This window comes from Melanotaenia boesemani, chromosome 14, assembly GCF_017639745.1.
Source record: "Melanotaenia boesemani isolate fMelBoe1 chromosome 14, fMelBoe1.pri, whole genome shotgun sequence".
Lineage (NCBI taxonomy): Eukaryota > Metazoa > Chordata > Actinopteri > Atheriniformes > Melanotaeniidae > Melanotaenia > Melanotaenia boesemani.
In genome coordinates this window covers 24,291,644-24,363,732 of record NC_055695.1, presented here as the reverse complement: position 1 = coordinate 24,363,732, position 72,089 = coordinate 24,291,644, and the positions used below count along the sequence as shown (strand labels likewise).

The 72,089-nt window shown below is 40.1% G+C and overlaps 3 protein-coding genes and 1 pseudogene across 4 annotated transcripts in view; all 4 read left to right on the top strand.

Annotated features, from left to right (window-relative positions):
- LOC121653260 (granzyme G-like) overlaps window positions 1-249 on the top strand; it is a 1,993-nt gene extending 1,744 nt beyond the window's left edge. The window contains exon 5 of the mRNA XM_042006605.1: window positions 1-249. This exon is cut by the window's left edge and continues 285 nt beyond it. The gene's annotated coding sequence lies outside the window, so the exon portion shown is untranslated.
- Window positions 250-16,830: 16,581 nt separating this feature from the next.
- Window positions 16,831-23,295, top strand: LOC121653660 (granzyme B-like). Of its 2 annotated transcripts, none has more exons than XM_042007282.1 (5): window positions 16,831-16,950; window positions 17,228-17,384; window positions 22,114-22,246; window positions 22,379-22,606; window positions 22,715-23,295. In XM_042007282.1, the coding sequence occupies exons 1-5, from the start codon at window positions 16,893-16,895 to the stop codon at window positions 22,859-22,861; spliced, it is 723 nt and encodes a 240-aa protein (XP_041863216.1). In that variant the 5' UTR covers window positions 16,831-16,892; the 3' UTR covers window positions 22,862-23,295. The 2 variants fall into 2 exon arrangements, with proteins under 2 accessions (XP_041863216.1, XP_041863215.1); XM_042007281.1 differs by lacking the exons at window positions 16,831-16,950; window positions 17,228-17,384 and adding exons at window positions 21,429-21,505; window positions 21,776-21,932.
- Window positions 23,296-47,090: 23,795 nt separating this feature from the next.
- Window positions 47,091-49,173, top strand: LOC121653524 (granzyme B-like). Its single transcript, XM_042007073.1, has 5 exons — window positions 47,091-47,242; window positions 47,512-47,668; window positions 47,850-47,982; window positions 48,101-48,328; window positions 48,622-49,173. Exons 1-5 carry the CDS (start codon window positions 47,185-47,187, stop codon window positions 48,766-48,768), a joined length of 723 nt encoding a protein of 240 aa, XP_041863007.1. The 5' UTR covers window positions 47,091-47,184; the 3' UTR covers window positions 48,769-49,173.
- Window positions 49,174-63,177: 14,004 nt separating this feature from the next.
- Window positions 63,178-65,411, top strand: LOC121653525 (annotated as a pseudogene).
- The last annotated feature ends 6,678 nt before the right edge of the window (window positions 65,412-72,089 follow it).

Below are 72,089 nucleotides of genomic sequence, written 5' to 3'. Positions count from 1 at the left end.
GATTTGATCAAGCTTTTCTGAAATTAAATTTCATATTACTACGTGCTAATTTAAAATGAAACTCAACAGCATGTCTTTTGAGGTTCAAACAAAAAATAAAAAGCTTCAAATATGAAATTAATGCATAGATCCATTGCTTTATAAAGAAGTTACCTTTTTATATTACATAGCATATTTTATAATCCCATCAGTTTTTTTTTTTCATATATGATGTTTTTTTCTTAAATAAAGTTTTGCATTCATGAGAAAGGTGGAGACATTTTTCTTCTTCAGATGCAACACTGCCTCCTTGCAAAAAATGTTCAATGATGCAACAAAAGAGCACATTTTTATTACAGCATCTGTCCTCTGTCGTCTGTGGAGGTTTACAAGCAGCTTGAGTCCAAATAATAAAAAAAAAAAAAAAAATCAATACTTTTACTTGAACAAGGCAACAGTTATTTTGAACAAACTTGTAGTCTTGATTCAAACAAACAACCACTGCTTTATAACAGAGACTGACCAACGTTCCAGCCAGTCTGTGTATGATTGTTCAGGGAGACACTGGTAGCCCAGCAGTGTGTAAATGCAAACAGCCACATGGGATGAAATCCTCTGCTCAAGGTGCTGTGTCAAATGATCCACCAATTCATAAGTTTGCCAAGATTCTGGTTTTCAGAAACTGATTAAGTTAGTTTAGTTTTGACAGATTACTATCCATTTTCTACGTTCAGTTAGTCAAATAAAGGGTCACAGTGGTACCAGAGCCCAGGATTTATCAGGAAAGAGGCAGGTCACTCCCCAGGTCGCCAGTCTATAACAGGACCCAACAGATAATGAATTTACTGAGACTGAATAAGTAAGTTTCTGGTTTTACAATAAAATTGTGCAACATTTGAAGGCTACTGCTTTTTTTAAAAAAAAAAAAAAAAAAAAAAATCAGTTTACAAGTGATGCAAATTAAAGTAACACGAAACATGTGAGGAAACAAAAAATAATTACAGGATATATTGACTATTGTCTGGTTTGTGATAGATTAAATAAATTGCTTATAAAATAAGAAACAGAAGAGATGGGTCAGTAAAGTATTGTTCGCAGCCCTAAAAATATGAACTGAAAAATAAATGCTGATATAAGAGCTCTTAAAAACGTGTTGTTGCTGAACTTGGTTTATGTAGACTTACTCTAATCTGTCACTATATATATATAAATATATATATATATATGTATATATATAAATATATATATGTAGATATAAAAGCAGCAAAAAACTGCATTGTTTAGTTTTCGTCTATACTTGAATTTCATTCTTCCTAAATTTTGTATATTATAAAATAAATCAGATAACTTATTTGCTCAAATCAAATGATCCTACAAGGATTTTTTCCTCCATCTTTGAAAAATAAATAATTATAGTTTCAGTTATATAGAGTCTCTTTTCTCTTTGACTTCACTCTAAAGAAAAGGCAACACTGCTCCCTTATGGAGACTGTGCTTTTATGCACAAAGAAGATTCCTGGAGAAATTAGAAATGCAGATTTTCCCTCCTTTATTAGCTTTAAAGCTGTTTAAGTCTTTGCTTCTTGTCCAACTTCTTAAAAACCATTTACACAATTACTAACAGTGTCAGTGAACACCTAAAAAGTAACTTTTTATTTTGACATTGTTTATTACTTAAATGCATTTATACTTTAAATACCTTTCAATCTTATTTCATTAAAATTGTAAATGTAGGCAGTATGCTGATCACCCAGAGCAGCTGATTATCAACAGATTAGCAAAGGCCTATAATATCAGGCTAATTAGTTCGCTCAGACTTTTCACTAAAAGAATACACTTCACTAAAACACCACTTTCAGTACCGACTCCAGTATTCTAAAACAATTTAGCCAAATCCATATGTCATTTAAATACACTGACTTGTTTTGACAGGTTACAATAGATACAACCACTGCAGTTTTTGTATATTTTCCATATTTTTTATTTTTCATTTGACAAATCGTCTTTACTATTAGGATGGCATTTCCCATTTATATGCATTTGACAATTATAAACAAAAAAGACCAAATAATAATAAAAATAATAATTGAATAAGTAAACTACATCATCTTAGTAGATATGAAAGACATGTTCATTTCTCTGTCAGCATTAAATCACAACACTGCCTCCTTGTGAATAATTTTACATACATTTAAGAAAAGATGCATTTTGCATTTTGAAACCAACTCATTTCTTTTAGCTTTAAATTTTACCATTCATCCATCCATCCATCCATCCATTTTCTGTCGCTTATCCAGAGTTGGGTAGCGGGCGCAACCGCCTAAGCAGGGAAACCCAGACTTCCCTCTCCCCAGCCACATTTACCAGGTCGTCCGGGGGGATCCTGAGACGTTCCCAGGCCAGCCGAGAAATGTATGCCGTCCAGCATGTACTAGGTCTTCCCCGAGGCCTCTTTCAGGTGGGACGTGCCTGGAACACCTCACCACAGAGGCGTCCAGGAGGCATCCTGACCAGATGCCCGAGCTACCTCATCTGGCCCCTATCAATGAGGAGGAGCAGCGACTCTACTCTGAAACCCTCCCAGATCACCGAGCTTCTCACCCTATCCCTAAGGGAGAGCCCGGCCACCCTGCGGAGAAAACTAATTTCGGCCGCTTGTATTCATGATCTTGTTTTTTTGGTTACTACCCACAGCTTGTGACTATAGGTGAGGGTAGGAACGTAGATCGACCGGAAAATCGAGAGCTTTGCCTTTTATTCAGCTCCTTCTTCACCACGACAAACCGATGCAGAGTCCACATCAATGCAGACGCCGCATCAATCCGCCTGTCGATCTTCCGCTCTATCCCTACCTTACCCTGAACAAGACCCCGAGATGTGTGCTCCCATCCACTTGGAGCAGGACCTCATTGCCGACCCGGAGAAAGCACTCCACCCTTTTCCGGCTGAGGACCACGGTCTCAGATTTAGAGGTGCTGATTCTCATCCCAGCCGCTTCACACTCAGCTGTGAATAGCTCCAGTGAGAGCTGTTGCATAAGCACAAACAACAGTCAGGACCTGTACCCCCACCTGAAGGCAGAGGGAGGCTAGCCTTTTGTCCACCATTAAGGGGGCAATGAGCATGCCCACACCTGCTCGGCGCCTCTCACCGGGAGCAACTCCAGAATGGAATAGGGTTCAGCCCCTCTCAAGGACAGTGGTTCCAGAGCCCAAGCTATGCGTTGAGGTAAGCTCAACTATATCTAGCAAAAACCACTCAACCTCGCGCACCAGCTCCGGTTCCTTCCCTACCAGAGACGTGACATTCCACATCCCTTGAGCAAACTTTTGCAGCCGAGGATCAGACTGCCAAGGTCCCCTCCTCTGGCACCTGCCCAGCTCACTCTGCACCCGACCCCTATGGCCTATCTTGCAGGTAGTGAGCCCACGGGAAGGGGGGGCCATGTCACCCTTTCGAGCTGAGCCCAACCAGGCCCCATGGGCAAAGGCCTGGCCAACAAGCACTCACCTTCATGCCCCACCTCCAGGCCTGGCTCCAGAGGGGGGCCCTGGTGACCCACGTCTGGGCAAGAGAAACCTGGATCCATGGTTTATCGTCATCATAGGGGTGTTTTGAGCCTGGCTTCATCTGGTCCCTCCTCTATACACCTGTTTGCCATAGGTGACCCTACAGGGGGCATAAATTTTCCCACTAATATGATTTGTGTTTGAATATATTTTTGCAAATAATCGTTTGATTGCATGAGTCACAGCCATTGACTTGAGGGCTACAAGCTGGTTATGGCTCTAAATTTGAGAACCACAAGCATTATATAAAATAAAATAAAAAAAAACTGATTCACGGGACTCTGCAATCTCTTAAACTACAAAATTATACTGAATATATATTTATAATAGGCATCAAAACTATAGTGGCTGACTTAAAGCAGGTGGAAACCAAAGACTGTGGTAGCACAACCTGGCACACCTTTGCAGTGTCATTGTTTCAATGAGCTTCTGCAAGTTCAAAAGATCCATTTCCATCCACTGTTGCATTCATTTTTCACCAAGATCTTGTATTAGTGATAGGGGAGTCCAACCACTACGGAAAGCCTTCGCCAGCAAACCCCAAAGATTCTCAAAGAGGTTCAGGTCTGGACTTTGTCGTGCAGCAACTCCAGATCATAGCACTGCCCTCACAGGCTTATACAGTGATGGCTGCATCACTTTATCTGTCCCTCTTCTAACCCTTATGAGCCCATCACTCTGGAACAGGGTAAATCTGGACTCATCAGACCACATGACAATGATCCGCAATGCTCCCAACACACGACAACTGTTCATGGTGTTTAACTCTCTTCCATCTCCACCACCTGCTCAGCCTCCCACTGTGCTGACTGCAGAAATGTTTGCTTCCTACTTCACTGAAAATGTCGCTACCATCAGTAACCAATTCACTGAGCCTGACCAACTTAGCCTTACCAAACCAGCTACTGGTGCCTCACTCTGCTATTTCCACTCTCTAAATGAGGACGAAGTCTCTAAACTTCTAGTCAGCTCAAAGCCCACAACCTGTCCTCTTGATCCTGTTCCCTCTGACATCCTGCAGAGCATTTTACCTACAATCAAAACTGCAGTAACCCATATTATCAACTCCTCTCTTAAATCCGGTGTCTTTCCCTCTGCCTTCAAGCAAGCTCGGGTTACCCCGCTGTTGAAGAAACCCACATTCAACCCGGCCCAAGTTGAAAACTACCGATCGGTCTCACTGCTTCCATTCATGTCTAAATCACTAGAGCATGGCATCTTTAGTCAGGTCTCACAGTTCCTCCAAGATAACAACCTGTTTGATCCATATCAATCTGGCTATAGGCAAGGCCACTCTACTGAAACTGCTCTCCTGTCAATTACTGATTCCCAATGGCTTGCCAGATCCACTGGTCAATCCTTAGTCCTAATACCGCTGGACCTGTCTGCTGCCTTTGACACAGTCAACCATCATATACTGTTCTCCACACTTTCACAGCTTGGCATCTCAGCATCTGACCTCTGGTGGTTTACATCCTACCACACAGGGAGATCATTCAAAGTATCTTGGCAAGGAGGAATGTCCAGATCACATGGGCTGACAACAGGGGTGTCTCAGAGCTCGGTGCTTGGCCCTCTTCTCTTTTCACTATACACCAGTTGCAGCAGGCATCAAATTCAAAGCCCTGCTTACAAAACAATAACCCAAACGGCTCCTGTCTACCTTCACTCCTTAATCCAGAGCTACACTCCCTCTCCACAGTTACGCTCTGCCAGCGAAAAACGCCTAGTGCTCCCACCACAACGTGGCGCAAAATCAGTAGCTAGACTCTTCTCCTCTGTTGTCCCCCGGTGGTGGAACAATCTACCAAACTCTGTCCTTATCCACTTTTAAGAGCAAGCTAAAGACTCAGTTGTTTAAGGAGCATTTCCACACTCAGCTTAACTCTTCTACTCAACAGAATGAGTTAGAAAGATTTGTCCAGCTCTTTGGCTCAACTCAGCTGCGTGCACTTATGCCCAAGATGATATTGTGTGATGAAGTCGGGATCTTGTATTTAAACAAAATTACCTCAAAAAAAAAAAAAAAATATATGCACTGCCTCTAGCACTACATGACAGCACCTGGGTCCAACTGGAATCAAAGCAGTCTGACTATCACTTAATTATGATGTCCCATCTTCATGCTTGTGTTTTTTCTTACTCTCAAATGTAAGTCGCTTTGGATAAAAGTGTCTGCTAAATGACTGACTGTAGAATGACCTTTTTCCTGTTTACGTTAAGTTGTGTGTGTGGAAGTGCTCTTATATTCCCTATTAAACATAGCCCCAAGATCTATTGTTGTTTTCTTCAATTTGATTTAATCAAATGTTTAAGTGATTGCAGATCCCCATCATTTAGGATTATTTTCCTACCACATTTTTTTCCTGGAAGACAATGGTTCCCCATTATCCTTCCAGTTTTTAATTGTGCATTGGACAGTTCTGAACCCAGTTCTAATTTCTGCAATCACCTTAGGTGTTTTCTCTGCTTGATGTATGCTAAAGATTTTACCCTCTTTTAACAGACTAACATCTTTTCCACAACCACCGGCTGTGTCTTTCAACATGGTTGCTTAAGAAATGAGAAGCTACTTGTTGCATCATTTGGAGAAATGATTCAAATACTAGTTAACCCATGAGGGTAATTAACTTGTTGCTAGCTGAAAGATTATTGCCTATGAGCTAATTATTCATCAGGAGGCTTGTAGCTTAGTTAGGTGGCAATGTTTTGTTTTTCACAATACACACACACACATATAAATATATATAGTTTGCAGAAGCAGAAGTTGGTGTTCAAAGTGAGCCTTTATTATTTAACAGCCAGCTATAAAATGCTCTTAAGTACATGTGTTATCTTGTCAGCCTTCAAAACTTCACAACCAAAACCTCCGATAACTTACCAAGAGATGCAAACTGCCTTAAACATTATTTGCTAGGGTCTGAATGCTAACTACACTCTTAGTATATCATTAATAGGAAAACCTAAGATCCAAAGATTGTAGAGAGTACTTTGCTACAACATTTCACACATCAGGAAGTAGTTTGTGATAGCAATCTGTTTTTCATGTTAATTACGGAAAGAACGAAGGTTTTAAAACATGACACAATTGATTTCAATCACAAACATGAGCTCAAAAACTGAACCTAAACAGACATGCAGACTGATACACCACAAGAAAAATAAAATACAACAAAGTACATCTAATGAATGCAAGAGGCCTATTTTGATTTATCATTGATTATAAGGAATTCATTTACACTAAAGACAGAGGTGAATCAGTGATCAAGGAGAGCTAACACTGAGAGTGTGCAGGTCTTTCAGAGAAGTACTTCTCATAAAATCATCTTGAAAAATAAATCATTGTCATAAGTATTGTATCAGAAGTAAAATTACTATCACAAGACCAAACTATAGTTCAGACAACTAGACTTTAAATAGTTTTTACAAAGTGACACACTGAAAAATGAGCTCCTACAGGGGCAAAAGACAAAATCATGATAATGGTATGATGCCTGATCCCTTCAGGGCCAAAATAGACATATTTTAATTAATTGCTAGTTTGTTAAATCATCAAGAAATTTCTTCTTTTCAATTTTACAATTCATCATTTTTAACATTGCAGTGCTGCTATAGGTGAACAGTTGCCTGCAGCTACAACCAGTACTATTTCCAGATTGTGCACTTCCACACAGCTGAACAAAGCTTTAATGATGTTCTTAGTCCTGCTTTCATACTTTTTAATTATGAGAGGACGTGCTGTACAATGCAGAAATAAAACAACATACCACACAGTATTTTTTTTCCTTTTTCTAAGTTTATGGAAGGAGAATCCTTTGGCGACCATAAGTTTTGTAACACATAGCAGGCCTTACATGGTGCTTGTGGAGAGATATGTGGAAAATGGTGCCACATCATATTGTGATGGATTTCTTCTAAATGAGAATTTTGTGATGACAGCAGCGCAAAGTGAGCCTTTATAATTTAACAGCCAGCTATAAAATGCTCTTAAGTACATGTGTTATTGTGTCAACCTTCAAAACTTCACAACCAAAACCTGAGACAACTTACCAAAAGATGCAAACTGCCTTAAACATTGCTTGCATAGGGTCTGCATGCTGACTAAACTCTTGGTACATCATTAAAAGCAACACCTCAGATCCCAAGATTGTAGAAATAATTTTGCTACAACATTTCACACATCAGGCAGAGGAAGTGGTTTGAGATACAAATCTGTTGTTCCTGTTAAGTACAAGAAAGAAGGTTTTAAAACATGACAAAAGTTATTTTAGCCCAAAACTGAACCTAAGCAGAACAGCAGACTGAAAACCACAAGAAAAATAAAATATAACAAAGTACATCTTATGAATGCAAGAAGCTTATTTTGATTTATCATTAATTATCAAGAATTCATTTACATTAAAGTCAGAGATGAATCAGTAATCAAGGGGAGCTAACACTGAGGGTGTGCAGGTCTTTCAGAGCAGTACTTCTCATAAAGTCATCTTGAAAATACCGTTTTGTCACAAGTATGTTAAGAAGTAAATTACTATCACAAGACCGAAATACAGTTCAGACAGCTAGAAACACTGAACAATGAGGTCCTAAAGGGCCAAAAGACAAAATCATGATAATGGTGTGATGTTTTCATTAATTGCTAGTTTGTTGAATCATCAAGAAATTTCTTCTTTTCAATTTTACAAATTCATCATTTCTAACATTGCAGTGCTGCTATAGGTGAACAGTTGCCTGCAGCTGCAACCAGCACTATTTCTAGAAGATTTCAACATCAGCTGTCACTATTAACAGATGGGTAATGAACTTGGAACAAGTATATTTGACTGCTATGATATATTTTGATGGTCCTTTGCATTAGCTCTCTATGATTAATACTTATGTAGATTCTGCCTCATAAAATGGCAGATTGAAGTAAGTAAGTAAGTAAGTAAGTACATGTTTATTTATATAGCACCTTTCAAGATAAAAATCACAAAGTGCTTAACAATAAGATAAAACACTAAATAACAGTAATACAGAGAGAATAAAAACAAATAAAACTAAGTAAAAGCAAGTTTAAAAAGATGTGTTTTTAGCTGCTTTTTAAAAGAGATCATGGAGTCTGTTAGAGCCATATAAAAATTATGTTTATTCTGTACATAACATCTGATTAGAAAAATTTAGTTATTAGGAGTAATTAATTATTTGCTTTATTAAGAGGCATTTGGTTATATTTTGTATTGTTTTATATGTTAAGTGTTTATTCTTGGTCACTAAATTAAGCTCCCTTTAAATGTCCTGCATTTGATGAGGGTGAGGCGCACAGTTCCGCTTTTAGTAGTGCGCATGCTTAGGGTAAAAAGGCTAATTAATAGAGCAGGACGAGGAGCAACAGTTTTCTGACCGTCGTCGTCACGGTTGATATTTTATTTTATCTCGAACGTTTTTTGTTAATCTGACCGTCACTACAGGTTTTCAGATATGTGACCAGTTTTTGTAATAAACCGAAGTCATTTTATATATCCGTTTTGCTTCAGTTTTTGGACCAAGTTAAACGCGTCAGAAACCTTCGCGTCCTGCAAGAGTGGCGAGAAAAAGTTTTTTTTGTTTGAAAGGTTTAGCCACTACAAAAAGTCAGAAAACTGCTCCTGAACAAGAGGATTTATCGAGATAACCGCAGCGCACGGGCTTAATTGGGCGCACGCGGTGTCTGAGCAGGAGAAATGGTCACGTGGAAAATAATAATCGGCTGGATAAAAGAAGATGGCGTCTGTCGGACCGGGACCGAAACGGCTCGTTACATAAAGTAAGGACGTGTCCTTAATATATTGAAGCCAGGGCTCCAGTTCGGATATTTTTGAGTGACTTTCATCAGTAAAAGTGCCAAGTTGCATGAAGGGTTTGTGAAGCTTTTACCATGGAGCCATCAGAGATTGAAAAAGACGCAAAAAGAGTGTCAAGGCCTACTCTTAAAGCGCTGGAGGAGAAGCTTAACCAGCTTAAAGGAACAAGGAAAGCTAAGTTAGGTTGTCTTACCAAAAAGATAAAGGAAATTGAAGCTCTTATGGAGGATGATGGTAATGCTGAAGAGGTTGCTGCTAAAATAAACTCTGACTTTGCAAACACATATACGGAGTTCTGTAGAGTAAATGACAGCATTAAAGAACATCTTAGTGATGAGGAACTGCACCAGGATCAGGTGCAGTGGTTTGAGCCAAAGGCCAGCTACCTGAAATCCTTTGTGGAGAAAGTTGAGAGTTGGCTGAAAGCAGCTAAAAAGCGGTCAGAGGAGGCAAAAGCGGCTGATGTTGAAATTGGGCCAGCAGACAGTGCTTCCATGGTGTCATCTAAGCATGACAAGAGGAATAGCAAGGGATCTTCGGTGACATCTTCAAGCGTGTCCTCTACTACATCTTCTACTAGGCTCAAGGTTGAAGCTCAGAGGGCAGCTCTGTTAGCACGTGCTGATGCATTGAAACAAAAACAAGAGCTAGAGAAAGAGGAGGCAGCCCTTAAGGCCAGAAAAGAGGAGTTGGAGTTGAAAACAGCTATTGCCATGGCTGATGCAAAGCTTGAGGTGTTGTTAACTTTAAAGGAGCCAGCTTACAGTGTTCGTGCAGAACCTGTGGATGGAATGGCTACCTATCTAAATACTGCTGCAAGCCGAAGCAGTGAGCGCAGCTTCAGATCCGTGCAGTCTAATAGCAGAGATGAACGCACAAGGTCAGACCTCATGCAAAATGCTGTAGCTCAAAGGAGTTCAAACGTTGTGAACAGACCCACTCAGCCAGATATGGATTCACATGGACAGCCCAGTACAGAACAAAACAAAGTTGCTAATATTAGAGATTTGCTGAGCGTCATGCAGCGTCAAAACGAAATCACAGAGCTTCTAGTTAAGCAACAGAAGGTGTCTAGCCTTCCACGGTTGGATATCACCATCTTTGACGGAGATCCGTTAGAGTTTGGTTTCTTCATGAAAGCGTTTGAGCATGGGATTGAAGAAAGAACAGACAATAACAGAGACAGGTTGCATTTCCTTGAGCAATACACTCGCGGAAGACCAAAAGTTCTAGTCCGAAGTTGTTCCCATATGCACACAAACAGAGGTTATGCAGAAGCCAAGAAGCTTTTAAACAAACATTTTGGAAATGAATACACTATTGCATCTGCTTACATTGAAAGAGCACTAAATTGGCCTGTTATTAAACCCGAAGATGGAGAAGCTCTCACTGAGTTTGCTGTGTTCGTCACTAGTTGTTGTAATACAGTAGACAGCATGGAGTACATTGAGTAAATGGATAGTCCTTCTAACATGAGGGCAGTAATCTCCAAACTTCCCTTCAAGTTAAGAGATAAGTGGAGGGGGGTTGCTTGTGTCATCCAAGAGAGGACCGGAATGAGGGCTAGGTTTGCAGATTTGGTTAGTTTTGTGGACAAACAGGCAAAAATTACGTCTCATCCGTTGTTTGGCAACATACAAGAGGCTGCTCCATCCAGGGATGGAAGTAAACCTAACACAAGAAAGGAGAGCACTGTAAAAGTAAAAGAGAAGAAAAACAGCTTTGCTACGGATGTAACACCAGTGTCAAGAAATACAGAGCAGGTTAAAAGGGCAAAAGAAGACAGTGGTTACACAAGCAAAAAACAGTGTCTCTTCTGTCAGAAAATGGGTCATAACATTGATGTTTGCAGACTACTGAAGGAAAAACCTCACAAGGACAAACTTGAGTTTCTCAAATCGAATGGTCTGTGCTTTGGATGTCTATCACAGGGGCATTTGAGCAAAGGCTGTCAACAAAGACTCACATGTCAAACATGTTCACGGAAGCACCCCACCATTCTGCATTTGAACAAGGATGTGTCTCCCTCTGTTGGTGAAGGTGAGAAAAACAAGCAACAAGTTCCACATTCAATGCTACCAACTGATGGTGAAATTTGTGGTTGCACTGGGGCCGGAGAAGCACCTTGTGCAGTTTCTATCGTACCAGTGAAGGTCAGGTGCGCAAAAAGTAATAGAACAGTTGTTACTTACGCGTTCCTGGATCCAGGTAGCACCGGAACATTCTGCACAGAGCAGCTGATGAAAGACCTAAAGGTTACAGGAAAAAGTGGCAGCATTTTGCTCCGCACCATGGGAAAGGAGGAGATCATCGACACAAATGTTGTCAAAGGGCTTGAAGTCAGCAGCTTGGATGAAGAGAGATTTATGGATCTCCCTCAAGTCTTCTCGCAAACAGAAATTCCAGTCAAAAAAGTGAATGTCCCACAACAAGGTGACATAGACAAATGGCCATATTTAAAAGAGGTTCAGCTTAAACAGGTTGATGCAGAAATAGGTTTGCTGATTGGAGCAAACGTCCCAAAAGCGCTAGAACCATGGAAGGTAATTAACAGCAAGGGGAATGGGCCGTATGCTATAAAGACTGTGTTTGGCTGGACAATTAATGGGCCTTTGTTAAGAGAAGTTAACCACTGTAAAAAAGTTGCTGAGTGGCCTCAGGTTACAGCAAACAGGATTTCAGTGGCAAGGCTAGAGGAGCTCACTCAACAGCAGATGAGGTATGACTTCCCTGAACACCAACTAACTGGAAAACTGGAGATGTCTTGTGAGGACAGACAGTTCATGGACTCTGTTTCACAGTCAGTGACATTTGTTGATGGTCATTATAGCATTGGTTTACCCTTTAAGGAGAAAAATGCTGCATTCCCTAACAACCATGCTGTTGCAGTACAGAGGATGGAAAGCCTGAAACGGAAACTGTTAAGAAATGAGAAGTTTCATCAAGAATATGAAAAGTTCATGGCTGACACACTGGACAAAGGCTACGCAGAGGAGGTCCCCATGAACGAAGTTCATAAAGAGTCTGACAGAATATGGTATATTCCGCATCACGGGGTTTATCACCCCACCAAACACAAGCTGCGAGTGGTGTTTGACTGTGCAGCCTCATATCAAAGCACTTCGTTGAACTCTCACTTGCTACAAGGACCTGACCTGACAAGCTCCCTCATAGGTGTGCTGACAAGATTTAGACAGGAGCCAGTTGCCTTCATGTCAGATATTGAAAGCATGTTTTATCAGGTTAAAGTTCCCAAAGAAGACACTGACATGCTCAGATTTCTGTGGTGGCCACAGGGTGACCTCAGCCAAGAACTGAAGGAATACCGAATGGTGGTTCACCTGTTTGGTGCAACGTCGTCACCAAGCTGTGCAAATTTTGCATTAAGGAAGTGTGCTGAAGATCATCAGGAAAGTTTCAGCTCCGAGGCAATAAGCACAGTGCTGAAGAACTTCTATGTTGATGACTGCCTCAAGTCTGTTGCGACTGAGGAACAGGCAGTTGCTCTCATTCAAGATCTTCTGGCTTTATGTAACACAGGTGGCTTCAAGCTGACTAAATGGATTTCCAACAGCAGAGCAGTACTTGCATCATTACCGGAAGATGACTTGGCTAAAGAAATCAAGGAACTGGACTTAAGAAAAGATCAACTCCCAGTTGAAAGAGCCTTAGGAGTTCAGTGGTGTGTGGAGTCAGACACTCTTAAGTTTAGAGTCATTATTCAGAACAAGCCACTGACAAGGAGAGGAGTACTTTCAATGGTGAGCTCGATATATGACCCACTTGGGATTTTGGCACCACTCATCCTTCCTGTGAAACAGATTCTGCAGGAGCTATGCAGAACCAAGCATGCTTGGGATGACAACATGCCAGAAACTCTCTCTCTGCAATGGGAACAGTGGGTGACAACACTGCAACGCTTAGCAGCGTTTCAGGTGAAGAGATGTTTGAAACCAACCAACTTTGGTGAGACCATATCAGCGCAGCTCCACCACTTTGCTGACGCAAGTGAGAAGGGTTATGGTTCAGTCACCTACCTGGTCTCCAGAAACAAGCAAAACCAGCTTCACAGTGCTTTTGTTATTGGAAAAGCCAGGGTCACGCCATTAAAGCCAGTTACCATTCCCCGACTTGAGCTCGCAGCCGCAGTTGTAGCCGCAAAAATGGACATGATAATGAAAGAAGAACTTGATCTTAACCTGGATGAGTCTGTCTTTTGGACCGACAGCACTTCAGTCCTTCAGTACCTTCGAAATGAAAGTGCAAGGTACCATACGTTTGTTGCCAATCGTGTTGCTGCAATAAGAGACAAGTCAAAGGTGTCTCAATGGAGATTTGTGAACTCCTCTGCCAATCCAGCAGACTTTGCTTCCAGAGGACTTACTACGGATGCCTTTCTAAAGGCAGAAACCTGGATCAAGGGCCCAGACTTCCTGACAAAGCCAGAATCTGAGTGGCCAGATATCCCTCTGAGCATAAGTCAGCCGCTCAGCGGTGACCCAGAGGTCAAAGAAGTTTCTGTTTGCACACTTGGCATCAATGAGAACATGGATGCAACATCACAACTTATTCATCAATATTCAAGTTGGTATCGCCTGAAGCGTGGTGTAGCATGGTTCCTCAGACTGAAACACATGTTGAAGCTCTTGGCTCAAAAAAGAAAAGACTTAAAAACGTCTCTTGAAGCAAGAAGGCTTGATGAAAAAAGTCAAAGGTTTGAGCTTGAGAAACAAATGACAGACTTTAAGGCTTCCCTTCCAAGTCAGTCCATCTCTGTGAGTGACATTGTGGAGGCAGAGTTGGCGGTGATCCGTTTCAGTCAAGAAAAAAGATTCCACAAAGAAATCACCATGATTCAGGAAGGAAAACTGATGCCAAAGGGGAGCTGTCTTTCTCAACTGTCACCTGTCATGCAGAACGACATATTAAGGGTTGGTGGCAGGTTGAATAAGTCTGCAATGCAAGAAGAGCTAAAACGTCCTGTAATCTTATCCAAAAATATGCGCATTACGTCTCTTATCCTTGCATCAGTGCATGAAGATCTTGGGCACAGCGGCAGAAATCATGTCTTGTCAAAGGTGCGACAGCATTACTGGATATTAAGAGCACATTCAGCCATCCGGACAGTTCTATCAAGATGTGTGACTTGCAAACGGCAGCATGGAAAACCAGGAGATCAAATCATGGCAGATTTACCCAGTGAAAGACTTGTACCTGATGACCCACCGTTCACAAATGTTGGTATGGATTACTTTGGCCCTTTTGAAATTAAAAGAGGCCGGACCATGATCAAGAAGTATGGTGTAGTCTTCACCTGTTTAACAATGAGAGCTGTACATATTGAGCTTGCAAGCTCTCTGGACCAGAGTTCCTGTATTCATGCATTGCGCAGATTCATCGCTCGAAGAGGGCAGGTCAAGCTAATTCGCTCTGACAACGGAACAAACCTAGTAGGAGCTGAGCGTGAACTGCGTGAAGCAGTGCAAGCTTTGAATGGTGCAAAGATTCAAAACACCTTGTTAGAAAAAGGGATCACTTGGATATTCAATCCGCCTGCAGCGTCACATTTTGGTGGTATTTGGGAGTGGCAAATATGGACAATAAGGAAGGTGCTCAACTCAGTTGTAAAGCAGCAAACAGTTGATGAAGAAGGGCTGCAGACTTTGCTGTGTGAAGTTGAAGCTATCCTAAACAGCCGTCCCATCACAACAGTCTCCAATGATCTACATGACTTGGACGCTTTAACCCCGAATCACCTGCTGTTGATAAAAGCCAAAACTCCATTACCACCAGGTGTCTTTGACAGGAGTGACATCTACTCTAGACGCAGGTGGCGGCAGATCCAATACCTGAGTGACTTATTTTGGAGACGCTGGACGAAAGAATACTTGCTGACTTTACAACAGAGGCAGAAATGGTGTCGTCCAAAACGGAACATCACAGAAGGTGATATTGTTCTCATCGTCGATGACACATCCCCAAGAAATTCTTGGGTTATGGGTCGAGTGATCGAAACAATGAAGGACAACAGAGGGCATGTTCGTCAGGCTAAGGTGAAAACCAGAACGAGTGTCCTTCTTCGACCTGTCTCCAAGCTCTGCATGCTGCTCGAAGGCGACATGTAGCCATCTTTCACATGTCACAATAGAGACAGCGGTAAAGGCTGGTCTCCAACGATGAGTCATGTTCTGGAACCTCTGACTCCATTTTTCCCTTCTTTTGTTTTTGCACTCATCCACCAGAAAGTCTGTTGAAGATATCCACTTGTTGCTCAACTTGTTATGGATTTAAGAAGATCAAGTTATTGTGGAAATTATTTTACTTATTTCTTTTGAAACATTACTTGTATGGCTCTAAGAACAGGTAAAAGTAATTGTTTTGTAGCTCACAAGAACAATTAGGGGCCGGGATGTTAGAGCCATATAAAAATTATGTTTATTCTGTACATAACATCTGATTAGAAAAATTTAGTTATTAGGAGTAATTCATTATTTGCTTTATTAAGAGGCATTTGGTTATATTTTGTATTGTTTTATATGTTAAGTGTTTATTCTTGGTCACTAAATTAAGCTCCCTTTAAATGTCCTGCATTTGATGAGGGTGAGGCGCACAGTTCCGCTTTTAGTAGTGCGCACGCTTAGGGTAAAAAGGCTAATTAATAGAGCAGGACGAGGAGCAACAGTTTTCTGACCGTCGTCGTCACGGTTGATATTTTATTTTATCTCGAACGTTTTTTGTTAATCTGACCGTCACTACAGGTTTTCAGATATGTGACCAGTTTTTGTAAACCTTGGCTTTTGTAATAAACCGAAGTCATTTTATATATCCGTTTTGCTTCAGTTTTTGGACCAAGTTAAACGCATCAGAAACCTTCGCGTCCTGCAAGAGTGGCAAGAAAAAGTTTTTTTTGTTTGAAAGGTTTAGCCACTACAGAGTCCACAGATCTCAGGCTGAGAGGAAGGGAGTTCCAGAGGACAGGAGCCACTGCTGCAAAGGCTCTGTCACCCTTAGTTTTCAGCCGTGTTGGTTTAACAACCAGCCGATCTTGATGACTCGATCTCAGGGACCTGCTGGGCACGTAGAGCTGTAGGAGATCCCTGATGTATTCAGGTGCCTGGTCATGTAGGGCTTGATAGGTAAAAACCAGAATATAATGAATGAAGAAAATATAAGAAGTTTCAGCTTAAATTATAGTCAGTGTATATGGCTACCTGTTTTTTTTTTTTTTCTTAGATTTGTTTAAACACAACACCAGTCTATAACATTTTCCCCATCATGCAACTTTTTGTTGCTACTAAAATGACTTTTCGTTTACTGCTTGCTACACTAAAAACCACTGCATTTCATTTAGAAAAAGGATATTTTTTATCTTGTAGTCTGCTGTGGGTAGATGCACATAAACATTTGTATGTGCAATCGTCACTAACACTTCCTTCTCTCTAATACAAGGAACCATTTAAAGAGTGAAAAGGTCAGCGGTGCAATCCACTGCTCCTCAGCAGCTCAGCTTGACTGTGATGTCAACATGTTTCTTCACGGTAACTTGCCAGTGCTGATCTTTGTGCTGACTCTTCTTGGTCAAGGTGAGTTTGTTCAGGTGTGTAAGTGTACAGTAGTTTTTGTGAAATGATATTGCTGTAAATTGTATTGTTTAAAATGGTCTTCCATTATCACAAAGATTTGAATAACTTTTAGAATTTATGTTGAATCCATGTTTGTGTTTCTTGATTGGTGTTTTTTTTTTTATCTTTTTTGACATTGTGAGTGTTGAACTTAATTGGATGGGTCTTGAAAATTAACTGGTAAATCAAATGGTAAATTATTGTTAAGTCTGGATTTCCCAAAAAAACATCATTTCAGTTCATACAGGGAAAGTCATTGGCGGTCATGAAGCTGTGCCACATAGCAGGCCGTACATGGCCCTTCTGGAGGTAACTGATGACAATCACACAAAGCAGTGTGATGGATTCCTTCTGAATGAAGATTTTGTGATGACTGCAGCCCATTGCCAGGCCAAGTCAGTTAAGCACACTTTATATGTACCTACCAGAAATATCACAAGTTAGACTCATGCATTAAAGCTGCGATAGTATGCACACATGTTGGGGTCAGAGAATAAGGGGCAAAGTTCACCACTAAAGTAAAACCAATTGCTCTTGCACACAAGGATGATATCACCTTACCAACATCATGTTTAGTCTCCGGCTGGGGACAAACAAACAGGGAGAATAACCTTAATTCACATTTACTGAAGGAAGTCAATGTAACACTGATCTACAACAAGATATGCAATGAGAACGTGTACTGCTCTGAGGGTGCTCATGGACCAGGAATGGTATGTATATATATGATTTTTAAAAGCCTTATAATGGAAACGTTTTGGTCACCAGCAATAATTAATTTTATATTCATGTAATATACTCACTACATACTATTCATACTATTCATGTACTTTCAGGGAGACTCTGGTGGTCCATTAGTCTGCAATGATGGAAAGGCGTATGGGGTGGTGTCTGCAGGTAAACAATCACATTCCTACTTCTATCAGTATACCAAGATACCTGACAACAGGAAGTGGATCGATCACATTATGAAACATAACTGAAGGAACTCCGAGGCAACATTTTACACTGATCAGATCATGACATTTGTATTTCTGTAACTGAAATTATGGTGGAAAAGATTACTGAGATATAATGTGGTTGACTCAAGTTCACAAAGCAACATGTTCTGGCTTTTTATATGGTAGCAGCTTTTATGTTTGTTCTTTATGCTTTTTAACAGCAGGTAACAAACATTAATATGCAATGGCTTTAGAAATAGAAAAAATATTTTAACCGAATACTGCTTGAAAGATGTGGTTAGATTTGGTCTAACTGTTAATGAACAGACTTAAAATAAATGACTCCTTTGTGTATCTACATTGGAAATAAAAGAATAGCATTTTTGTCTGCAGTTAAGTGTTGTTCTCTATTTGCATTAATGTGCACATGACATTTTTCTGCTGGAAATATTATTTTTCTGAATTGATCAAGGATCTGACACTTCAGCAAAAAATGCCTTTGATGGTTAATAATTTAAGAGTTTATTATTATCTTTGTCTGCTCACTTCTTATTAAGGTAAAATAGTTTAACACACCATGTAATTTTACAGACGATCACTGTGACCTGGGTGTATTAGTTGTCATAACAGGAGAACAACTTAGTACTTGTGGCAGTAAAAGCTGAACTCTAGCACCACCATGTGGTGGATTCCTGTTTTGCATTTACATTCTGGTCATGTGATTCTAGCAGTGAAGTTACTCACTGCTCAAACACTGTATATACTGGAGAGCTTTGATTAAGTCTGTTTTCAAATGATGGGAGGCTTCTCCACTTCATCTGCTTTTCTCTCTGATTTCTGCTTCTGGATACTAGAATTTCTTGAAATACACATTTTCCAATCAGAGCCATCCTTATCATCTTATATTGATGCCACCTGAAATCCAATGTATCAGTCTTTGTACACCATAGAGATACTAAGTGTTAGGTTGAAGCAAAATCTATTTTAGATCATGAAGGGAGTTGTGGAACTTTATTTTCTACCTACATTTGGAATTAGTGTACAGTGCCTTGAGTATTCACACCCTTTGAACTTTTTCACATTTTGTCACATTACAACTATAAACCTTAATGTATTTTACTGGGATTGTATGTGATGGATCAAAGTAGTGCATAATTGTAAAGTGGGAAGAAAATTTACATTATTATTTCTTTTACAAATAAAAATCTGAAAAATGTAATGTGTGTTTGTATCCAGCCCACCCGAGTCAATAAAAGTCTTTGGGGTACGACTACCAGCTTTGCACATCATACTGGATGGAGTGTGTCTTTGTACATCATTTTTCTAATTCTCTCCACAGATTTGCAGTTGGATTTAGGTCTGGACTTTAAGTGGGCCATTCTCACACCTGAACATGCCGTGATCTATCATTCCATTGTAGCTCTGGCTGTGTGTTCAGAGCTGCAATGGAAGGTGAACCCCTACCACAGTCTCAGTTCTTCTGCAGCCTCTAACAGATTTTTCCAGGATTATCATACTAAGTTCTACCAATCTTCTTCACTATACATATGTATAACAGTCTCATCTTTTCTTACTTTTTCCCTTTCTTTTGTAATGAAGATATGAACAGAGTTACTGAACTGCACTGTATTTATGCCACATATACTGATAAGAATTTAGGTTAGTCCTTCATCTGCAGTGGGATCCAGTTAGAGAGCGAATGAACCAGGCAGAGTTTGTAAATCCACTCGATTTATTACTGGGTTCAGCAGGCAAACAGGCTCACAAGACTGTATTCAGATGTATACACAGCTGTATTTTTGTATATATGTAAGACTCTGGGTCTGCAGACCAACTAAACAACAACAAATAATGCTTTCAACATAAAACACCATATATATTCAGTTCAATATGGGCATGGAATTTTCTGTGTTTGCTGAATATATCTTAAAGTAAGACATAGCTTTTCAGATTGTGCACTTCCACACAGCTGAACAAAGCTTTAATGACGTTCTTAGTCCTGTTTTCATACTTTTTAATACACATTATGAGAGGACGTGCTGTGCAGTACAGAAATAAAACAACATACCACACAGTATTTTTTTTTTCCTTTTTCTAAGTTTATGGAAGGAGAATCCTTTGGTGGCCATAAGTTTGTAACACATAGCAGGCCTTACATGGTGTTTGTGGAGAGATATGTGGAAAATGGTGCCACATCATATTGTGATGGATTTCTTCTAAATGAGGATTTTGTGACTTCACAACCAAAACCTGAGATAACTTACCAAGAGATGCAAACTGCCTTACACATTGCTTGCATAGGGTCTGCATGCTGACTAAACTCTTGGTACATCATTAAAAGCAACACCTCAGATCCCAAGATTGTAGAGATAATTTTGCTACAACATTTCACACATCAGGCAGAGGAAGTGGTTTGTGATAGCAATCTGTTGTTCCTGTTAAGTACAAGAAAGAAGGTTTTAAAACATGACAAAAGTTATTTTAGCCCTAAAGTGAACCTAAGCAGAACAGCAGACTGAAAACCACAAGAAAAATAAAATACAACAAAATACATCTTATGAATGCAATAAGCTTATTTTGATTTATCATTAATTATCAAGAATTCATTTACGTTAAAGACAGAGATGAATCAGTGATCATGGAGAGCTAACACTGAGGGTGTTCAGGTTTTTCAGAGCAGTACTTCTCATAAAGTCATCTTGAAAATACTGTTTTGTCACAAGTATGTTAAGAAGTAAATTACTATCACAAGACCGAAATATAGTTCAGACAACTAGACTTTAGGTAGATTTAACAAAGTGAAACACTGAACAATGAGGTCCTAAAGGGGCAAAAGACAAAATCATGATAATGGTGTGATGTTTTCATTAACTGCTAGTTTGTTGAATCATCAAGAAATTTCTTCTTTTCAATTTTACAAATTCATCATTTCTAACATTGCAATGCTGCTATAGGTGAACAGTTGCCTGCAGCTGCAACCAGCACTATTTCTAGAAGATTTCAACATCAGCTGTCACTATTAACAGATGGGTAATGAACTTGGAACAAGGACATTTTACTGATATGATATATTTTGATGGTCCTTTGCATTAGCTCTCTATGATTAATACTTATGTAGATTCTGCCTCATAAAATGGCAGATTGAAGAAAATATAAGAAGTTTCAGCTTAAATTATAGTCAGTGTATATGGCTACCTGTCATTTTTTTTCTTAGATTTGTTTAAACACGGTACCAATTTATAACATTTTCACCACCATGCAACACAGTATGTATGAGGTTTTGCTACTAAAATGACTTTTCGTTTACTGCTTGCTACACTAAAAACCACTGCATTTCATTTAGAAAAAGGATATTTTTTATCTTGTAGTCTGCTGTGGGTAGAAGCACATGAACATTTGTATGTGCAATCGTCACTAACACTTCCTTCTCTCTAATACAAGGAACCATTTAAAGAGTGAAAAGGTCAGCTATGCAATCCACTGCTCCTCAGCAGCTCAACTTGACTGTGATGTCAACATGTTTCTTCATGGTAACTTGCCAGTGCTGATCTTTGCGCTGACTCTTCTTGGTCAAGGTGAGTTTGTTCATAAGCGTACAGTAGTTTTTGTGAAATGATATTGCTGTAAATTGTATTGTTTAAAATGGTCTTCCATTATCACAAAGATTTGAATAACTTTTAGATTTATGTTGAATCCATGTTTGTGTTTCTTAATTGGTGTTTTTTTTTTTATCTTTTTTGACATTGTGAGTGTTGAACTTAATTGGATGGGTCTTGAAAATTAACTGGTAAATCAAATGGTAAATTATTGTTAAGTCTGGATTTCCCAAAAAAACATCATTTCAGTTCATACAGGGAAAGTCATTGGCGGCCATAAAGCTGTGCCACATAGCAGGCCGTACATGGCCCTTGTGGAGAGAGCTGATGATAAGTCTAAAATGTACTGCGATGGATTCCTTCTGAATGAAGATTTTGTGATGACTGCAGCCCATTGCCAGGCCAAGTCAGTTAAGCACACTTTATATGTACCTACCAGAAATATCACAAGTTAGACTCATGCATTAAAGCTGGGATAGTATGCACACATGTTGGGGTCAGAGAATAAGGGGATAATAAATACTTTTTACTTTGTGAATGCAAAACTACAGCACAGTCAAAGAAATTTGTTTACTCTGAAATTTCAGATCGTACAAAATTCTCCTTGGGGTTCACAATTTCTTTAAACAGACGGACGTTCAAAACTTGACTGCAGGACAAGCATTTCCACATGAAAAATACAATCCAACCATGTACCAATATGACATTATGCTACTTAAGGAAACATTACCATTATTTTTTTTCGTCTATTTTTTATTTTTTTTATAGTCAAATTAGGAAGCAAAATGTTAAAAAAAAAAAAAAAACATTATTTTTTGTTTCTAAACAAATCTTTTACCTTTGATTTTTCAGCTGACCACCATGGCAAAGTTCACCACTAGTGTAAAACCAATTGCTCTCGCACACAAGGATGATATAACTTTACCGACATCATGTTTAGTCTCCGGCTGGGGACAAACAAACAGGGAGAAAAACCTTAATTCACATATACTGAAGGAAGTCAATGTAACACTGATCTACAACAAGATATGCAATGAGAACAACGTGTACTGCTCTGAGGGTGCTCATGGACCAGGAATGGTATGTATATATATGTTTTTAAAGTCTTATAATAGACATGTCACTAGCAATAATTACTTTTATGTTCACCTAATATATACTCACTACATACTGTTCATGTACTTTCAGGGAGACTCTGGTGGTCCATTAGTCTGCAATGATGGAAAGGCGTATGGGGTGGTGTCTGCAAGTACACAATCACGTCCCTACGTCTATCAGTATACCAAGATACCTGACAACAGGAAGTGGATCGATCACATTATGAAACATAACTGAAGGAACTACGAGGCAACATTTTACACTGATCAGATCATGACATTTGTATTTCTGTAACTGAAATTATGGTGGAAAAGATTACTGAGATATAATGTGGTTGACTTAAGTTCACAAAGCAACATGTTCTGGCTTTTTATATGGTAGCAGCTTTTATGTTTGTTCTTTATGCTTTTTAACAGCAGGTAACAAACATTAATATGCAATGGCTTTAGAAATAGAAAAAATATTTTAACCGAATACTGCTTGAAAGATGTGGCTAGATTTGGTCCAACTGTTAATGAACAGACTTAAAATAAATGACTCCTTCGTGTATCTACATTGGAAATAAAAGAATAGCATTTTTGTCTGCAGTTAAGTGTTGTTCTCTATTTGCATTTATGTGCACATGACATTTTTCTGCAGGAAATATTATTTTTCTGAATTGATCAAGGATCTGACACTTCAGCAAAACATGCCTTTGATGGTTAAGAATTTGAGAGTTTATTATTATCTTTGTCTGCTCACTTCTTATTAAGGTAAAATAGTTTAACACACCATGTAATTTTACAGACGATCACTGTGACCTGGGTGTATTAGTTGTCATAACAGGGCAACAACTTAGAATTTGGTGGCAGTAAAAGCTGAACTCAAGCACCACTATGTGGTGGATTCCTAATTTGCATTTACATACTGGTCATGTGATTCTAACAATGAAGTTACTCACTGCTCAAACACTGTATATACTGGAGAGCTTTGATTGAGTCTGTTTTCAAATGATTGGAGGCTTCTCCACTTCATCCGCTTTTCTCTCTGATTTCTGCTTCTGGATACTAGAATTTCTTATGAGTATATATGAGTGATTACCATATGCAGCAAAATTTTTTTCACAATTTCCCTCTTTTGATTAAAGGAAAACCTCGTTTTACCATTAATCACACAAAACGCAAAGAAATTTACCATAACACCTTCACACAACAGAATGCCACTGTTATAATCACATCAAGGGTCAAAATGCACCCAGATTAATTAAAAATGCACCCAGATTAATAAAAAAAAAACTCATAATCAACACAAGTGGGAAATGAAGGAAGGATAAGAGCTGTTGATCCTACATGAGCATAGACACCCCTAGGTTGTTATAAAAGCAAAAGTTTTTTACACTGAGGTTCAGAAATCATTACTGTTAAAACCAGTAAACCTTTATCATCATAAGTACAAGTAATCACCTGTATGAGGTCCCTTAAATAATGTAAAACAGCTGAAATGTAGTTAGAAGCATCAGGAATCCAAATACAACACTCAGCACCTATTACCTGACAGGCTCCGACCAGGGCAGCCAGGAGGAATCCAGAGCATCCCATTCTCCAGGGACGACACATAGAGCCTTAAGCTCAGGGGTTCAGGGACTTAAACCCAGATGAAACTGGTACAAAGAGATTCTCAAGTTCAATAGCCAACTGATCTATGTGAATAGCATTATGACCAGTACTATAAGAGTGATTATACCACATAGAAACTTAGGCCATGGAGCCGACCTCTCCCTCTTATGGAGGCCAGAGTGAGGCCTGCAGGAATAGAGCAATAGTTAAATTAGAGGCCACACGTGCATAAGGAATAAGGAAGCGAAGTAAGAAATCAGATGTAGCAAATGGGATCAAGTAACAGACAGAACAGCTGGAATTTGTGAATTTCAGAGTGATTTGCTCAGCCAGCACACGTGTTTTGCTCATCATGATGATCAATCAGGTGACGTTTCACCTGCTCATGTGGCTGTCAGCCTCCATGTGCACAAAAAAAGAAATGAAGCAGATGAGTATTGCTCCACAACAGCTGCATTCAAGCTCCCGTAGTCATCTGAAGGCCATGGTTGTTGCTAGTCACCACTCAGGGAAAAGGGGACAGGACAACCCATGTTGATTCATCCTGGTGGATCAGATGAGTCGAGATCTCCCCCAGAGATGGAGATGGAGGGGGCGGTGAAGATTGAAGATTTCCCGCTGGTGCTGGGACACGGTTGCAGTGGCTGGCCAGGAAGACCTCCCACAGGGGCACCTGGTAAGGACCCGTGAACCACTAAACCGTTCAATGCTCCCTCTGGGGTCCTCACCTACAATCCAGCCACCCTGCATCAGTGTGTGTGAAACCCGTCCTCAGCTGGTTTTGGGAAAGCAGCTGTCACCACCTGTAAAGCCTCAGAAAGCAAAAGGAAAAGGTTTCGCAATAAACCAACACTGAATCCTCACCAATGACGATTACAGGTAGGGCCGGCTCAATTCCAAGACCAGGAAGCCTGCTAGAGAGAACCTGAAATGGACTGAGGTTCAACCGTGTCCGGTTAAACATCCTCATGCAGGTCAGGAGGAGGTAGAGAGCTGTCAGCATGCAAAGCAGAGCATGTGAAAGGAGGGGCAGAGGAGAGAGGGAGCGAGGAGGAGAAGTAGGGAGACGTCGAGGAAGAGACGGCGGAGTGAGACAGACAGAAGTAACGGTGCCTGCCAAGGTCAGCAACCCGAGACACGTCCAAAACCAGCTTACCGTCCGGTTTTTAGAACGGTGTCTGCGTCGCCATAGCAACCAGCTTTATGAGAGAAAGATGTGGACAAACAAACATTCTAAAACACATAATTTACGTTCACTCAAACCACAGGATAGTGTCATACATGCACATACCAACATAAACATATCAGATATTTATTATAAAATCTGCTTGTTCCTGTAATCTAGAAAAACAAGTTATTATAAAATAACCAAATTGTACGACTGGATCCTGAAGGCCACTGCTCCAGTATCACCCCTGTTAAAGCAGCCATCATCAGCAGTATGATAAGATGAATTAAACAGCACAAGCACATGTGTACACAGTGATAATTTTCTCCACCAGTAAAAGTTTATCCCAAAATGTTGATAAATAGATAGTCTGGCACATTTATTAGGAATAGATAGACTTGTGGGCTGGGGTGCATTGCAGGCGGGGGTGGAAGAAGGCAGCTGAGTTGTATGCCGGCTTGTTTGCTTTGTCTTGAACAGAGTCTCTTTGTATACACCCCTCCCTTGTTGTAAGAGAAGTAACCAGCAAGTTGCTTGAAGTCACAAACAAATACCATAGAAATTCCGTGAGATATGTGTCATCACTATCTGATAAGAAGCAAGCACTTCTCAAGAAGAAGCATGGAACAATGCTAAACTTATATTGAAGGTATAACAATCACTGTGGGTGGGTGTTTGCCTTCAGCAGTGTCTGTGTATTTTTGCATGGGCAAGATCTAAATAGTTTGCAACATACTAAAAAAATATCTGTCGATCTCAAGATGCTATCATGGCGGGAAAAAACGGAGATGAAAAGATATATATATATATATATATATATATATATATATATATATATATATATATATATATATATATATATATAAAACTAATTTGTTTTGTTTTTTCTTCTATACTTGAATTTCATTCTCCCTAAATTTAGTATATTATGAAAATAAATGAAGACTTGAAGATAAATGAGACTTATTATTATGTTTTGATTTTCATGCTCAAGTGAAATGATCCTACAAGTTTTTTTCCTTTCAATCTTTGAAAAATAAACAATTATAGTCTTTCAGTTATTTTTAGACTCTTCTCTCTTGCTTAGTTTTCAGGTTCATAAACTCCAGATCATAGCACTGCCCCCACAGACTTGTACAGTAGGCACTAGGCATGATGACTGAATCACTTCTTCTGCCTCTCTTCTTACCCTGATGAGCCCATAACTCTGGAACAGGGTAAATCTGGACTCAGACCACATGACCTTTTTCCAGTTCACTTCACATTGTGTGTGTGGAAATGCTCTTATTTTCAATATTAAACATAGCCCTGAGCTCTACTGTTGTTAATCTTCAATTTGATTTCACCAAATGTTTAAGTGATTGCAGATCCCCATCATTTAGGATTATTTTCCTACCACATTTTTTCCTGAAAGAAAATGGTTCCCTGTTATTCAGTTTTTAATAGTGCGTTGGACAGTTCTAAACCCAATTCCAGTACTTTCTGCAATCACCTTAGATGTTTCCTCTGCTTGATGCATACTAATGATTTGACCCTTTTTAAACAGACTAACATCTTTTCCATGACCACCGGATGTGTCTTTCAACATGGGTTTAAGAAATGAGAACTATTGGCCAAATGATGCAAATAGTAGTTAGCCCCATAGTAATTAGCCCCATCGGGTTAAATAACTTGTTGGCAGCTGAAAGATAATTGCCCATGAACTAATTATCCATTAGGAGTCTTGTAGGTATTTGCTTAGCGAAGGTGGCAACATTTTTTATGGCAACATGCATATATGTACATATACACATACAACAAATGTATATACATTTGCATGATCCTGTAAAGTGTTATCATTAAGCAGAAGTCGGTGTTAAAAGTGAGCTTTCATAATTTAACAGGAATAAAATGCTCTTAATTGCATGTATTATCTTGTCAACCTTCAAAACTTCACAACCTAAACCTCAGATAACTTACCAAGAGATGCAAACTGCCTTAAAAATAGTTTGGTAAGACTTCCGGTTGGGCCTCGGAGAGATGTAGACGTGTTTTACTGAGCTCTCCCACATGAACCTTGAATTTTGTCAACAAGGCTTTTTTTACGCTGTTTGAAGTCATAGAGAGACTGTGTGCACTGTTGAAAAGTGAGAATTTTTGTTTTTCGTTTTGTCACTCGTTTTTGGCCACTTAACATGCCGGACCTGAGGAAGGCTGCTAAAGCTAGCGAACCAACAGAAAGTACGGGCTCTGGACATTCAGCTATACACCCACTTGGATGCTATCGCTAATCTGGAGCAACAGGTATCTGAGCTGAAGAAAGAAGTGGTGGGTTTGGCGGCAAAGGCTGAAGATCTGGAAGCGAGGTACCGGAGATGTAATTTACGCATTTTTGGGGTTAAAGAAGGACGTGAGACAGGTGTTTCGGCGAGCACGTTTGTTGCTAAACTTCTACAAAAAGTGATGGGACTGCATGCGCCACCTGTTATTGATAGAGCTCATTGTACTTTGCACCAAGCCCCGAGAGACGAGCAACCACCGAGAGCCTTTGTCGTGAAGTGCCATTATTAAGGCTGTTGCATCTCAAACACTTGTTTCTGAGGATGGCGATACTATCAGAGTGTTCCCAGATTTCACGCAGTCTGTAGCAAAACGGAGAGCAGCGTTCGGACGGGTGAGGCAGCTATTATGGCAGTGCGAGGGAGTGAAATACGGACTTCTGTATCTCGCTCGACTGCGGATTATGACCCAAGACGGTGAGCAGAGGAGCTTTACTGACCCAGAGAAGGCAGCTACTTTCGTCAGAGGACTGATGACCTTTTTTTTTTTTTTTCTTCAACTTGTCCTGTCCAGCATCATAGCAAGCAAAATGATAATCTGGTTGCTGTATCGTGCTGAACAAATTTGCTCTGCCAAGGGGAGGCCTATAGGTAAGGCTCCTCTTGATAATGTGATTAATTTATTTATTCATTTACTTTGAATCACGGAATCTATGTAATCTTGCTGGACCTGACCAGAGGGGACAGAAAAAGATGGAAAATGGCAAAAAGAGCAAAAGGAAAAGAAGAAAGGACACAGACAGAAGGAAACGACCCTTCAATCCACACCATCACCAGACAACAAACTGTTACACCTGTACATGAACACACCAGAAAATTTCCTACAACTTTTACAAAAGCAGAAACACACAGACAGAAAAAACTAGTCATTAAGAGTTTTTAAATAATAACCAAATCAAAAAGACATAACAGCGACCAGATACTAACTCACAGGAAAAAAAAAAAAAAAAAAAAAATCGCTTAGTATTAAAACCCACTGGACAACTCAGTGACTGTGTCAGCATACAGAGCATGAGAAACAAGGAGTGATCAGTGATGAAGAGTGGTGAGTGAGGTCATGGAAATGTGACCTCGCCTCCACGGAAGCCAGAGGCAGACCAGGGCCAGAGGCCCGGGCCCCCAGCAGCAGACCCGGAGCACCAACCCCTCCAGCCCCACCTGAAGCCCCACGGTCCCGGGGCACAGGTCCCAGTGGGCCAAGATCAGCAGCCGCCGGCCCTGCCAGGGACCGGCCACCCAGGGCAGCCCAAGCGAAGGGCTCAGGGCCCCAGACCCCCCAGACAGCCACCCGGTGTAGGCCAGCACATACCCCGATGTTCCAGCCGCACACCCCGGGAACCAGGGTGCTATCGGCCCCCTCCCCCCACTCCCCACCTACTCCAATCTGCACCCTATATAACCCCACACTCACACCCTCCCCCGCGCCGCACCCATAATCACTCACCACCACATAGTCACGCCACACACAACCCACCCACCATGCCCCGTGGGGGACACCCCAGGCGGACCAGAGGACAGCGAGCCCCAAGCACCCCCCCTTGACTCAACGCCCACAGAGCCAGCAGCCCACCAGTGCAGCCACCCCGGGACCCGGCCCCGGGGCAAACACCCCCAGCCACACACAAGGGGAAGAGGGGTGTGAGAGGTCCCCAATACCCTCTCCCTCCCCGCTCCTGACTGTTTATGTAGTGTGTGTTGTGTGCAATTAAAATTAAGGGGCAGTGACCGCAAATAGCTGGGAGCCGGGCCACCTAAGTGGCCCCGTCCGACATGCACCGCATGCCATGCCCCCCAGATGTTGTTTGTGTGTTGTGTTTCTTGTGCTTTGGTGTCTTGGTGCAATTAAAACTGAGAGGCGAGTCGCCACGGGGTGCATCCAAGGAGACCACTGAATGGTCTCCTTCGTTCCACCCTGCATGGCTCCACGCCTCCCAAATTCCTACGTGTGTGTGTGTGTGTGTGTGTGTGTGTGTGTGTGTGTGAGACAGGGAGAGAGGGAAGTAAGAGAGGTCTGGGGATGTACGTCCTGAGGGAAGCAAACTTCCCCCTGGATGATGAGCCTCTAGTGGCATTAGGCACCCCGGCTCCCCAGGAGGCCCCCTAGGGCAAGACAGGCCAGGAGAGGCCGCCCCCCATGACTGGGCCATTCAGGGTCCACAGCCAGTGAGCCGTCACCAACCCTAGAAAGTACCCACCCTCCCACACCCCTAACGGGGAATGAGAGGATGGGGACAGTGGCAGACCCACGGCCCACCACCCCCAGGCCCGCCTATCTGAAGCTGAGACTGGGCAAGCAATCAAGTCAATGAAAAATCGAAAGTCACCGGATGGATACCCGGTTGAGTTTTATAAGGCATTTGCCTCTAAATTGGTACCTTTATTGTGCGCTGTTTATGTTGAATCACTTAAGCAAGAGAAGCTTCCTACATCCATGAGTCAAGCCACGATTTCTGTGCTTCCCAAAAAGGATAAAGACCCGACTAAATGCGAATCTTACCGTCCGATCAGCTTACTTACATGTGATTATAAAATACTTACGAAAATCCTTTCCTTAAGATTGGAATCTATCGTGCCTAGAATTGTGCATCCTGATCAGACAGGCTATGTAAAAGGGCAGGCAGTCATTTCACAATCTACGACGTCTTTTCAACATAATATATTCCAAATATTTGACTCACTCTGCAGAGATTGTGATTTCATTAGACGCACATAAAGCTTTTGATCGGATTGAGTATGGGCATCTTTTCAAAACTCAAAAGAAATTTGGCTTTGGTCCAGTCTTTGTTTCTTGGATTCAGAAACTGTATGCATCACCCCAAGCTAGAATGAGGACTAATCATTTTAATTCTCAGTATTTCACCCTTCAAAGAGGGACAAGACAAGGTTGTCCACTGTCCCCTCTTCTCTTCGATCTGGCTATTGAGCCTCTGGCCATAACACTGCGACTTAACAATGAAATACAGTGTATCACGAGGGGTGGCCTGGTCCACAAGGTGTCATTATATGCCAATGATTTGCTGCTATTTATATCTGATCCCGATATTTCAATCCCACAATGCCTGGACACCATTTCTCAATTTGGTAAATCCTCGGGATATAAGATCAATCTCACTAAAAGTGTTTTATTTCCGATTAATGTCTTGGCTCGGAACCGATCTATCAACTCTTATCCGTTTAGGACTACGGCGGGCCTATGACTTATCTGGGAGTGAGTGTCACGACCAGTTATAAGGACCTATTCAAGAATAACTTCAAATCAGCTTTAGGATGGATAAGGGAGAGTCTCAATTGGTGGTCTGCTTTGCCTTTGTCCCTGGCTGGACGTATTAATTCGATAAAGATGGTCATTCTACCTAAGATTTTATACCTTTTTGAAACGATTCCAATCTTCCTACCTAAATCATTCTTTAGGGAGCTTGACAGACAAATTAGCACATTTATCTGGAACAAAACTATTCCTCGGGTGCGGAAGACGGTTCTTGAGAGAGGCAAGGTACATGCTGGACTAGCGCTACCAAATTTTTTATATTATTATTGGGCTGCAAATATTTTTAAACTAGTAACATGGTACAGGGCTTCTAGGGATGGGAATGGCCCGAGTTGGTATTTAATGGAACAGCATTCATGTCCATCCGTTTCCTTGGCTTCAATGTTATGTGCTCCATTGCCAGTGGAAGTTGGTTCATACACTGATGACCCTGTTGTGAGAGGTAGCTTGCGCATATGGACCCAATTCCATAAACATTTTGGTCATATACAAGCTTTGGTGTCTATGCCTCTGGCCTCAAACTTTTTTTTTAAACCATCTCTTATCGATACAGCTTTTCTTGCCTGGACTAGAAAAGGGATCAACAATGTGGGGGATCTTTTTGTGGATGGTACTTTTGCTCCTTTTGACTATTTTGTTAGTGAAATTGGGTTACCAAGATCTCACTTCTTTAGGTACCTTCAGGTCCGTGATTTTGTTTGTGCCCACTTTCGTTCGTTTCCCTTAAAACCAAATGTTGGTCCTCTTGATGATTGTCTTGCGCTCAAGCCCCACCTCTCCGGTGGTGTCTCTCAGCTCTACACTCTTATTCAGTCCATGAAGTGCCCGTCTCTTCTGCCTCTTAAGGTCCAGTGGGAGGAGGAGCTAAATGTTGGATTGACAGATGACATCTGGCAAAGGGCTATACATAGAATATACACATTGTAGGAGCCATTATTTCTCTTCCTTATTTGGTCCAGGTTCATTACGGTGGTGGTGTTTGTTTATATTTGGGAATGGCACAGTTGACCTGTATTCCCCTCCACTATTGGTGGCGGGGTGGAGGGGAAGGGCATATAGGCATGGAGATGACAGAGCACGGGGTGCTTGGGTAACGGGAGGTCGCACAGTTTTTACCGCTAAGAGGAACGCTAAACAACTTAATGCCTGGACATATCTTACCTGTCTGTCATCACAGCTCGTTAGACCTCCATCTTTATCTTTTCCACCTGCTGCCGTATACCGCCATCCTGGAATGCAAGTAACAATTTCTCTTATGCAATAAATGGGAGATAACCCGAACATACCTTATCGTCTGGACAGTGTTTCATTGAAGCGCGTCATAACCAGGATCCCCCCGTACCCAGAGCGACTAATAAAGGAAGGACCAGATAGTCGCTACACACATCATCTATCTGTGTTAGGCATAGATTGATACAATTTAAAGTATTTAATCGTCTGCACCTCTCTAGGACCAAACTGGCAAAAATATATCCTAATGTGAAACCTAACTGTATTCGCTGTCATCAAGCCCCTGCTTCCTTGGCTCACATGTTTTGGTCATGCCCAAGTTTAGGTACATTCTGGTCAGAGGTCTTTCACACATTGACTTATATTTGTAAAAAGAATATAAATCCAGACCCTACCATTGCAATATATGGGGTGGTACATTCTAATTTCAGGGTCTCAAGAGTCCAATCCCAATTAATAGCATTCTCTACATTGTTAGCCCGCCGACTAATTCTTACAAATTGGAAGTCTGCCTCACCCCCTAAACACTTGCGGTGGGTGTGTGAAACTATGTCCTACCTCCAGCTTGAGAAGATTAGAAGTACAGTTCGAAACTCTGCAGAAAAGTTTCAGAATACATCGCAACTTTTCTTGGATTATTATGACAAAGCTTTTGATGCTAACTCTTTAGATTGATTCTAATGCTCTCATCTCTGCCCTTCTCTTTTATCCCTTTCCTTTCTCTCTTTTCTCCTCTTGTTTTATGTTTTGGAGTGCAATCTCTGCATTTGTATTAGGCTTCGATCCCACCTTGCGGTGGAAATACGCAATATGTAATTTTGTGTTGGAGGTTAGTGGATGTTTGTGGTGTATGTGCCCTGTGTGCCATAAGATAATGCCTCTTTGTTTATTTGTGTTTCTATTCAAAATAATAAAAACATTTTGAAATAAAAATAGTTTGGTAAGCTAATGCTAATGCATCATAAATAGCAACACCTTAGATCTAAAGATTTCACCCCCCACTCCCCACCAGGCCCCCCGTCACCCCCTTTCCCCTACCCCTCCCTTCATCCCTATGGACACAACATAAACCCAAGGGCACCTGCCAGGCATTGGATCAGGCCGACCCCGATGGCATACCCAGGGCAACCAAGCCTCCACCTTAGATCTAAAGATTGCAGAGAGTACTTTGGTACACCATTTCACACATCAGGCAAAGGAAGTGGTTTGTGATAGCAATCTGTTGTTCCTGTTAATACCAGGAGAACAAAGGTTTTTAAATATTCACAAGAACGAAGGTTTTAAAACATGACAAAAATGACCCCAAAAACTGAACCTAAACAAAACTGCAGACTGATGCGCCACCAGAAAGAAAAAAATATACAACAAAGTACATCTTATGAGTGCAAGAGGCTTATCATTGATTTATCATTGATTATCAAGAATTCATTTACACTAAAGACAAAGATGAATTAAGCAAGGTTTGCAGTTATATTGCCTTTGGAAAACTCTCTGATTCCCTCTAGAGTCATTAAGATATCCGAACAAAAAACTTTCCAAGGACATTAAGGACATGATTCTCAAGAGGAAAAAAGCCTTTAAAGAGGGGGGCATACTTACTGAAAGGGAATTAAAAAAGGCAGCTAGATCTGAAATACACAAGTCTAAATTAAGGTAAGGAAAGGATAGAAGCTGAATTTCACAGTAATTATAAGGCAGCTTGGTCTGGAATGAAAATCATAACAGGAATGCAAAGAGTAACTGCACTATTTCATTGGATGGTTTTAATTCAGATAAATCCTTTGCAGATGGTCTTAATAATTTCTTTCTTCATTTTGAGAATCTTGACTAATGAACAACTGGATGTTTTAAAAGGATAGACTGATGCTCTTCCATCTTTTTCCCTTCATGTTAAAGAGATGGCTAACCAGTTGAGGCATACTAGGGCCAAGAGCCCTGGACCTGACAATATCTGGGGTAAGGTGTTAAAATTATGCGCAGACCAGCTAAGTTTCATTTTTCATTATATCTTCCTGCAATCTTTAAAGCTGCAGACAAGATTTGGAAACATTCTGTGATTGTCCCTGTGCCTAAGTTCAGCTCCCCTGCTGTATTAAATAATCACTGGTCTGATTTATCCTCAGGCTTGCAGCATTTGAGCCAATTCAAATTAAATTGTGGCCAGTAAAATACTTAAGAAGTGGTTTTTCAAGCTATGTCAATTTATGAAAATGATAGTATTTAAAAGTAAAGTATTTATGATACAAAGTGTGAAGGGAAATGCATTATGTAGCCAAAAAAAAAAAAAAAAAAAAGGAAAATAGCTACAGTACACAGTAGTGTCTGTGATTTTTTTATTTTTTTGTTTATTTTTTAAACTAGACTTTTACATGATATTGTATGTCTGTAAAATCCAGGCAGATAATGAATGGTTTAATTACTCATGAAATAATTTGCAGATAAAAGTTGAGTTTGGTTCTGGAGATGACAGAGATGGTTTCATTACGAAAGGGCTTCTAGACCACATTATTTGTATATGTAAATGATGCACTTCCTTTTTGCTATGCAAACGGCGCCCAGCAGCACCCCACACAGGACTGCCGGAAGGCACCAAACCTCCACCTCCCGAGCACATCCCAGGACACGAGGACGTAGGAAGACACCCACCCTGTGTTGTGTGTGCATGAGTGTGGTCTATTTATAATAATATAATATAATAATAAGCCATGAGGTAGTGCTATGAGTCCCACTGCTGTCAGGCAACAGGACCCCCTCAGGTCTCCTTCAGTATGTGTGAGTGTGTGTGTTATGTGTGTAGTGCTGTGGCGTTAAATGTGGTAGTGTCTAAAGTGTAAATTAAATTGGGGGAAGAGAGGTCACAGTGGGAGGGGACGGGGGAAGGGCCACCTCAGTGGCTCCTGTCCGCCCACCCACAGCCCGTGTGCCCGTCCACTCGAGGCCCTAAATGTATATTGGTGTCTAAGTTGTGATTAAAATTTAGTGGGGTAGGCAGTTGCAGAAGTCCACCAAAGGATCCTGCAACTGGTCACCCCTCAGCCAAACCCACCATCTCCGCCTGCCCCACAGTGCCCTATGTGTGGTGCGTATGGCATGGGGTGGTGGGGAGGACAGGGGCGCTGTGAGGAGCACAACCGGGAGAAAGTTCTTTCTCCGGGGCGACCAACTCCTCAGCTGTCCACTGTAGGTGCCCCCACCTCTCCAGGACCGTCCGAGGGCAGAAGGGCAAAGGCCTAGCCCAGTCAAGAGTCCAAGGTAGCAGCGCCCATTCATCCCCGGCAGTCCATGCCACCACCCTAGGGGACCAGAGAGCCCTGGTTGCACACCCATATCTCCGGTCAGACCCCAGGTCCAGTTCCCCCAGCCACCTGAAATCAGCCCTCTGCAGCAGGGGAGAGAGCGAGAGAGAGACGATAGAAGACTCCTCCAGTTCCACCCCCATAAGCCCTGATCCCTAATCCTCCCCGATCTTTAATCAAATCAAATCAAATCAAACTTTATTTATATAGCACCTTTCATACATAGAAATAGCAACTCAAGGTGCTTTACAGAGAGTAAAATCCCCCAGAACCCCAACCCAATAGCAGCAAGCCCACCCCCCACCCCTTCCCATCAAACACACACACATCACAGAGGATAAAAGCAAGTTAAAAGGACCAAGGAAACGCTATCATAAATTCTGGGGTCTAGTGGTGTGGGGAAACACTGAGATAAAACACTGTAAAACCAAATCTAAAACAATCTAAAAACCAACCCTGGATATAAAAGTAATAGTAATATTGCTAAGACCCATAAAATAAAAGAACCCGTGAAATAAGAGAATCAGAATGATAAAACAAATACATAAATGATAAATAAATAGAAGCTGAATACAGCCTGTGTGTTAAGAATAAAGAGATGAATAAATACAATAGTAACAATAAAAGTAATGATTAAAATGCTAAACTAAAAAGGTGGGTCTTGAGTCTGTTTTTAAAGATATCCACACTAGGTGCTCCCCTCACGTCCTCAGGCAGGCTGTTCCACATACGAGGGCCGTAGAAATAAAAGGAGGACTCGCCGTGGGTTTTTGTTTTTACTCTGGGAACAGTTAAAAGGCAAGTACCAGAGGACCTGAGGGGTCTCGTGGGCTCATAAGATAAAAGCAAATCAGATAAATAAGGTGGGCTAAGACCATTAAGAGACTTAAAAACCAATAAAAGAATCTTAAAATCAATTCTGAAGCTGACGGGGAGCCAGTGCAGAGACTTTAAAATGGGTGTAATGTGGGCCCTCTTTCTGGTCTTTGCCAACAGACGTGCAGCTGCGTTCTGTACAAGCTGCAGCTGGTTCGGGTACTTCTTCGGAAGACCAGAAAGAAGAGCATTGCAGTAATCTAATCTTGATGTGATAAAAGCATGAATCAGTGTCTCTGCACTGGCTCGAGAGAGAAACGGCCTGATGCGCGAGATGTTCTTTAGATGATAAAAAGCAGTCTTAGTTATGTTTTTAATATGCGGCTCAAAACTGAGATCTGCATCTAAAATCACTCCCAGGTTTTTTACTTGATTAAAATGGTTGAGTGCTACTGTTTTCAGCTTGGCCTCCAGTTTCTCTCTCTCAGCTTCAGGTCCAATCAATAAAACTTCTGTTTTGTCCTGGTTGAGCTGCAAGAAGTTTTCTGCCATCCACCTTCTGATATCTAAAATACAATCTAACAAGGCATCAATGGGCCCGTGCTCATCAGGAGTCACTGCAACATATAACTGTGTGTCATCAGCATAGCTGTGGAAATTTATGCCGTGTCTCCTGATGACATCACCAAGAGGAAGCATGTAAAGATTAAAAAGGGTGGGGCCTAAAACTGAGCCTTGGGGTACACCACAGGTTAGTCTATAGCTCTTGGACGAGGATTCCTTCATGCTAACAAAGAACTCTCTATCTGTTAGATAGGATTTAAACCAGTTAAAAACAGTACCAGTGAGGCCAACCATGTCGTGGAGTCTGTTTAAAAGAATAGTGTGGTCGACTGTGTCAAAGGCTGCGCTGAGGTCAAGCAACACTAAGACAGAGAGTTTTTTCATGTCAGTATTGAGCCTAAGATCACTCACAACCTTGACCAGTGCCGTCTCAGTGTTGTGATTGGTCCTAAAACCTGACTGAAACTTCTCAAATTTATTGTGTGAGATTAAAAAATAATTTAACTGATAAAAAACAGATTTCTCTAAATCTGTTTTTTAGGCTTTTGTAAAGTTTTTAAACTGATCCGGGGTGGTTTATTTTTCCAGAGAATTTGGGAGATGTGTGAGTCTAGGAATTTAAACCAGGTGGAGGGGGGTTTCATAGGAATCATAGAAAACAAGTAGTTGATTTTGGGTAGAACCGTCATTTTTATAGTTGCAACTCTCCCTGTAAGTGAAATGGGAAAAGATTTCAAGTGAGCGAGATCATCTTCTATAGTCTTAAGAAAATGAATGTGATTAAGCTTTGTTAGTTCTGAGTCTTATTTATTAATTAGTGAGACTGTTTCAGATAGAGAGGTTTGTGAGTTCTGAAGGAATATTAAGCGTCATCAGCATAAAGACTTATTTCATGAATTATAATTTTAGACTGAATGCCTTTAATAGCTTGATTTTGTCTAATCGCAGCCAATCGGAGCCAGTGCAGAGACTTTAAAATGGGTGTAATGTGGGCCTCTTTCTGGTCTTTGCCAACAGACGTGCAGCTGCGTTCTGTACAAGCTGCAGCTGGTTCAGGTACTTCTTCGGAAGACCAGAAAGAAGAGCATTGCAGTAATCTAATCTTGATGTGATAAAAGCATGAATCAGTGTCTCTGCACTGGCTCGAGAGAGAAACGGCCTGATGCGCGAGATGTTCTTTAGATGATAAAAGCAGTCTTAGTTATGTTTTTAATATGCGGCTCAAAACTGAGATCTGCATCTAAAATCACTCCCAGGTTTTTTACTTGATTAAAATGGTTGAGTGCTACTGTTTTCAGCTTGGCCCTCCAGTTTCTCTCTCTCAGCCTTCAGGTCCAATCAATAAAACTTCTGTTTTGTCCTGCTTGAGCTGCAGAAAGTTTTCTCTGCCATCCACCCTCTGATATCTAAATACAATCTAACAATGCATCAATGGGCCCGTGCTCATCAGGAGTCACTGCAACATATAACTGTGTGTCATCAGCATAGCTGTGGAAATTTATGCCGTGTCTCCTGATGACATCACCAAGAGGAAGCATGTAAAGATTAAAAAGGGTGGGGCCTAAAACTGAGCCTTGGGGTACACCACAGGTTAGTCTATAGCTCTTGGACGAGGATTCCTTCATGCTAACAAGAACTCTCTATCTGTTAGATAGGATTTAAACCAGTTAAAAACAGTACCAGTGAGGCCAACCATGTCGTGGAGTCTGTTTAAAAGAATAGTGTGGTCGACTGTGTCAAAGGCTGCGCTGAGGTCAAGCAACACTAAGACAGAGAGTTTTTTCATGTCAGTATTGAGCCTAAGATCACTCACAACCTTGACCAGTGCCGTCTCAGTGTTGTGATTGGTCCTAAAACCTGACTGAAACTTCTCAAATTTATTGTGTGAGATTAAAAAATAATTTAACTGATAAAAAACAGATTTCTCTAAATCTGTTTTTTAGGCTTTTGTAAAGTTTTTAAACTGATCCGGGGTGGTTTATTTTTCCAGAGAATTTGGGAGATGTGTGAGTCTAGGAATTTAAACCAGGTGGAGGGGGGTTTCATAGGAATCATAGAAAACAAGTAGTTGATTTTGGGTAGAACCGTCATTTTTATAGTTGCAACTCTCCCTGTAAGTGAAATGGGAAAAGATTTCAAGTGAGCGAGATCATCTTCTATAGTCTTAAGAAAATGAATGTGATTAAGCTTTGTTAGTTCTGAGTCTTATTTATTAATTAGTGAGACTGTTTCAGATAGAGAGGTTTGTGAGTTCTGAAGGAATAGTAAAGCGTCATCAGCATAAAGACTTATTTCATGAATTATAATTTTAGACTGAATGCCTTTAATAGCTTGATTTTGTCTAATCGCAGCAACTAGCTCTTCAATAAATATACCACAAAGTGAGGGGGTAGTGGAAAACCTTGTCTGGTATCCCTTTGTAGATTAAAACTTGGAGAGGTTTGATCATTCGTTCTGACACTTGCATTAGCAGTATATATAAAAGTATATATTTTAATCCAGTTAATGAAAGACATTCCAAACCCAAATCTGTTTAAAGTAGCTAGTAAATATTTCCAGTTAACTCAATCAAACGCTTTCTCTGCATCTAAAGAAACTATCATTGTTTCCAGGTTATAGATGGTAGAATAATCTATTATATTATTTAGTCTCTGCATGTTAACAGAGGAATATCTGCCTTTTATAAATCATGTTTGATCAGGGTGTATAATGAGAGGAGTTACTTTTTTCTAACTTTCCAGCTAATGCTTTTTAAGGTCTGCATTTATCAGTGATATGGATCTGTAGCTAGATGGTAGGTAGTTGCTTGGAGGTAGGTTTTCCTTTATTTGTGTCACCATTTTGAAAAATGTAGGGGCCAGCGTTGTCCAGAATTCTTTATAGAATTATTGGAAGCCATCCAGACCTAGTGCTGTTGTTTTTTTTACAGGGCATATGTTTAAGGGCTTCATGTAGCTCCTCCACTGTGAGGGGGGAATCTAAGGCCGTGACTTGTTCCTACTGTAAACCTGGAAGATCTATATTGTTAAAAAAAATGATGGATATCGTTGTCTGATTGATCTAATTGTAATGTATACAGAGTTTTACAGAAATCTCTAAAGATGTTGTTTATTGCAGCTGGGTCATCTGTAATATTACTTGCTGAATCTTTAACAGCTGATATTGTAGATTTTTCCTTATTTATTTTTAACTGATTAGCTAAAAAATCTTTAGATTTATTACTGTGTTCAAACGTCTCCAAGCGTAATCTTTGCACCACAAATTCTGTTCTCTTGTTAATTATTTGATTTAATTCAAGTCTAGCCTTCCTTATTTGGTTCATTTGGTGAAGCACTGTAGGCGTCCTCTAATGATTTAATTCTTAGTTCTAATTTTAATATTTTTGAGTTTTCTTTCCTTTTTTTTGTATGTGATGCAAGAGAGATCTTTTTGCCTCGCATTACTACCTTCCTTGCTTCCCACAGAACACATACTGAGACGCCTGGTTTGTCAATGTTTTCTAAGTATATAGCCCATTCTTGACATGGTCGGAGACCGCGGTACAAAGAAGCAGACCCAAATGCAGAACACTTAGTGAGACAAGGAGTGAGATGCAAACAATGTTTATTTATAATAAATGTTAGTGGCTTGGTCCAGGTCCGGGAAGATCTTCCTATGAGAGGGCAGAGGATTAATGTGGGTCTGAGAGGGTGCTGGGTTATGTCTGCTATAGCAGCGGCTTACTGTATTCCAGAGGAAGACTGACGGTGGAGGAGTAAGCCAGGTGATGGTTGCTGGTGGAGGTGGAATGAGTTTGTTTGCAGGCAGGGCGAGCAGGCAGGCAGTTGACTTGGCATGAGGGACAGTCTTTATCCAAGGTGCTGTGGTGATCCAAGGTAGCAAGGTCTAAGGCTGAGGAATTAAGATGACAAGATAAGTTTACTGAGAACAAGGCACAAGGTAAGACTTAGAATGAGGCCTGGTTACCACGCAGTAAAGTGTGACAATCTGGCGAAGACTGGAGCTCCTGCATGATCTTAAATAGCTGGGAGGTAAGCTGGCTAACGAAGGTGCTGATGCGCTGCAGGTGGGATCAATTGTGGCTCCAGCCTCCGCCCTTCATCCCCATGGCAACCTGCTCAACCCTACCTGCAAAACTCAGACACACAGAACCATGACAATTCTTTTGTGAAATAGCTGATAAAGTCAGTATCTTTAAGCAACGCTGTATTAAATCTCCAGCTTTTAGCCGGTGGTGGGATTCTCTTGTTCCTCAAAGTGAAGGAAACTGGAAAACTGAAAAAAAGAGTGAAAGGAGGGATCGTCAACATTTGGGCCATATAAGTTAGCTAAGCATAACTTCATATTTTGAATACCTAACTTCATATTTTGAATACCTAATTTCACTATGATGAATCTCCCTTCTGGATCTGTGGATCTGGATCTTTTCTATTTATCAGAATGGCTACCTTTTTCTTTCTGGAGTTATAACAGGACGAGTTAATATAAGGAAACTGCATTGTAGAGAGGGCATCCACTGATGTTTTTGTCATATGAATCTCCTGTAAGAACACAATGTCCGCCTGCAGATCATTTAATCTATTAAAGATTTTTAGCTCCGTGCACATTCCACGTGATGAATCTAAGTATGGTCATGCTTGAGGTGAAAAGGTGTGTTGGATGCTTGTTGATATATGTGTATGTGTGTGTTTGTAAGCGTGTGAATATATATGAGTAGTGTTGTGTGCCTGTGTTGAATGTTATTGAATGTGCTTGAATTAACAAATGTGAGTGTTGGGTTATATATGCAGGTATTATTAATGTACTGTGCTATATTGTTTTGTGAGGTGGCAGTTAGAAAAAAGAAAACGAAAAAGTGTGCAGAGAGAGAAAAAGAAGAATAAAGTGGGAAGAAAACAACAAAAAAAAGGAGGAAGTGGGTAAAAAAATAGAGTCACCGGGTGAGTTTTTAAAAGGCTTTACTCTGGAAGAGCTGTGTATTACATTGTGGTCTCTTTGTTTTAAATACAAAGCATTCATTAATATACAGAACACAAAATTCCTGACGATTAGCTTAATGTAACATTACATTGAAAACCCCATAGAGGAGCTAACACTAGCGATTCAAAGTTTTACACACAAATGGTGACTTTACTTACAGACTTATGCTCCTTTTAGGTACAACTGAGGAAAACTTGAATGTATAGTGGAAAACAACACTGAATCTGGAGAAGCTACAACAAAATTAAACAGCACAACAACCTTAACAATCTCCACACTCTCTTAAAGGGGTGGCAGAAGCATAAACAATCCCCAGACTCTCTTAAACGGGTAGCACACTGACAGTATTATTGTCTATTGTGAACAAACATTAAACTCTGTGACTTAAACCCAGTAAGTCTGATTAGCACTTATATCACCTGTGCAACGTGTGGAGAGTGTGGATACATATCTGAGGTCAGGAGAACCAGGAAGTGGTGTTTTACTGTCACGATGTAGCTGTTTATTGACATAAAGTTTGTCCACCAAGATGACAGCGCGGGCTCCTCCATCCAGGAATTTCCTCCTGATGGGAAACAAGACCTTGCGACACTCCAGGATTTCTCTGGAAATACTAACACTAAGGGCAGTCCCACAAAGCTGTCAGCCACAATGCTTCTTTTTCTTTGTGGAGAACGAATTTAGCTACTATCAGTCTGGGTCTACCCTCCATTTTTTTTTTTTTTTTTTTTTGTTTTATTTTTTTGTTTGTTTGTTTTTTCCCCCCTATGCCGTTAAAAGAAATGGCTTTTACCTTTTCCCCTGGAAGTTTCAGGTTGGTTCTGATGATGTTTTTTTTACAACTGTTTCTGTATCATCCTCCACCTGCTCAGGGATACCTGAAGTAACTAGGTTATCTCTCATGCTACGAGCCTGTAGGACTAATTCTTTCATTTTTTTTTTTTTTTCCACTGATAGTCGGCTTACTCCTTCAGTAAGGGTTTTCACCAAGTCTTTGAGGGTGTTGTTCTCCGTAGCTAGAGCTTCCACCTGCTTTTGGCTATATTCCAAACTTTCTTTTAAAGATTGAAACTCACAGTGAAGAAGTTCCAGCAGGGAGAGCTGGGCATCGAGGCTGGATAGCTTTCTGTCAGTGGAGATTAAGATATCCGCTGTATCGCTGCCGGCAAAACTGGAGAAACTGGACTGGTTGCTTCGGGGGAATCTGCCGGGCAAACTCTTTTGAAACCGGAGCCGGATTTGGAGGCCGTCGCTGCAGTGTTGTTGGATTTCCGTTGGAAGCTTTCTTCAATGAAATCTGTCAGGCTGGTGAGATATTCTTCACTGTGATCCAGAGTGATCAGGTTGGTGTGGTTTAGAATATCAAACTTGTTTTTCTTTTTTTCCCCTCCATTAGTGTAGGGCGTTTGTTTGTTTCATGTTGATCCTGCCAAGTCTCGCAGAGTCTTGCGTTTCAGCAATCTTCTCTCTTGCAGCTGCATTCTCCTTTTATTTTTTTACTATATCATTTATTTTTACTTTTTCTAAGTTTATGCTGGGGGAATTTTTGGTGGCCACGAGGTTGTTCCACATAGCAGGCCTTACATGGTGCTTGTGAAGATGCATATGGAAAATGGTGCCACATCACATTGTGGTGGATTTCTTCTAAATGAGGATTTTGTGATGACTGCAGCCTGCAGCCTTAGCGGGTCAATTTAACACACTTCATGTTAACTGTATATGGAAATGAGGCCTGAAACTTTAGGGCTCTTTATTCAACCTAGCCTGATACAGTGGACGTTTCTTTTAAAGATAAAGTTTTTGTTTTTTTTTGCAGCTCCTACACAGTCTGGTTAGAAGTCCACGATACAGTCGAAAAAAATGAAAAATGTGCAGCAAATAAAGATGAGGCAGTTATTTCCACATCCAGGCTTCAATAAAAATGGATACATAAATGATGTGATGCTTCTTAAGGTAAGGGTGTAAGAAATTTCTCTTATAATCCATCATTTTGTCATTTGCAAATGTTTTAAATTAAATGAAACCATCATGCACTTTACTAAACAATGACAAAGAAGGAAATGTGCACTGATGAAATATGTATTTCATATTCCTTATTTCTCCCTGTGCTTAAAGTTGGGCTCCAAGGCGAGGTTCAACATTAATGTAAAGCCCATTCAACTTGTAGCTGCATGTTGAAAGGGTTTCACACTGATGTTGAACCTTTGCCAAAACCCGAGCAACAATGTGGACAAGTCGAACAAAAAATGGTTCCCCCTTTCTTTTATCCAAATAAATGGCATACTATTACATGGATTTACTGAAAAAATAACCACTCATTTATTACTGAACATTTATGAATTACTATTTGCATTTGTTACATTTCTGACTGATAATGAAAAGGATTAACTTAATATGTGACAGTTGCCTCTGACGGCAGCTACAAAAACCTTGTATAGTGTGTTGCTGGGCACGAGTAGATATGCGGGGATATGGCATGCCATGCACAGTTGTTCGGGGTGTATACCAAGTATACCAAGATCCCTAACTACACAGACTGGATTGTTTCAATCATTAAAAATAACTATTATTAAGATTTAATGCATGCATATGTGGCAAGCTGGTCGTACAAGGACTTTCACCCGGGGAAATACACCAAGGTGGTGAAATTACCACCAGGCACCCAGGTTCAATATGCACGAGGCGGAGACTGCAGTTCCAAACCAGGGCGCTGTGTTGTCACACTGTCGTGTATAACCCACAATCCAGGGCTGCACATGAGGCGATGCAATCTACAGCAGGTTATGCAACATGTAGCATCAGCCTAAAGGATCCATGAGCTCGATGAGGAGTGCACAGCCTGCAGCAATACCCACATGAGTCTCTGAAACAATAACTAGAGTGAGCAGCACTAGACGGACAAAAAAAACAAACAAAAAAAACAAAGCAATTTGCAGCCACGGTTGCTAGCCTACAGGCACCATCCAGGAAGGGAAGTTCCGGATGCCAGGAAATGACATAACCCCAGCCACCAGCAAGCAAGAAGCAGACTATGGTCGTCACCTCCAAGCTGACCAACAAATATGGCAATCAATAACACACGTGTGTCCTGCTACACATATCCTGGCTGATTTTATTCTGTATGTGCATTAGACATTTGATGTTACACCCGCACCAGGTTCTGCTATGAGCAATCACTCTCCAGATTACCTGTATATATATATATATATATATATACATACAGGTGTGTTATCCTTCCACTTTTTAATAGTGCTTTGGACAGTTCTTAAGCCAAGTCTAGTAGCATTTGCATTCACCTTAGATGGTTTCTCTGCTTGATGCATACTAATGATTTGACCCTTTTTAAACACATAAACATCTTTTCTACGACCACCGGATGTGTCTTTCAACATGGTTGCTTAAGAAATGAGAAGCTACTTGTTGCATCACTTGGCACATGATGATAGTAGTTAACCCCATGGTAGTTAGCCCCATGGGGTCAATTAACTTGTTGCCAGTTGAAAGATAATTGCCCATGAACAAATTATCCATTAGGAGGCTTGTAGCTTAATTAGGTGGCAATGTTTTGTTTTTCACAATATACACACATATAAATGTATATATTATTTACATGTTTTATATATATATATATATATATATATATATATATATATATATATATATTTGCATGACCCTGTAAAGTGTTAACATAAAGCAGAGGTTGGTGTTCAAAGTGAGCCTTTGTAATTTAACAGCCAGCTATAAAATGTGTTAGTACATGTGTTATCTTGTCAACCTTCAAACCTTCACAACCAAAACCTACGATAACTTACCAAGAGATGCAAACTGCATTAAACATTGTTTGCTAAGGGTCTGAATGCTAACAAAATTCTTAGTACATCATTAATAGCAAAACCTCAGATTCAAAGATTGTAGAGAGTACTTTGCTACAACATTTCACACATCGGGCAGAGGAAGTGGTTTGTGATAGCAATCTGTTTTTCCTGTTAATTACGGAAAGAACAAAGGTGTTAAACCATGACAGAAATGGTTTTATTCACAAACATGAGTCCAAAAACTGAACTGAAGCAGAACTGCAGAATGATACACCACAAGAAAAAAAATATATAACAAAGTACATTTTACAAAATGCAAGAGAATATCATTGTTTTACCATTGATTATAAAGAATTCATTTACACTAAAGACAGAGATGAATCAGTGATCAAGGAGAGCTAACACTGAGGGTGGGCAGGTCTTTTAGAGCAGTACTTCTCATAAAGTCATTTAGAAAATAGCTAATTGTCACAAGTATATTGATATGATAAAAGTAAATCACAAGTCCAAACTATAGTTCAGACAGCTAGACTTGAGGTAGTTTTTACAAAGTGAAACGCTGAACAATGAGGTCCTTAAGGGGCAAAAGACAAAATCATGATAATGGTGTGAATTTTTAATTAATTGCTAGTTTGTTGAATCATCAAAAAATTTCTTTTTTTCAATTTTACAAATTCAACTTTTCTAACATTGCAATGCTGCTATAGGTGAACAGTTGCCTGCAGCTGCAACCAGAACAATTTCCAGAAGCAAGAGGCATGCATTTAGACATATGACATACAGTAGGTCATTATACCAGTACAGGAGTTTGTGCAAGGGTAGCAGCTATCACTATTTATATAGAATAATATATAACACCAAAGCCTAAATCTTGACAGGTAACTTCTTTAACAACTGAACTGCTGAAAAATTAAAGCAAACCAAGCAGCATGGTTTCTGCTTATCAGATCCCAGCAGCCAGCATTGTAACATTGGCTGTCACTATTAACAGGAGGGTAATGAACTTGGAACAAGGACATTTTACTGATATGATATATTTTGATGGTGCTTTGCATTAGCTCTCTATGATTAATACTTATGTAGATTTTTCCTTATATAATGGCAGATTGAAGGAGTTAAAAGAGGTTTTAGCTTCAGCTTAAATTATAGTCGGTGTTCATGGCTTCCTGTTTTTTCTTATTAGATTTGTTAGTGAAACTGTGAACCACAAGTTTCAACACAGTACTAATCTATAACATTTTCCCCATCATGCAACACAGTATGTATGAGGTTTTGCTACTAAAATGACTTTTCATTTACTGCTTGCTACACTAAAAACCACTGCACTTCATTTAGAAAAAGGATATTTTTTTATGTTGTAGTCTGCTGTGGGTAGAAGCACATGAACATTTGTATGTGCAATCATCACTAACACTTCCTTCTCTCTAATACAAGGAACTATATAAAGAGTGAAAAGGTCTGAGACACTTTCCACTACTGCTCAGCAGCTCAGCTTGACTGTGATGTCAACATGCTTCTTCACGGTAACTTCCCAGTGCTGATCTTTGCGCTGACTCTTCTTGGTCAAGGTGAGTTTATTCATAAGCGTACAGTAGTTTTTGTTAATGCTATTGCTGTAAATTGTATTCTTTAAAATGGTCTTCCATTGTCACAAAGATTTTAATACCATTTAGAATTTATGTTGAATCCATGTTTGTTTTTGTTGATTGGTGTTTTTTTTTTATCTTTTTTGACATTGCAAGTGTTGAACTTAATTGGATGGGTCTTAGCATTTGCTTGGCAAATCAAGTGCTAAATTATTAATGAGTCCGTATTTCCCAAAAAATTTTTATTTCAGTTCATACAGGAAAAGTCTTTGGCGGCCATGAAGCTGTGCCACATAGCAGGCCGTACATGGCCCTTATGGAGGTAACTAATGACAATCACTCAAAGCAGTGTGATGGATTCCTTCTGAATGAAGATTTTGTGATGACTGCAGCCCATTGCCAGGCCAAGTCAGTTAAGCACACTTTATATGTACCTACCAAAAATATTACAACTTATACTCATGCATTAAAGCTGCGATAGCGTGCACACATGTTGGAGTCAGGGAATATGATGATAATAAATACTTTTTACTTTTTGAATGCAAAACCACAGCACAGTCAAAGAAATCTGTTTACTCTGGAATTTCAGATCGTACAAAATTCTCCTTGGGGTTCACAATTTCTTTAAACAGACCGACGTTCAAACCTTGACTGCAGGACAAGCATTTCCACATGAGAAATACAATGCAACCACTTTCCAAAATGACATCATGTTACTTAAGGTATTATTACCATTTTATTTTTTCTTTAAATTCTCATCTAGTCAAATTAGGAAGCAAAATGTTGAAAATACCCATTATTTTTTGTTTCTAAACAAATCTTTTACCTTTGATTTTTCAGCTGACCTCCAAGGCAAAGTTCACCACTAGTGTAAAACCAATTGCTCTCGCAGACAAGGACGATATCACTTTACCAACATCATGTTTAGTCTCCGGCTGGGGACAAACAAACAGGGAGAATAACCTTAATTCATATGTACTGATGGAAGTCAATGTAACACTGATCCACAACAAGATAAGCAATGAGAACAACGTGTACTGCTCTGAGGGTGATCATGGACCAGGAGGGGTATGTATATAGGCAAGGCAGTTTATTTGTTACAGGACAATTCAAAGTACTTTACATAAAACAAAGGCATTTCAGATATTTAGAAATAGTAAAAGGCATCAACACATAATCACAATTAAATAATAAATTACTTTAAAATGATTAAAAGCAAGATAAGTTAATATACATATATATATATAATTTATTTATTTGTTTGTTTGTTTTAACCCTTATTAATAGACAAGGTCAGCATCAGTAATTACTTTTATGTTTACCTAATATATACTCACTACATAATATTCATGTACTTTCAGGGAGACTCTGGTGGTCCATTAGTCTGCAGTGATGGAAAGGCATATGGGGTGGTGTCTGCAGGTAAACAATCACGTCCCTACGTCTATAAGTATACCAAGATACCTGACAACAGGGAGTGGATCGATAACATTATGAAATATAACTGAAGGACCTACGAGGCAACATTTTACACTGATTAGATCTTGATATTTGTTTTTCTGCAACTGAAATTATGGTGGAAAAACTAATTTGATTACTGAGATGTAATGCGGTTGGCTGAAGTTCACAAAGCAACATGTTTTGTTTTTTTTAAACTGTACTGCCTTTTATGTTTGTGCTTTATGCTTTTTAACATCAGGTAACAAACATTAATATGCAATGGCTTTAGAAATAGAAAACATATTTCAACTGAATACTGCTTGAAAGATGTGGTTAGATTTGGTCCAGCTGTTAATGAACAGACTTAAAATAAATGACTCCTTCGTGTATCTAAATTGGAAATAAAAGAATAGCATTTTTTGTCTGCAGTTAAGTGTTGTTCTCTATTTGAATAAATGTGCACATGACATTTTTCTGCTGGAAATATCATTTTTCTGAATTGATCAAGGATCTGACACTTCAGCAAAAAATGCCTTTGATGGTTAATAATTTAAGAGTTTAGTATTATCTTTGTCTGCTCACTTCTTATGAAGGTAAAATAGTTTAACACACCATGTAATTTTACAGACGATCACTGTGACCTGGGTGTATTAGTTGTCATAACGGGAACATCTTAAAACTTGGTGGCAGTAAAAGCTGAACTCTAGCACCACCGTGTGGTGGATTCCTATTTTGCATTTTCATACTGGTCATGTTACTCACTGTTCAAACACTGTATATACTATAACACTGTATATATATATATATATACACACACACACACACACACACACGTATATATATATATATATATATATATATATATATAGCAGAAGCAGAAGTTGGTGTTCAAAGTGAGCCTTCATTATTTAACAGCCAGCTATAAAATGCTCTTAAGTACATGTGTTATCTTGTCAACCTTCAAAACTTCACAACCAATACCTCTGATAACTTTTGAAGAGATGCAAACTGCCTTAAACATTGTTTGCTAAGGGTCTGAATGCTAACTACATTCTTGGTACATCATTAATAGCAACACCTCAGATCCAAAGAGAGAGCCCAAGAGAAAGAATACTTTGCTACACCGTTTCACACATCAGGCAGAGGAAGTGCTTGGTGATAGCAATCTGTTGTTCCTGTTAATTAACGTAAGAATGAAGGTTTTAAAACATGACAAAATTGATTTCAATCAAAAACATGAGCCCAAAAACTGAACCTCAACAGACTTGCAGACTGATACACCACTAGAGAGAAAAAATTATACAGCAAAGTACATCTTATGAATGCAAGAGGCTTATCATTGATTTATCATTGATTATCAAGAATTCATTTACACTAAGGAAAGATGAATTATGATTAAGGAGAGCTAACACTGAGCGTGGACACGTCTTTCAGAGCAGTTCTTCTCATACAGTCAAAATAGCTTATTGTCACAAGTAAGTTAAAAGGTAAATGACTATCACAAGACCAAACTATAGTTGAGACAACTAGACTTTAGGTAGTTTTTTCCAAGTGAAACACTGAACAATGAGGTCCTACAGGGGCATGAGACAAATCATGATCATGGTGGGGTGTTTTAATTAATTACTAGTTTGTTGAATCAACAATAAATTTCTTTCCAATTTTACAATTCACAATTTCTAACATTGCAGTGCTGCTATAGGTGAACAGTTGCCTGCAGCTGCAACCAGCACTATTTCCAAACGCAAGGTGTGCAGTTATATTGTCTTTGGAAACCTCTGTGATTCCATCTAGAGTCATTAAGGTTTCCGAATGAAAAACTTTCCAAGGACATTAAGGACATGAATTTAAAGAGGAAAAGGGCCTTTAGAGAAGGGGACATACTTACTGAAAGGGAATGAAAAAGGCAGTTAGATCTGAAATACACAAGTCTAAATTAAGGTAAGGAAAGGATAGAAGCTGAATTTCACAGTAATTATAAGAGAGCTTGGTCTGGAATGAAAATCATAACAGGAATGCAGACAAAGAGTAACTGCACTATTTCATTGGATGGTTTTAATTCAGATAAATCCTTTGCAGATGGTCTTAATAATTTCTTTCCTTGTTTTGAGAATTTTGACTGTAATGAACAACTGGATGTGTTCCATCTTTTTCCCTTCATGTTAAAGAGATGGCTAACCAGTTGAGGCATACTAGGGCCAAGAGCCCTGGACCTGACAATATCTGCGGTAAGGTGTTAAAATTATGCGCAGACCAGCTAAGTTTCATTTTTCATTATATCTTCCTGCAATCTTTAAAGCTGCAGACAAGATTTGGAAACATTCTGTGATTGTCCCTGTGCCTAAGTACTGTGCTGTATTAAATAATCACTGGTCTGATTTATCCTCAGACTTGCAGCATTTGAGCCAATTCAAATTAACTTGTGGCCAGTAAAATACTTAAGAAGTGGTTTTTCAAGCTATGTCAATTTATGGAAATGATAGTCCAGGCCAAAGTATTTATGATACAAAGTAAGGAGGGAAATACATTATGTAGCTAAAAGAAAAATATAGCTATAGTACACAGTAGTGTGTTTTTTTTTCTTTTCTTTTTTTGTTTATTTTTTAAACTAGACTTTAACATGTTCTGGCTTTTTATATGGTAGCAGCTTTTATGTTTGTTCTTTATGCTTTTTAACATCAGGTAACAAATATTAATGTGCAATGGCTTTAGAAATAGAAAAAATAATTCAACTGAATACTGCTTGAAAGATGTGGTTAGATTTGGTCCGACTGTCAAAACTTAAAATAAATGACTCCTTCCTGTGTCTACATTGGAAATAAAAGAATAATATTAATGCCTTTAATATGACAGACAGCCCAAATTTACAACTCATACAATACAAAGTCCTCCATAGAACGCATTATACAGGACAAAGGATGTTCAAGATGGGTCTTAATCACTCCGATATCTGCACACAGTGCACAGGTAACACAGCAGATGATTACTTACACGCTTTATGGCTTTGTGCACCTGTCCAGAAGTTCTGGAATAAGGTGTGTGAGGATTTATCAACATGGGTTAGATGTAACATTCCTGCATGTCCAAAACTTTGTTTACTGGGTGACCTAAGTGACATTAATATAGACACTAACAAAGCACATATGGTCCTCACGGCCTTATGTATCGCAAAGAAAACTATTCTAGTAAACTGGAAGTCTAAAAACAATCTAAATATTAACAAGTACAGAAATCTCCTGTTGGATCACATCAGTCTGGAGTCTGTATCGGCATCCATTAAACACCAATCAGTTAACTCTCAGTCTTCCTGGACCCTGCTGATTAGTCACATCACGTAGTGGAAAGGGGTGCTGGGGTCTAGTCGTTCTGTGGGGGTCAGGGGTGGGGCTGGCTGCGGGGCCTTGGGGGTCCATCGGCCCTGGCCGTTTCTCTGGGTCGGTGGTCGGGGGGGGCCATTGAGTAGGGGACGGTGTGGCTGACTGGCTCCGGGGCCTTGGGGCCTGGGGGCTGGTGCTCACTGGGGGCGGGCCTGGGGGCGACTGGGGGTCCGGGGCGGTTGGGGGGCTGGCCTGGGGCTGGGCGGCCGGGTTGCTGGGGTGGGGGCCGGGTGGGGGGCGGGTGCCCCGGGGTCTGGGGGCTGCCTCCCTCCAGCTTGGTGGGCCCTTCCTGGGCCTCGGGGGGGCTTGGTCGCCCTGGGCATGCCATCGGGGTCGGGCTGATCCGATGCCGGGCAGGTACCCTTGGGATTACAATGTGTCCGTTGGATCTAAGGGAGGGGTAGGGGGTAGGGGGAAGGGGGGCGGCGGGAGTCCTGGTGGGCAGTGGGGATGGAGTCTGCTCTCCTTCTCGCTCTCTCCCCTCCCGCCGGGGGCTCCTTCGGGGAGGATGGGGGCGCTGTGCCTTGGACCTGACCAGGATGCGTGTGTGCGGCCTGGGGCTCTCTGGTCCCCTGGTGTGGTGGCGTGGGCTGCCGGGGGTGGGTGGGGGGACCTGCGGACATGTTCTTGTCCCTGGGGTGCCTAGCCTTGGTGTTGGGTTGGCGTGGCCCACGGTGGTTTTGCCTGGGGCGGTCGGGCCCCGTCGGGTTCCTGGGTGGGGCTATGCTGGGGGGAAAGGGTGGCCCTTGTCGTGCCATGTTCAAATGCGACTGGGTCTTTGTTGTTGTCAACCTTCACGCTTGGGCTAACACATCTCACAAGAGAAGAAAATGGCTGACAAACATAATACTTGAGGGTCAAATGACACTACCTTTGACAATTTATTTATTAATCCTTTCATAATTTTGTATTATTTTGTAACGAGCGATTACAATCATCTTTATTTATAAAGCACATTACTACAACAGCTCAAACAAAGTGCTGGACACAAAACATATAACAATCTTTAAAACAACTAAAACTACAGATAGTATTGTATGGTGCTATTATATAGTTACTGTGGTAGGACAAAGTTATTCGATAGAATATATGTATATACATATATATATATATATATATATATATATATATATATATATATATATACACACATATACATATATTTTTTTTTAAATCAGTTTTTTCCCTCAAAGTGAAACCCCAAAGCTTTCAGTCATTTTCAGTACAAAAAGAAAGAAACCCTTGATGTTTCACAAGGATCCATTTTTCCATCACTACCAGTTACCTACATTAGGCTGAAGGATGGCATTAAGTCCTTGACCTACAAGTCGATTTGAGTTTGTTGGTATGAGTCCAGCCTTCAAATTCAAATTCAAATTTTATTTATAAAGCACTTTTCATGCACAAGGCAACGCAAAGTGCTGTACACAATAAAAACAAATAATGCATGTTGAATACAAAATTTAAAAGCCTTCACATAAAAAATAACAAAAACTAAAAAGGCACCCCCCTCTAATTGTTCATACACAATCGCACACAAACTCACACACATACAAACCAATCTTCATGCACACTCGCCCCGCCCACCCATACCCCATTTTGTACAAACATGAAATTACTAAAAACTGTCTCTGAACTTAAAGTAAGTATAAAAGTAGTAATAAAATGCAAACATCTGCCTCGACACTGCTTCCTCACTCTAGTCACTTTCCCACTGTTACCATTACTTACTTTTCTACTTCACTTTCACTAATGGTAACAGTTGAGAGTTAAAAATCCATGGTTAGGGTTATAAGTATATACATTGGAATGAACTATGAAGTTTTATACTCGTTAGTTGCAACAGTAATTGCATAATGTGGTCGGTAAAATATAGTTACCTAAAAAACCTGATCATCTTACAATTTCTTGGTAGGATGGGACTAAAATACAGAAGCAGATATTAAACAGAAAATAAATGTAGTGGATCACAGTGACTTAATGAGTTTGAGAAACTGGCATTTTCAGTTAGGGATGGTTGGAAGTTTAACGTGGCATGGCACAGAGGCGGTAAGGTTCGGGACAGCGAGTGACTCCCATGTTGAACTCCAGACTGGGCTGCTCCCCAGGAGAAGCTGAGAAAGTGAACCTCTGAAGGAGGGAGGTGAAAAAGAGGAATAACTCCAGCCTGGCCAGCTGCTCCCCAAGGCACCCACGCTTACCTGAGAATAAATTAATTTTATTCACAATATATATAATATTAATAATAATGGCTAGCAGTATATATATAAAATCTAATGGATAGCAGTTTATACATATATATGTTAGTTTTTTTTTTTTTTTTTTTTTTTTTATAAAAGTGGTGTTTGTAAATTATGGAACCTTAATCTTTAAACTTTAGAATATCTGTTTGAAGACTGAATAACTGCAACGTCTTACTAACCTGCAGAAAAAGGAAGAAAGGCTTCTCTCTTCCTAAATTTACCATCCTGGTTCAAAAAGTGCTGAGGGTTGAATGAGTGTGGAGTCTCCCACATCAATTCATCATGTAGGACAGAGTCAAGTGTTGGGAATACTATGGTGCCATACGCGGTTTCAATAGGGTGGCAAGGGGGGCCGGTGCCACCCCCAAGGTTTGATTGGCTACCCCTGATGCCACCCCAAAGATCTTTGAAGCTCATTGGTTTGCATCCATTTGAGCTTCCAGAAATTTACCGGCCGGACAGGACTTGGACGCAACAGGTGCACAGGATCGGCGGGCGGCAGCAGTTTTTTTTTTATTTTTATCTACAGTTTACTCATGGTAAGTCAATTTTCCCAGTCTGTCCTTTGCTACTTTTTGGTTTGCTGCTGTAATAAATTTTTTTTGAATGTTTGCTTTACGTTTAAGCCTACTACAGTGCTTACGTTTTTGGCTAGTAACACTAGCTTGTACTGTAAAACTCGTTTGGATGCTGGGGTGTGTTGGTATCTATGTTTGCTGAATGGTAGACTCCTCGCTCCGTGGTAAAAGTCAGGCAAAAATCCAATTTGTCTGCGGGTCCACCAAAAATAGACCAAAGGCTTTTTTTAAAGCCCTAATTGATCATGGCAGAGGGTCGCAATGCGTCGGTTTTCACTGCTTTGCCATGATCAATTAAGGCTTTAAAAAAATTTTTTTTTTCCTCCGGAGTGCCTTGGGTTTGTTTTTGGTGAGCCTGTTGACAAATTAGATTTTAAAAAAGGCCCCTGTCTTCAGCTCTTTTTATAGTTTTTACTGATATGACTGCAGATACTTGGTTTATTTACAGTTTAGTACAATATTTTTTTACATTCAAGGGCCTTACAATGTTGCATTAAAATATTTTGAAGATATTTGAATGATTTTAGCATATATTGGTTGAATATTATTGCATATGAAAACGTGCATTTTTTCATGCACATTTTTAATGTGGCCACCTCTGGAAATCCCTAAGCCACCCCTTGGCCACCCCTGTGAAAAATTCCTAGAACCGCCACTGATGCTATTCTTGGTATAGCAGGGAGGGAGCTCAGTGAGTGTGGTGGAGTTGTAGCCTCTGTCGAAAAAAATTTAGCTGCATATGGTAATCACTCATATACTCATATAATAATCACATGTATATTCAGTTTTTTTTATTCATTTATTATTGTTAATCCATTCACTATTACATTTTCATGTTGTGTGTTCTCATTTTACAGAATACTGAAGTTAAAGTTTTCATTGTGTATGCGTGTGTGAGGTCAGACTGACCAGAGCTCTGATATGGCAGAGTTGAGACTGGTTTTTGCACCTGTTAGATAGCAATAGTTGTTTGGGATATCAGCTTCTTGTGGTATGTGGGCTTTGTCTGAAAACTGGAAGAAAGTGGTGCCACTCAGTCTTCTATTCCTCAATTTATTATTTTGCTGTTTGACCTTCAGCTGGGGACCAGCTGAATAAAACTGTTTTTTTCTGATGAATCCCCAGAGTTTCTCTCGACTCCACAAGAGTCAGGACGACCACTCTCAATTATTTGCAAGTAATTCTTTATTCAATACTTCTCCTGTAAATAAACCTTATATACTTTTACTCATTCCAGACTCTTGGTAATTTTTCTACAACACCTCTCACCTCTCACCCTGAAACCTGAGACTTGTTCATTGTCAGTTAATGTATCCTTTCCAATTATGGTAGTTAACTTCAGTCTCACTGGATGAGCCTTTACTTGCAAGCTATGACTGACTTCCTGATCGATAAAAACTGTGTCACTTTGGGTGTCAAGCAAAGCATAAACAAGCTTTTCCATTCCTGGATTTCTTCCAGAAGACACCCACACTGGAACAATCATGGAAGTGATGTCTGATGATTTCTTATTTTCCAAGGTGAGTGACAGTGTGGTAGCAGTCTCATCTGTTGTGCTCTGGCTTAAGACGGGTTTGACCTTGACAAAGTTGTCGTCATGGAGACAGGTTAGGTGTCTTCCTTTACAGGTGTCGCAGGAGTGCCTGTGGTGACAGTGTTTGACACTCAGGCCTGGCTTCAAACATCCAAAGCACAGCTTATGTTCTTTCGCATATTTTATCCTTTCATCATAAGACTTTCATTTGAATTGAGAATAACTGTGCAATTGATGTTTACTATCATTACAGAACATGCATGGTGGTTTTAAGCCTCCTTTTAACTGCACCTTATCTTCCGTTTGTGCAACTTCTTGTGTGTGAAGAATGTTAGACTTAGTTTTCTTCTCCTTAAAATGATGTGTTTCTGCAGTGTGATCAGAGTGTAGTGCATGGAACGAGGTTATGGGGTTACATGCAATTTCTGCTTATAACAGCATGAAGTCAACAAAGTCTCTGAAGTTTGGAAAGTCATGTTTGTCTTTCATTACCTGAGTGACTTGGCGGTTCCATCGTGATGCAGCCCAGTCTGGTAGTTTCTGAACCAGTTTCTGGTTTTCCCCACAGTCATTCAGGATTTTAAACCCTTTAACGTGGGGCATGGCTTCTTGACATGAATGCAAAAAATCAGCAAATGACCGGAATCCCTCTGCATCTTTAGACTGAGTTTTTGGCCTAGAAGAAAGTTTCTCTCTGAATGCCCATTGTATAACAAACGGCTGACCATGTCTGTGGTTGAGCCGGTTCCATACATCCTTGTAGTCTTCATCATTTCTGTAAAATATTCCATCAAGTATCTTGCGTGCTGGGCCTCTTACATATCTCTTCAGTTAATTTAGCTTGTCTGCTGATGAAATGTTTTTCTTGTCTATAAGTGATATGAATGATGCTTTCCACTCAATAAACTGGATTGGATCCCCTATAAATACAGATGGCTCTGGCATTGAGAGTCTGTTCAGCGTTATGCTATCTTGATGGGCTTGAGCAAAACAGGAGATATCTGCTTGAGGAGGTGGTGGAAGAGTGACTGGCGACAGGTTGGATGAAGTTGACATAGGTTTCTGAGGTTCCTATTGCCTGCTATTGAACACAGAAAACACGACCCTGCATCGACTACAGGGGCTTAAATGACATAACTGTAAAAAACCGCTATCCACTCCCTCTCATGAACACAGCATTTGAGCAGATTCAAGGGGCTACTGTTTTCACAAAGCTGGACCTCCGTAACGCCTATCACCTTGTTCGGATCAAGGAGGGAGACGAATGGAAAACTGCGTTTAATACCCCCAATGGGCATTACGAATACCTAGTGATGCCGTTCGGTCTAACCAACGCCCCTGCTATCTTCCAAGCTTTAGTTAATGGCGTCCTGAGAGATATGATTGGTTAGTTCATGTTCGTGTATCTGGATGATATCTTGGTTTTCTCCAAGGATCTCTCTTCTCACAGGCGGCATGTCTGAGCTGTTCTCTTCCGTCTATTGCAAAACAAGCTATACATCAAGGCAGAGAAGTGCGAGTTTCATCAGAACACCACTTTGCTCCTGGGGTACATCATCATCACAGAGGGCATGGTCATGGACCCATCCAAAGTCAAGGCGGTTGCGGACTGGCCCATTTCCCAATGTCGCAAACAGCTTCAGCGGTTCTTGGGTTTTGCTAACTTCTACCGTAGGTTCATCAGGAATTACAGCTCCATTGCATCACCGCTGCATGCCTTGACGTCATCCAAAGCTCGGTTTGTCTGGTCGGACCAGGCTGACCGCTCTTTTGTGTGTTTAAAACAACTGTTCACCACGGCCCCCGTTCTGTTCACTCCCGACACATCCCGACAGTTCATTGTGGAGGTTGACGCCTCCGACTCGGGAGTTGGGGCTGTTCTCAGCCAACGTTATTCTGATAACAAAATTCACCCCTGTGCCTTCTTTTCTAGGAGCTTGTCTGCTGCAGAGAGGAACTATGATGTGGGGAACCCCGAGTGGAGGCATTGGCTGGAGGGAGCGCCTGTTCCTTTCATTGTGTGGACCGACCATAAGAATTTGGAATATTTAAAGACGGCTAAGAGGCTGAATCCTAGACAAGCCAGGTGGGCTCTATTCTTTGGTCGTTTCAACTTTACGTTGTCTTACAGGCCGGGCAGTAAAAATGTGAAGCCCGACGCGCTTTCCCGGCTCCATGACCCGCCAGAGAAGGAACACATGGATGATTGGGAGGAGTTTATCTTGCCTTCATCTGTGCGTTTGGCAGCCACCAGGCTAGCCTTGGAGAACAAGGTCACCGACTCCCACTGGCTTCATCCCGTACCGGACAACTGCCCCCGGGATAGACCGTTTGTTCCAGGTCACCTGGTTCCTGAGGTATTGTCATTCTGCCACAGCTCTCGTCTGTACTGTCACCCAGGTTTCCACAAGACACTGTCTGTGGTCCGGGGCCGCTTCTGGTGGGAGACCCTGGTCAAGGACGTCAAGGACTTTGTGTTGTCGTGCCGACTCTGCTGTCAGGCCAAGCCTTCCCATCGACCCCCTGCAGGTTTGCTGCGACCCCTTCCCATCCCCAGTCGCCCTTGGTCTCATGTGTCCATGGACTTAATAACTGGTCTACCCTTCACCAACACTTACACTGTTTTGCTCACCATCATCGATCGCTTCTTAAAAATGACTCACCTGGTTCCTCTACCTAAACTACCCTCTTCCAGGGACCTCGGTGTTATCCTGTCCAGGGAGCTGCTCCATCTTCATGGCCTTCCCACCAGTATCATCTCAGATCGAGGGCCCCAAATGGTGTTTAAGTACTGGAAGGAGTTTTGTACCTTGCTGGGCATCCAGGTCGACCTGTCTTCGGGTTTTCATCCCCAGACCGATGGACAGACCGAACGTGTCAACCAGGAGGTGGAGACCAAGCTCCGGATGTTGTGTGAGCGGGACCCGGTATCTTGGTCGCAGAACCTCCCTTGGTGGAGTATGCCATCAACACTCTTCCCTCTGGTTCTACTGGGTTGTCTCCATTCTATGTGGTGTTTGGTTACCAGCCCCCTGTTTTCTGTGTCCAGGAGAGGGATGCCAGGGTGCCCTCTGCCCAAGCTGCTGCCCTTTCTGTGCCAGCGGGTTTGGAGACAGGCCCGCAGGTCCTTTTTAACCACCTCTGCCATTTATTCCAGGGCGGCTAACAAGAGGCGCACCCTGGCGCCTGAGTGCTCCTTGGGTCAACGGGTGTGGTTGTCTACCCGGGACCTACCTCTGAGGGTGGAGAATCGCAAATTGGCTCCTCGCTTCATTGGACCCTTCCCCATCGTCCGTATTATTAATCTAGTGTCAGTTCGTCTGGGCCTGCCCAGGACCCTCCGAATCCATCCCACTTTTCATGTCTCCCGGATCAAACCTGTGACTGAGTCTGACCTGGTTCCCGCCTCAGGGTCCCGCGCCCGGTTCTTCGAAGGGGGGCTGGTTTAAACTGTGCGGCGCCTCCTCCGTTCCAGGCATCGGGGTTGGGGCTTGCAGTATCTGGTCGACTGGGAGGGTTACGGGCCAGAGGAGCGCTCTTGGGTTCCCTCCCGGTTCATTGTGGATCGCACTCTTGTCCGGGCTTTCCATCGGGCCCATCCCTCGATGCCTTGGGGGGGGGGGGGGGGGGGGGGGGGGGGTACTGTCATGGTTGCAGAGAACTGCAATCAGGATGATCTCCTACACCTGCCCTGATTGTGATTCCCCTCACCTGCTCCCTGCCCTACTTATACACTCTTCACTCTGCTTCCCTGCCACATGGTCAACAGTACTAACCTTGTTGAGATCCAGCTATTTTCTTGTTCCAGACTTCCTTGTCATCAACCCTGTTACGTCCGTGGAGATTCTCTTGCCTGACCCCTGCCTGATCCCTTCAAGTGCCCACCTGGATATTGACCCTTGCCCGTATGACCACGGAGATTGCCTGTCCCTCTGGATTAGTACTGCACTGAGCCTCACTGAATGAACATTGCCTGCCCTGACTACGTCTTTTGGATTTGTGGACTTATACTCCTGTCTGAAGTTCATTTCAGGAGTCCTCACTCACAGACCTGGGATTGCCTGACTCCTCCAGCTAACCACAACTGGTTTCACTCCCTCCATCCCCTGGCCCTAAATAAACCTTATTCTGTTTAAACCATCTGTTCTACGTGTGGCTGAATTTCCGGGTCTTCAGGAGCAAACCTGACAGAATCCCATGGCAAAGTGACCCCAAACTTTTAAACGGTAGTGTATATATAATCATTTAGGATTATTTTCCAACCACATTTTTTCCTGGTAGACAATGGTTCCCCGTTATCCTTCCAGTTTTTAATAGTGCTTTGGGCAGTTCTTAAGCCAAGTCTCTGCTTGATGCATACTAATGATTTGACCCTTTTTAAACACACTAACATCTTTTCTACGACCACCGGATGTGTCTTTCAACATGGTTGCTTAAGAAATGAGTAGCTACTTGTTGCATCATTTGGCACATGATGATAGTAGTTAACCCCATAGTAGTTAGCCCCATGGGGTTAATTAACTTGTTGCCAGTTGAAAGATAATTGCCTATGAACTAATTGTCTATTAGGAAGCTTGTAGCTTAATTAGGTGGCAATGTTTTGTTTTTGACAATATACACACACACATATATATATATATATATATATATATATATATATATATATATATATATATATATATATATTGTTGCAAATATTTTATAAGCATTTTGATTCATTTACTCATTTATTATTCATTTACTCATTTAAGCATTCTTATTCATTCATTCATTTACATTTTATCCTTAGATTTTAGTAACGTGCATTAGGCTTTGCTTTTAATAGAACTACAGCTTAATTGTCATCATTGCTTTGCAGGTTACAGATAGTGTATTCACATAAACTCATATAAGGTTACTGAGTTCAACATAGCCACAATGCTTTGTATCACTATAAATGAGGAGGATAATTTAGTTAGGCGGGTCTTTTGGCTGAACCGAAGGGTCCCGACACTTTGTGTATTAGTGATCAGAAGCTAAGCTAACAGGCCTCCTTCTCGAGAAGATATGTATTGTTTTCTTATTACTGGCTTAACAAAGAATTGTCAATTCTACTCAAACTCTGGTGTTTTTGCCTTCTTTTAAAAATGTGGATTTTTGAACACTCTTCCTTCTTATGATTGATTTACAGGTGGTGAACAAATCTTTTAAAGCCAACAAAGAATATTTTAAAACTTCAATATATATATATATATATATATATTTGCATGGCCCTGTAAAGTGTTAATAATGAGCAGAAGTTGGTGTTCAAAGTGAGCCTTTGTAATTTAACAGTCAGCTATAAAATGTGTTAGTACATGTGTTATCTTGTCAACCTTCAAAACTTCACAACCAAAACCTCAGATTACTTACTAACAGATGCAAACTGCCTTAAGCATTGCTTGCATAGGGTCTGCATGCTGACTAAACTCTTGGTACATCATTAGTAGCAACACCTCAGATCCCAAGATTGTAGAGAATACTTTGCTACAACATTTCACACACCAGGCAGAGGAAGTGGTTTGTGATAGCAATCTGTTGATCCTGTTAGGTAAAAGAATGAAGGTTTTAAAACATGACAAAAGTTATTTTAGCCCAAAACTGAACCTAAGCAGACATGCAGACTGAAAACCACAAGAAAAATAAAATACAACAAATTACATCTTATGAATGCAAGAAGCTTATTTTGATTTATCATTAATTATCAAGAATTCATTTACAATAAAGTCAGAGATGAATCAGTGATCAAGGAGAACTAAAATGACTGAAATATAGTTTAGACAACTAGACTTGAGGTAGATTTAACAAAGTGAAACACTGAATGATGAGGTCCTAAAGGGGCCAAAGACAAAATCATGATAATGGTGTGATGCCTGAAAACTTCAGGGCCAAAACAGACATTTGTGCTATTTAATTGCTAGTTTGTTGAATTATCAAGAAATTTCTTCTTTTCAATTTTACAATTCATAATTTCTAACATTGCAATGCTGCTATAGGTGAACAGTTGCCTGCAGCTGCAACCAGCACAATTTCCAGAAGCAAGAGGCATGCATTTAGACATATGACATACAGTAGGTCATTATACCAGTACAGGAATTTGTACAAGGGTAGCAGCTATCACTATTTATATAGAATAATATATAACACCAAAGCCTAAATCTTGACAGGTAACTTCTTTAACAACTGAACTGCTGAAAAAATAAAGCAAACCAAGCAGCATGGTTTCTGCTTATCAGATCCCAGCAGCCAGCATTATAACATTGGCTGTCACTATTAACAGGTGGGTAATGAACTTGGAACAAGGACATTTTACTGATATGATATATTTTGATGGTGCTTTGCATTAGCTCTCTATGATTAATACTTATGTAGATTTTCCCTTATATAATGGCAGATTGAAGGAGTTAAAAGAGGTTTTAGCTTCAGCTTAAATTATAGTCGGTGTTCATGGCTTCCTGTTTTTTCATATTAGATTTGTTTGTGAAACTGTGAACCACAAGTTTAAACACAACACCAGTCTATAACATTTTCACCACCATGCAACGCAGTATGTATGAGGTTTTACTACTAAAATGACTTTTTATTTACTGCTTGCTACACTAAAAACCACTGCACTTCATTTAGAAAAAGGATCATGTTTTATCTTGTAGTCTGCTGTGGGTAGATGCACATGAACATTTGTATGTGCAAACGTCACTAACACTTTCTTCTCTCTAATACAAGGAACTATATAAAGAGTGAAAAGGTCCGAGACACTTTCCACTACTGCTCAGCAGCTCAGCTTGACTGTGATGTCAACATGTTTCTTCACGGTAACTTGCCAGTGCTGATCTTTGTGCTGACTCTTCTTGGTCAAGGTGAGTTTGTTCAGGTGTGTAAGCGTACAGTAGTTTTTGTGAAATGATATTGCTGTAAATTGTATTGTTTAAAATGGTCTTCCATTATCACAAAGATTTTAAAAACATTCAGAATTTATTTTGAATATCTTTTTTGACATAGCGAGTGTTGAACTTACTTGGATGGGTCTACTTGGTAAATCAAGCTGAAAATTTTTATTGAGTCTGGATTTCACAAAAAAACATCATTTCAGTTCATACAGGGAAAGTCTTTGGCGGCCATGAAGCTGTGCCACATAGCAGGCCGTACATGGCCCTTCTGGTGGCAACTGATGACTATCACACAAAGCAGTGTGATGGATTCCTTCTGAATGAAGATTTTGTGATGACTGCAGCCCAATGCCATGCCAAGTCAGTTAAGCACACTTTATATGTACCTACCAGAAATATCAGAAGTTAAGACTCATGCATTAAAGCTACGATAGCTTGCACACATGTTGGGGTCAGAGAATTGTTAAGAAGGACCTCAAGCAGACAGATCAGAGCAAGGATTTTATTTACAGAGATGGATGTGAGCAAAGATGGATCTTTGAAACTGATCTTACGACTTGGAGTAGTCCACTGGAGACTAAGGAATCGGGAAGATTTGCTAGGGAGTCGAGACCGGGAAGGGGAGAGCAGGGAAAGTCCAACAATGTAGAAACGAGGTCCGACGAGGAGTGAATGTGGAGTGGGAGTATAGTCCAAGGCTCAGATTGAATGCAGGTGCAGCTGATTAGTATTCTGGAGACTGACTCCGATGATGCGTGACAGGTGTGGTTGTGGCAGGGCCTGGTGCGGGTGTAACAAGAATAAGGGGATAATAAATACTTTTTACTTTGTGAATGCAAAACCACAGCACAGTCAAAGAAATTTGTTTACTCTGGAATTTCAGATCGTACAAAATTCTCCTTGGGGTTCACAATTTCTTTAAACAGACAGACGTTCAAACCTTGACTGCATGACAAGCATTTCCACATGAGAAATACAATGCAACCACCTTCCAAAATGACATCATGTTACTTAAGGTAACATTACCATTTGTTTAATTTAATTTTCATCTTGTCTTCTTTTTAAAAGTTAAATTAAGTAGCAAAATGTTGAAAATACCCATTATTTGTTGTTTTTAAACAAATCTTTTACCTTTGATTTTTCAGCTAACCTCCAAGGCAAAGTTCACCACTAAAGTAAAACCAATTGCTCTCGCAGACAAGGATAGTATCACTTTACCGACATCATGTTTAGTCTCCGGCTGGGGACAAACAAACAGGAAGAATCAATTAAATTCACATTTACTGATGGAAGTCAATGTAACACTGATCTACAACAAGATATGCAATGAGAACAATGTGTACTGCTCCGAGGGTGCTCATGGACCAGGAATGGTATGTATATATATGATTTTTAAAGTCTTATAATGGAAACGTTTTGGTCACCAGCAATAATTAATTTTATGTTCACCTAATATATACTCATTACATACTATTCATACTATTCATGTACTTTCAGGGAGACTCTGGTGGTCCATTAGTCTGCAATGATGGAAAGGCGTATGGGGTGGTGTCTGCAGGTACACGCTCACGTCCCTACGTCTATCAGTATACCAAGATACCTGACAACAGGAAGTGGATCGATCACATTATGAAACATAACTGAAGGAACTACGAGGCAACATTTTACACTGATCAGATCATGACATTTGTATTTCTGTAACTGAAATTATGGTGGAAAAGATTACTGAGATATAATGTGGTTGGCTGAAGTTCACAAAACATGTTCTGGCTTTTTATATGGTAGCAGCTTTTATGTTTGTTCTTAATGCTTTTTAACATCAGGTAACAAACATTAATATGCAATGGCTTTAGAAATAGAAAAAATATTTCAACCGAATACTGCTTGAAAGATGTGGTTAGATTTGGTCCAACTGTTAATGAACAGACTTAAAATAAATGACTCCTTCGTGTATCTACAGTGGAAATAAAAGAATAGCATTTTTTGTCTGCAATTAAGTGTTGTTCTCTATTTGAATAAATGTGCACATGACATTTTTCTGCTGGAAATATTATTTTTCTGAATTGATCAAGGATCTGACACATCAGCAAAAAATCCCTTTGATGGTTAATAATTTAAGAGTTTAGTATTATCTTTGTCTGCTCACTTCTTATTAAGGTAAAATAGGTTAACACACCATGTAATTTTACAGACGATCACTGTGACCTGGGTGTATTAGTTGTCATATCAGGGCAACAACTTAGAATTTGGTGGCAGTAAAAGCTGAACTCCAGCACCACCATGTGGTGGATTCCTATTTTGCATTTACATACTGGTCATGTGATTCTAACAATGAAGTTACTCACTGCTCAAACACTGTATATACTGGAGAGCTTTGATTGAGTCTGTTTTCAAATGATGGGAGGCTTCTCCACTTCATCTGCTTTTCTCTCTGATTTCTGCTTCTGGATACTAGAATTTCTTGAAATACACATTTTCCAATCAGAGCCATCCTTATCATCTTATATTGATGCCACCTGAAATCCAATGTATCAGTCTTTGTACACCATAGAGATACTAAGTGTTAGGTTGAAGCAAAATCTATTTTAGACCATGAAGGGAGTTGTGGAACTTTATTTTCTACCTACATTTGGAATTAGTGTACAGTGCCTTGAGTATTCACACCCTTTGAACTTTTTCACATTTTGTCACATTACAACTATAAACCTTAATGTATTTTACTGGGATTGTATGTGATGGATCAAAGTAGTGCATGATTGTGAAGTGGGAAGAAAATTTACAGTATTATTTCTTTTACAAATAAAAATCTGAAAAATGTAATGTGTGTTTGTATCCAGCCCACCCGAGTCAATAAAAATCTTTGGGGTACGACTACCAGCTTTGCACATCAGACTGGATGGAGTGTGCCTTTGTACATCATTTTTCTAATTCTCTCCACAGATTTGCAGTTGGATTTAGGTCTGGACTTTAAGTGGGCCATTCTCACACCTGAACATGCCGTGATCTATCATTCCATTGTAGCTCTGGCTGTGTGTTCAGAGCTGCAATGGAAGGTGAACCCCTACCACAGTCTCAGTTCTTCTGCAGCCTCTAACAGATTTTTCCAGGATTATCATACTAAGTTCTACCAATCTTCTTCACTATACATATGTATAACAGTCTCATCTTTTCTTACTTTTTCCCTTTCTTTTGTAATCAAGATATGAACAGAGTTACTGAACTGCACTGTATTTATGCCACATATACTGATAAGAATTTAGGTTAGTCCTTCATCTGCAGTGGGATTCAGTTAGAGAGCGAATGAACCAGACAGAGTTTGTAAATCCACTCGATTTATTACTGGGTTCAGCAGGCAAACAGGCTCACAAGACTGTATTCAGATGTATACACAGCTATATTTTTGTATATATGTAAGACTCTGGGTCTGCAGACCGACTAAACAACAACAAATAATGCTTTCAACATAAAACACCATATATATTCAGTTCAATATGGGCATGGAATTTTCTGTGTTTGCTGAATATATCTTAAAGTAAGACATAGCTTTTCAGATTGTGCGCTTCCACACAGCTGAACAAAGCTTTAATGGTGTTCTTGTATGGGATGAGAACACTGCCATAATCTGAAACTGAAAGAAAATGTTTTGAAACTTTGAAAGTCAGTGTTTGAAAATTAAAGACCTGAAATAAAGTTTTGCAAGTCTGAAAATAAGTTTTGAAACCTTGAAAAGTATTTTGAAAGTCTGACAAAAAAGTTTGAATCTCTGCAATCATAATTTTGTACTTGAATTTTTATTTTTCATAAGTGCAACATGCATATTACAGAGTTTCAGAGTTAATCCTCTCATTATACTTACCATCTGGTTCATGCCTGGTGCAGGTTGCAGGCACTTCCCCCATTCCCTGGTGCTCCAAAGAGCTGCCGCAGCACCGTTGAAGCAGCTTACATCCACCAACATTTCTGTGCCTAAAGACATTTGTTTACGGTTATAAACGTTAGGCTGTGGAGAGTCGGGCCATCCACTTCGGCAGGCTCTGGCAGTCCGGGACAAGTCGCGGCCACAACCGGTAGTTGCCACTGCCACGATTTGAGCTTCGTCTCAGCGCCCGGCAACGGTGACAAGAACTGTGCGTTCTTACATGTGATTGGACTAATACTTCACAAGGGAAACGATTAGTTAGAAGAGGCGTTGTCCCTCCCCCGGAGCCGTTTTTTTTTTTTTTTTTTTTTTCTAGTTTTTCAGAGTGTGGGTTTCAGAGTTTCAAATCAAAGCAGCGAGAGAACACTGCCATAAATCACCTCATCGCAACTCGCAGCGGTGCAGACGAAACTCCGAAAAGTTCATCCTCCCAGATTTCAAAGTAAAATTTAATCCTTACAAAATGATGTTTGGAGAAGATTTTAACATTTCAAAACTCAGGTTTCAAGGTTTCAAAACTTTTTTGCGAAGATGCACACAGCAGTTTTCAGATCTCATATTACAAGGTTTCAAAAGTTTTTTGCAAACTAATGTGGTGGGAGAACAATGCCATATTTGAAACTCTGAAAATGTAGACTTGAAAACTGTAAGGTTGCAACAAGAGGTTTGAATCTCTGAAAATGTGAAGCTGAAACTCTGTAATATGCATGTTGCACTTGTGAAAAATAAAAATTCAAGTACAAAATTATGCTTGCAGAGATTCAAACTTTTTTGTCAGACTTTCAAAATACTTTTCAAGGTTTCAAAACTTATTTTCAGGCTTGCAAAACTTTATTTCAGGTCTTAAATTTTCAAACACTGATTTTCAAAGTTTCAAAACGTTTTCTTTCAGTTTCAGATTATGGCAGTGTTCTCATCCCATATTCTTGGTCCTGTTTTCATACTTTTTAATCCAAATTATGAGAGGACGTGCTGTGCAGTACAGAAATAAAACAACATACCACACAGTATTTTTTTTTTTCCATTTTCTAAGTTTATGGAAGGAGAATCCTTTGGTGACCATAAGTTTGTAACACATAGCAGGCCTTACATGGTGTTTGTGGAGAGGTATGTGGAAAATGGTGCCACATCATATTGTGATGGATTTCTTCTAAATGAGAATTTTGTGATGATAGCAGCGCAAAGTGAGCCTTTATAATTTAACAGCCAGCTATAAAATGCTCTTAAGTACATGTGTTATTGTGTCAACCTTCAAAACTTCACAACCAAAACCTGAGATTACTTACTAACCGATGCAAACTGCCTTAAGCATTGCTTGCATAGGGTCTGCATGCTGACTAAACTCTTGGTACATCATTAGTAGCAACACCTCAGATCCCAAGGTTGTAGAGAGTACTTTGCTACAACATTTCACACACCAGGCAGAGGAAGTGGTTTGTGATAGCAATCTGTTGATCCTGTTAGGTACAAGAAAGAACGTTTTAAAACATGAGAAAAATTATTTTAGCCCAAAAGTGAACCTAAGCAGACATGCAGACTGATACACCAAAAGAAAAGAAAATACAACAAAATACATCTTATTTTATTTTGTCACTTCAGCAAAAAATCCCTTTGATGGTTAATAATTTAAGAGTTTATTATTATCTTTGTCTGCTCACTTCTTATGAAGGTAAAATAGGTTAACACACCATGTAATTTTACAGACGATCACTGTGACCTGGGTGTATTAGTTGTCATAACAGGGGAACAACTTAGTACTTGTGGCAGTAAAAGCTGAACTCTAGCACCACCATGTGGTGGATTCCTGTTTTGCATTTACATACTGGTCATGTGATTCTAGCAGTGAAGTTACTCACTGCTCAAACACTGTATATACTGGAGAGCTTTGACTGAGTCTGTTTTCAAATAATCGGAGGCTTCTCCACTTCATCTGCTTTCTGCTCTGATTTCTGCTTTCGGATCCTAGAATTGCTTTAAATAAATATGTTTCCAGTGTTAGTTTTCTGCCACACGTTGCATTTTGCATTTAGGTTAAAAATATTAACTTTGATCTTTTCAGATCTTTTTATTCCACATGATTTCCATGTCTCCTACAAGGTTTGTCAGCTGCAAACAAGACTTCTTCTGTGAGCTGTTCAAAGCTCAGGATACTTTATTATAAGTTTGCCATGCTTTTAACATTTCCACAGCTTTATCCCTGACCTGTCTAATATGTTCCTTAGTCTTTACAATAAATTACACATCGGTGGACCCTGTTTACTAATTAGGTTCATTTTGAAGGGTTTCTGTTGCACTGGATTTGAATTTTGGGGTTGCAATGTGACAAATATGGGAAAGACCAAGGGGGATGAATCATTTTTCAGTCCCTGTAAATGTACATATAATGAAGAATGAATTTCAATTAACCATTTAGAGTATTCTTTATTACTACTGTTTCTGTTATTCAAATTTTGGGTCCCCTGACCCTCTTCAAGAGTAGCCATCATGGAACTGTAATGTAAGTCTCCAACAATCAACAAAGACAGCTCCAGAAACAAGGCCTTCTACTGTCTGCAAGGCCACAGATGAACCACAGGTACATTTACAACTGAAGGTCTCTCTCATGTTCTCTAATCTGAATGTCCATGAGTTGCCTGTCAGGACAGTGCTGAATAAAACTGATGTACATGGCAAAGCTGAAAAGAAAAGCTACTGCACTCAAAAATGTTGCTGTGTTTTATGTTTCTTTATTAGATCAGGGGCCTGTTACACAAAATATAGTTATGGTATCAAGGTTAAGAGAATTTAGCAGGGCTTGACCAAGCCTTATCAGAGCAAACCGTCTTAACTGGTTTTACAAACTTCAAACTAGGCTAACGAAGAGCAACAGTCAAGCCAGGTGTAAGTAATGCTGCTGAGTGCACATTCATGGCTGCCTTTAAAAGACCATGCAGTAGATCACGAATAAATGCTCCTTATTAAAAAACAACTTGTAATTTGACCACAGTGGATTAAGGATAGACTGGCGTGTAGAATTTAAAGGTCTTTACTCTAAACTTGGAGCAAATTAACTAAAAAATAAAAAAATAAAATAAATAAAATAATAATAATAACTTGTGTGAAAATTATGTGTGAAAATAACAGCATGTAACATATCTACAAATCAATATGTTCATCAATCTTTTATAAAAGTAGCTGTCACTGTGACTCTATTCATTCTCTATGATGATCACAGAAAAATTATATAAATTAATGGTAATTTGTGAGCCTAGTTATTTAATTTGATTGTTATATAATCAAATAGGAGCATTTCCAGCATTAACTAAGCCTGGCAGTTAGCCTGGTCTGCAGCAAGCTAGCTGCACAGGATAAATCTCCACATTAACTGATGTGTTAATGCTTTTGTGAAACCACATCAAGGATATGATTAGCCAGGATAACCAGGAAATCCAAACTTAATCCCTTATCTCAGTCTTTTTTAAACAGCCCTAAGGTTAATATTTGCAAAATGTTTAGTGGATGAATAAGATATAATCAAGGATTTTCATTTTGTCTTCTTATCTTAATGATATGAGTTTTTTTTTCTTTTATTCAGACAAGATAGTAGGATGTTGTAACATACCTTGACATGTTTTGGCTGCCTGAAAGAGATAAGTTATTTGGGCATCAAAATAAAACCAGTATGAGAATCTTATCACATCTGTAAAGCATGGAGGTGGAAACATCACAGGTTTGGAATTGTTTATGCTGGATTTTGCGTGTCAGTTCATAAAGAGATTCTGAAGAGCCTCATTAAAAAGTAAGTTAAGCAGCGAAACAACTGGAAGCGTGCAAATTACCTGACCAAAGAAAATGTTTAAGAAACAAAATTTGGTTAATGTTTTGGAATGGAAAAGTCTAAATCCTGAACTTAATCCAAGAAATGTCATGGAAGGAAATACAGCTAGTTGCCAAGTTTTTAGTTAAGAAACATGCTGCAGCATTCTGTATTACGTTCCTTTAGTGTTTAGATTAATCATCTAGTTTGATTTGACTAATCATGTTACTCATTTATTTTCTTTTACAGTTGTTTATATCAGATTCCTCTCCTTGAGGTGTGTTATCAGCATGGAAATGTGCTAAAAAGCCCTCTGATTAAGTGGTGTGTCTACAAGACCTTAGCAAAAATTATCACTACATTGATGCTATTCTATTTAAATCCTGTAGGTGACACTATGTGACTCTTTACATAATCCCTTGCATGAAACTGCAGCTTCAGGGTAGAGTGGAAAAGACTGAGTGACATTACCCTACACACTGTGCAACATTGTGCAGCAAAAATCATAAATAACTGATGTTCAGAGTGGAAAATTACAGTGTAGGAAAGTTTGAGTAAACAGGAACAAGTTCTTATCATCCTAATAATCTTTATTATAATTTTATTAACCAAAAGAGATAAAAATAAAAAAGAGAAAGCACAATGAGGACAATCAGGAAGCTCTTCAAACAGATTAAGTGGAAAATTCTGCTCCAAGAACATGTAAAAGAAGTTTCTAAGGGCAGGTGACAGCAACATTTTGCTTATTGTTCATCAGTATAAATGCAGGGTTTGCTGCAAACTCAACAGTTCTCATCTTCTCAAATAAAATGTTTTTAGACTAAAGCATGGTGGTGGCAGCTTCATGCTGTGGAGATGTTTCTAAAGTCTTTAACATACAGTCCCACAACATAGTGCTAAAGCAACACTGCAAGGGGACACATTTAAATGTTTCTTTAGGACTTTACAGAACTTAGAACTCAGTCTCACTGAGGATCATTGAGATTGTAAACACCACTACAACCCATCCATCTGTAAGATCAAAGCTATTTAATGTA

Coding starts and splice junctions, on each gene's coding strand:
- LOC121653660 (XM_042007282.1), top strand. CDS start 16,893: ATGTTTCTTCACGGTAACTTGCCAGTGCTGATCTTTGTGCTGACTCTT. Junction 22,247..22,378: donor ATGACATTATGCTACTTAAG/GAAACATTACCA, acceptor TTGATTTTTCAG/CTGACCACCATGGCAAAGTT. Junction 22,607..22,714: donor GTGCTCATGGACCAGGAATG/GTATGTATATAT, acceptor ATGTACTTTCAG/GGAGACTCTGGTGGTCCATT.
- LOC121653524 (XM_042007073.1), top strand. CDS start 47,185: ATGCTTCTTCACGGTAACTTCCCAGTGCTGATCTTTGCGCTGACTCTT. Junction 47,243..47,511: donor GCTGACTCTTCTTGGTCAAG/GTGAGTTTATTC, acceptor TTTTTATTTCAG/TTCATACAGGAAAAGTCTTT. Junction 47,669..47,849: donor GCAGCCCATTGCCAGGCCAA/GTCAGTTAAGCA, acceptor CTGGAATTTCAG/ATCGTACAAAATTCTCCTTG.